This window comes from Humulus lupulus, chromosome 5 (assembly GCF_963169125.1).
Source record: "Humulus lupulus chromosome 5, drHumLupu1.1, whole genome shotgun sequence".
In the NCBI taxonomy this organism is placed as follows: Eukaryota; Viridiplantae; Streptophyta; class Magnoliopsida; order Rosales; family Cannabaceae; genus Humulus; species Humulus lupulus.
In genome coordinates, this window is record NC_084797.1 from 39,444,197 (window position 1) to 39,516,285 (window position 72,089).

The 72,089-nt window shown below is 36.0% G+C and overlaps 2 protein-coding genes and 1 non-coding gene across 3 annotated transcripts; 1 reads left to right on the forward strand and 2 right to left on the reverse strand.

Moving 5' to 3' along the window:
- Window positions 1-23,978: 23,978 nt before the first annotated feature.
- LOC133834770 (RHOMBOID-like protein 2) lies at window positions 23,979-26,427 on the forward strand. Its single transcript, XM_062264508.1, has 5 exons — window positions 23,979-24,380; window positions 25,199-25,362; window positions 25,489-25,652; window positions 25,762-26,018; window positions 26,148-26,427. Exons 1-5 carry the CDS (start codon window positions 24,094-24,096, stop codon window positions 26,263-26,265), a joined length of 990 nt encoding a protein of 329 aa, XP_062120492.1. The 5' UTR covers window positions 23,979-24,093; the 3' UTR covers window positions 26,266-26,427.
- On the reverse strand, window positions 26,422-26,495 carry TRNAV-AAC (transfer RNA valine (anticodon AAC)). The gene has a single exon. It is a non-coding gene; the product is annotated as a tRNA-Val (tRNA).
- A 1,393-nt stretch (window positions 26,496-27,888) lies between these two features.
- LOC133779064 (uncharacterized) lies at window positions 27,889-31,571 on the reverse strand. The gene is made up of 4 exons (XM_062219066.1): window positions 30,632-31,571; window positions 29,845-30,500; window positions 28,986-29,685; window positions 27,889-28,835 (listed from the first exon to the last, which is right to left on the reverse strand). The coding sequence occupies exons 1-4, from the start codon at window positions 31,569-31,571 to the stop codon at window positions 27,889-27,891; spliced, it is 3,243 nt and encodes a 1,080-aa protein (XP_062075050.1).
- Between the last annotated feature and the right edge of the window lie 40,518 nt (window positions 31,572-72,089).

Here is a 72,089-nt window from a genome sequence, read left to right on the forward strand (position 1 = left end):
TACTACAGTAGCTGGAACATCTGAATGAGTTGTACAGTAGGTTTCTCAACAATTGTTGGTGTAAAGGAAACAAGAGATGCATCATTCATGTTTGAACATATAGGTTTAGTGCTAAAAGTGGCAGATGGAAATGATATAGAGAGTGAGTTTTGTACATGAGATGTAGTAGATTGTTGTAAGGGTGGAAAGTTTGTCTCATCAAATACAACATTCTGGGCTATATAGAATCGACCAGCCTTGCTTTGATAGAGATACCCTTTGTGTTGTAAGGAATAGCCAAGAAAGGTACTTTTTTCTGTCCAAAAATTAAGTTTGTGATTGTGGTAAGGTCTCAAATGCGGATAGCAAGCACATCCAAACGTTTTGAGAAAGTGATAATCTGGAACTTTGCAAAACAAGCACTCAAAAGGAGATATTCCACTCAAAGCAGATGTAGACAACCTGGTAACATATTAGACAACAACTTGAAAGGCATGCCACCAATAGGAAAGACCCAAACCAGAATGTGCTAGAAGAGCGAGACATGTTTCGGTAATGTGACGATGCTTTCTTTCAGCACATCCATTTTATTCGTGAGTGTGAGGGCAAGGATGTTGAAACTTTATACCTTGGTCGGTTAAGAATCGAGCAAAAGACCTTGTTGTACCCTAAATTAAGCATGAGTTCACTTACTCAACTCGGGTACTGCTGGCTGGTAAATACATGGAAAAATAACCAAGTAGAATATATGATTATTAACCATCTAAGCAACTCGAGACTCATAATGGTCAGACCCAATATTAGGCATCCTGGATTTACTACAAGCTCGGATTCAGATAGCTGTCAAGCATGAGCTCGGGTGAGATATTCAGCTCGTGAGGACCTAGATGTAACACATACTGAAGGATCCCAAGAGACTCGGGAATTCTTTATACGCTCACTGATGACCAGGCTGTATCGTATATATATATATATCATTTACTACCCGAGATAGCAGGAATGTATTTATCTTGTTATCAAATCATATCCCAATGTAAATGGGAATAATATGTGTTAATTACATGCCATGTATAATTACGCAGTTTGTTTACACAGTGACCCGAACCTGTCCATGGAATTCCCCTATAAATACTAGGAATGTTGGATAGTGAAAGGGGGGATTTCTGGGTATTGCCGAAACTCTGTAGAAATAGAGAGAGAAACAGTAATAATTTTGACTCGTTGACTAGGTGGATTTTAATAACTGAACCATGTAAAAATCCTGAGCTTTTGAGTGAATGCTTGTTATTTCATTGCAGTTTATAATCTAGCACTAATCTACCCATTTTATTTCTTAATACACTGTTGGCGAAAAATCGCGTCAACAGTTTGGTGCTTTCATTGAGAGTAAATTAGTGATTCACAAGCTCTAGTCGACTTTCATCATGGTTGTCACTCGCTCAATGCAAAATAATGAGACAGAACAACCTGGTGGGCATGAGGTCCATCATACCGCTGTTCTCGATGAAAGGGTCCGGATGTTCAGCAATGTCTAGAAAAATATCTGGGGGGTAAGGGCGATACTAGGAGTCGACGTCATTACCGCAAAATCCTAATCCAGGGTATCTAACTGCCATCAAAATGGAAAACATGCAATTGAGAAGCCATCTCGCTAGAGAAAACAGGCAGATTGAGGAGGTCTTGGCTCGATTACCCCCTCTTACAACCGACGTTAATGTCAGAAAGAGGCAAAGTGGGTCTCATAAGTCCCATAGGAATAACCGACCTAAACCGAGTTGATCTGTTGGAACTACCACTCCGAGTTATGTGCCTTCAGGGAAAAATCACCAGAATGATCGGTCTATTGATCATCACAGGGATCATCAGCATGTTAGTCGGCCAGTTAGGACTGCGACCCCAAGCTCGATGCCTTCTTCACAGATTCCCAGAAATGCCCATAATAATCCACGAGGAGGGGCTGGGACAAGCTCACGAAGGCATAACTCTCTAGCAAACCCCTCTGTGCCATGATCGGAGCACCAGGCACAGAGAACAAAGGATGTTGGAGTAGAACCAAGATGAACTAATTTAGTTCATCTTGATGGAACGAGGATAGCCTCGCCAATAAGGAATCCTCCGTCACCTGTAAGACATCCAACACCACCTCATCCTCAATGAGATATTCTAGCCCATGGGAACAGTAGGAGAAATCCTCCACCATCTGCAAATACTTCCGTCCCACGAACGCATGAGAATCCTGGTCCTCGATCTCAACTGCGAGCTATAAGTTTCACAAATGGGAGTTACTAGATAGAGAGCCATCGTAGCGGTAGGTCCGAGAGAGACCTAAGAAATCATTTGAGTTCAGCGCAAAATCCTCGATATGATCCACTGCCCGACTTGCGCGATCATCTGAGCTCGCAAAGAAGATATCCAACTCGAGATGAGGATATTAGCTATACTCGAGACAAGGGAGGTCCTTCCATAGTACGTGACAATGGGAATGCCCCACATAACCAAGCTTGAGCTTGGAGGGACAGTAACCCATCAAACGCGTATGATAGGATGGGAGTTGTTGAACAATCCCAGCTAATCTAGGGTCAAGGGACCAAATCCTTGTGGTACTAGCTCTAATGGAAGAGCAAATGAAAAGACTCTTGTCTGGGAAGGAAAATGATGATTGCGACTTAGACGAGGAGCTCGAACATTTTGCTCCAAACATTGCGGCGACAACATATCCTGTAGGTTTTAGGATTCTGCACATGTAAAAGTTTGATGGAGATGGAGATCCGTCTGATCACCTCAAAATGTATAACACCATGATGATGGCCCACAATGTCAGGCTCGATCTAAGGTGGATCTTGTTCCCTGCAACTCTGGTCAGGCCTGCCAGGCAGTGATTTAAACAATACAAAAGGCATTCCATAAGTTCTAGAAGAAATTTTCTTCTGATTTCAAAAAAGCTTTCCGAGCTTCACAGGAAGCTCGCGTTGAGGCTGATTCATTGGCCAACGTAAAGCAGCAACCTGGCGAGACGCTAAAGGCATATCTGAATAGATTTTCCAATTGTGCTGCATGAGCTAGGGATGCTGATGACAGCTCCAAGCTCATGACAATGAGGACGGGAATCCTCGTCGAGGGCTACCTATGGTAGGAACTCCAAAGAATAGGAGTTAAAAGCGTAGATGAATTCTTGGCCTGAGCTCAAGAATGGAAAAACCTGGAGGAGGCGCGAGCTTCTGTCGCAGGAACCAGCCAGACCCCTGTCCAACCCGTTGGAGTGGTAACGGATGTTGCAGCTGCGGCTCAAACCATTACCTAGAATAACCAAGGGGGGAGCAACAAAAGGTAGGGGAATGATGAGGGTGACTAGAGCAAGATGAAGAAAAACAAGTTTATGGAGAAGTTCAAACCTATCTATGCAAGATATACCGACCTAACGGACACCCGAGAGCATATCTTTCTAGCTAATTCTAATCGCCTTTCATGGAAGAAGCCAAAACCTTTCAGAAACCAGTGGGTGAAGAGAGATCCTTCAAAATTCTACTGATTCCATAATGACATCGGTCATAACATTGATGATTGTCGACAGCTGAAGAACGAAATCAAAACTCTCATCAGAGCTGGACCGTTGGCCCAGTACGCTCGAAATCGGGTAGTTCCTAATCAGCTCGCCGGAAAGAAATCTCAATCAGTCCCAGAAGCTCCGATAGACCAATTCGGAGCTCAGGTAAACTAGGTTGAACATCCTCCAATAGTAGGGGAGATATAACCACTATTGCGGGAGGACCTCATTTGGCGGGAACAAGCAGCTGGGCCTAAAAGAGGAACATTAATGAGTTGAAGGCTCATAACAGGGTGGAGTTCGTCCCGAAGCAACGGTTATCGAAACAACATCGATTAGAAAAGTAACCAATCATTTTCACGGAAGAGGATACTAGCCACGTCCAATTCCCACATAATGATTCGCTGGTAGTAACTGTGCAGCTCGCCAACTGAAGGACTCAAAGAATACTGGTGGATAACGAAAGCTCTATAAATTTAATATTTAGGTCCACCTTGGAAAAAATGGGACTATTCGTATCTGATTTAAAGGCAACATCGATGACTTTGTACGGGTGTTCGAGTGAAGGGACAACAGCCATAGGGACAATCAGACTGGTGGTGACATTGGGAGAAGAGTCACAAACTATCTCCAAAGTACTTGAGTTTGTGGTAATCGATTGTCAAGCCGCATATAATGTGACTTTGGGCCGACCCTTGTTGATGGAATTTGAAGCCATAACATATATCCGACACCTGGAAATGAAATTCCGCTAAGCTTCAGGGATATGCACAGTCACAGGCGATTAGCTCGCTGCCAGAGAATGATGCAACATTTATATGAAGGGAAAGTCACAACCCGGACAGCAAGCAATGGTTGTAAATGACGGAGGTGAGGAGTCCCAGGAAGTAGAAGTCACTCGTGGGACGATAGAACCTCAACAAAAGGAGGATAGTGAGGTCACCCAACGTGATGGCATTAATCCGTGGAAAGGCGATGTAACGACCCAAAACTTACTAATAAGGCTTAGGGGCCTTGATTAGTGTGCCGGGAGGGCATAATTGGTTTAGATATGATTTAAATTATTTAATGCATGATTATGTGATAAGCATGCTTATATGATTATATGGATATATGAGATGCATGATTATGAGTAATAGTATGCACGTAGGCCCTGTTTAGATTATAAGGGCATATTCGTAATTTTGGCCTGTTGATGGCATAAATGTAATTATTTGCGATAAATTGTTAAGACCACATTATTATGTGGATATATTTGCAGCTTGTGAGTCAAGGCGATCCTAGTGAGCGATTTAGCGAAATAGTCACAGCGGGGGTTTATACCTGGCTCGGGGGAGCCTGGGGGTAATTCTGGGAATTTGGGAAATGTATTGGAGACTATTGGACATTGAGGAAAATAATTGGTGATTAGTTAGGTGATGGGATTTCAGCGGTAATTATTAGGGACACTTGAGGAATTAGCAGGAATTGGGAACAAATGACCAAAATGCCCTTAAAATGTTTGAAGGCTTAGGTTTTAATGGGAGGGAAAACTGGTCATTTGATGGTTAAAAAGAGGATAAGGGTCTTTCTGCCTTTTTAGACTTAGTGGGATTTGTAGAATATGTTAGAAGCTGAAGGAAAGAAAAGGAAGAAAGAAAGAAGAAAAACAGAGAGACTAATTTTTCTCTCCCTATCGATCACTTCCTCTCTCACTCTCCTTGAGGGTTTTTGAAGTTGTAACTTAGAGGAAGCTTAGGCTAGAGCTTAGGGCTTGGGTTATTGATGAAGCTAGAAGATTTAGTAGGAATTAGCTACCCAATTAAGGTAAAGTTTAAAAGTTTAGATGAGTTTTTTGAGTTTTGTTGGAGGTGATTTCTGAACTTGAACTTTGGATGGAAATTAAGGGATTTGAGCTTTGGGAACTGAGGAGGTAAAGGCTGGAAGGGCATAGAGGGAAACCTAGGGTCGATTCTCCATTAAAGGTAACAATTCTGAACTTGTTCATTTAAGTTTCTGGGTTGTTTCTGGTTTTTCTTATGAGTTTTTGAGCTTCAAACTCAATTCTTGTTTTTCTGTGTTTAATGCTGCATGTGGCCAAGTTTGATGTTGTTGGGCCATGTGGGATGAGATGTAGTGGATGGTAGGCTTAATTTGAAGTGTGGTTGAGGTTTGGAGGGGATTTATGGAGTTTTGGCTCAGGGAAATTCGAAGGGAAAACTCAGGGGATTTCTGGTGCTGTCTGTAGCACTGTAGCGCTAGCAGTAGAGCGCTACAACACTATGCCTGGGTTTTCTGGGAGATTTTGTTTCTGTTTATAGTGCTGTAGCGCCCACCTTGTTGTGCTGTAGCACTACCCTGCCTTCATAAATTTATTTTTGGGTATTTTCTTAGGGTTTTCGCTCGGGCGCTGATTCCACCACCCTGTTTGGTGGAATTGGGGCTTCCCGAGGGCTCGGGATTTGTCCTGAGGTTTGGTTATAGAATTGAGGTTTAATGATGGTTCTATTTTACGATTGTGACTAGGTTTATGCAAGGGCTCAGATGGGATCGTGCTTGAAGATAGTTTTCATTAATTAAAGCAATCAGAATCAAAGGTAAGAATCTGCACCCAATTTTGTGATTATAATGGGAGTAAGAGTTCCTTATTTTTGTATGTGATGTCATAAGATGGTATTATGCCATGGGGACATGCGATAAAAGACCTATGAGTGCTGGAATCAATAATTGCACACAGGGCGCGGCTCGGCCATTGGTAGCTAAGGTTAAGTACATAATCACTGAGCTCGGCCTAAGCGAGTCGGAGTCAGTGGGATAATCAGAGGGTGCGACCTAAGGGCGTCGACCTTGAATATTGTATGATATCTTTATTATTGTTTAACTGATGATTGTGACAAGTTTGTTATCTGGATGACTGATTATTGGCTTATAGCTTGATGTCTTTGATTATATGGGCAATATGACCTGTTGTATATCTGAGTGATAATTTGTGAAATATTTGACTGTTGATTATCGTTTATGCTCTGTAACATGGCTTTCTTATTGGGCCTTGGATCACAGGTGTTGCGTGGTGCAGGTAAAGGCAAGGGCAAGGTGGACTAGTCCTGAGTTGGAAAGCTCTGGGGTTGAATGCACATAGTCAGTTGATCGATCGCCACGGATGAGAGATGGTATAGGGACAGGAAAACCTAAAATGTCTATTTTTCCCTTAGAGTTGCCAGTAGTTGTATATATCCTGGAATTTTGTAAACTGTCCTTTAAAATCTATTTCTTTTGGGATCCCATGTACAAAATGTTTATTTAAATGAAATGTATCTTTTACGACCAAAATATTTTAACCCTAGTTCAATTATATTTTCTGCAACACGTTTCTAACTAAATGACCTAATTAGCAAGTCTTGCACCTTTATAAACAGATAGTGTAATGGTCTTGGCTACCCAGGGCGTTACAACTTGGTATTAGAGCATCCTAGGTTTAACGGTTCCTGAAGACTGGCTGGACATGTACATTCACCGCTAAAGACAAGCTCGACTCAGGGTTTGGTAATTGTGTATGCATGTTTATATGCTTAAATGATTGGAAAGAAATATGAATGCTGATATCTATTTGATTAATAGGGAGCATGAGATACTGATAGGGCCTAGCCCTTGACTGCTGTGTGATGATATTGAGGCATAATTATTAGCATTGTAGTTGTATGTGAATGAACATTTGGATAAACTGTGATATCTTGATTGCTTATGATTAGTTGTGTTCCAATGGTGGATTATGGAAGGATTATTACCCTGTCATCATAGTCTGATCGTCGAGTCATTGATTGCAGATTAACTTGGATAGTTATGCATCCAAGACGATCTACATGACTAGTCGGCTAGAGATGATGACTAGGGCCAGAACCCTTTGCCAGTCCCTGAGAACTGGCAGCAGGTTATGGAAGATATGCAAGCACGACTACAGAGCCAAGATGAACAGATCCATATACTGAGACAGCAGGCTCTGTCAGGGAGTGCTGCCCCTATTGTGCCTCCTGTAGTGGCACCAGTTGCTCAGCCAGTGGAAGTTAGGAACAGATGAGAGCCATTGTATGAGCGGTTCAGGAGACAGCATCCTCTAATTTTTGAAGGGGGACCAGATCCATTGAAAGCTGAATAGTGGATGAGTATGATCACCGCTGTCTTGGACTTTATGAAGGTAGAAGGTCATGAAAGAGTGGCATGTGCGACATATATGCTGAGAGAGGATGCCCGCATCTGGTGGGAAGTGGCTGCACAGACCAAAGATGTTACTACCTTGAGTTAGGATGGATTCAAGGATTTGTTCACTCAGAAGTACTACAATGTTGCCATCAGGGCAGCGAAGGTTAATGAATTTGTGGGATTGGTTAAGGGAAATATGACAGTGACAGAATATGCCCTGAAGTTTGATAGACTCGCGAAGTTTGCACCGGATCTTGTGCCTACTGATGCAGCTAGGCAAGACAGATTTATTAGAGGGCTTAATCCTATGATAGCTCGAGATGTGAGGATTACAACAGTTCTTTGGGGGACAACTTATGCCCAAGCTATTGAGAAGGCTCTTACCGCTGAGGAAGCGGAGAACAAGATCTAGAGGGAGAGTGCAGCAAGACGGGAGGGCCACAGGGCGGTGCCTCCATACTCTGGGTCTGGTAGGGGCGGAGGCCCTAGTGATCTGAAGAGGAAGACCCTTGATGCTTCGACCGCTCCTGGTCCTGATAGGAGAGGTCGGGGTACTCAGGGTGGCCATTAGGGAGGCGGTGATACATGGAGGAGCTATCCAGAGTGCACGAGGTGCAGAAGACGCCATCCAGGCGAATGTCGGGCTAAGGTCTGTTATGTGTGCGGGGTGGTAGGACACCTTAAGAAAGACTGCCCAACAATGAAGAAAGGGGAAGCAAGGAAGGTGGACAGCTTGACTCCATCTCGAGTGTTCACCCTGATGTAGGCAGAGGCCAAGGCTAGTCCCTTGATGGTGACAGGTCGGCTTTTTAGCGCTGGCTCTCCTTTTACTGTATTGATTGACTCTGGTGCTACACATTCATTTGTTTCTAGTAAGGTGATTGATAGACTGTGTAGACCTAGTGACTATTATACTGCGGGGTATGGGACTATATTGCCTACAAGAGAACTGGTAGTTTCTAGGAGGTGGATTAGAGCACTTCCATTGATGGTTGATGGTAGGGAATTGTCAGTAGACTTGATTGAGTTGGGTATGGAGGACTTTGACATGATTTTGGGGATGGATTGGCTGGTTAGATACAGAGCTACTATTGACTGTAGGAAGAAGATGGTGACCTTTGAGCCGGAGGGCGATGATCCTTTTGTCTTTGTGGGAGCTGTATGTGGACCTCGGATACCCATTATATCAGTACTGAGAGCCAGGGACTTATTACAAGGTGGGTGTATGGGCTTTCTAGCTAGCGTGGTGGATACCACTAGGGTTTTGCCAACAAGGTTGGGGGAGACCAGATTGGTTTATGAGTTCTTGGATGTATTTCCTGAGGATTTACCAGGGTTGCTGCCGCATAGGGAGATTCAGTTTGTTATTGAGTTAGCGCCAAGGACAGAGCCAGTGTCGAGGGCACCATATAGAATGGCACCGGCAGAACTGAAGGAATTGAAGATACAGCTACAGGAGCTTCTGGATTTGGGGTTCACCAGGCCGAGCTACTCGCCATGGGGTGCTCCGGTTTTGTTTGTGAAGAAGAAGGACGGGACTTTGAGAATGTGTATAGACTGCAGAGAGTTGAACAAGTTGACTATCAAGAATAATTATCCTTTACCAAGGATTGACGACTTGTTTGATCAGCTGCAGGGAAAGACGGTATTCTCAAATATTGATCTTCCACCTGGTTATCACCAGCTGAGGATCAAGGACGAGGATATACCAAAGACAGCCTTCTGAACGAGAAATGGGCACTATGAGTTTCTAGTCATGTCATTTGGCTTAACCAATGCTCCAGCAGCCTTCATGGACTTAGTGAACAGGGTGTTCAAGGACTTCTTGGATCAGTTTGTCATTGTTTTCATCGACGACATTTTAGTGTACTCCAGTTCAGAGGCAGAGCATGAGTTTCATCTTCGACAGATTCTGTAGAGGTTGAGAGAGCATCAGTTGTACGCCAAGTTTAAGAAGTATGAATTTTTGCTACCAGAAGTGAAATTCCTTGGACATATTGTTGGTGCGGATGGAATTAAGGTGGATCCATCTAAGATGGAGGCAGTGAGAGATTGGTCGAGGCCAAGGAACACCTTAGAGGTTCAGAGTTTCCTCAAGTTAGTAGGTTACTACAGGCGGTTTGTGGAAGGGTTCTCAAAGATTGTGGCACCGATGACAGAATTGACACAGAAGAATTTGAAGTTCGTCTGGTCAGAGAAGTGTGAGAACAGTTTTCAAGAATTGAAGCAGCGACTCATTACTGCACCCATGTTGAGTCTTTCTTCGAAGGAAGGAAAGTTTTTGGTCTATTGTGATGCGTCAAGGTTGGGTTTGGGCTGTGTGTTGATGCAAAACAAGAAAGTTATAGCTTATGCGTCACGACAGCTGAGGGAGTATGAGCAGCGATATCCTACCCATGATTTAGAATTAGCAGCGGTGGTATTCTCACTGAAGGTGTGGCAACATTATCTGTATGGAGAGATGTGCGAGATATACACCGACCACAAGAGTTTTAAGTACTTCTTCACCCAGAAGGATCTAAACATGAGGCAGAGACGTTGGTTGGAATTGGTAAAGGACTATGACTGTGACATTCTCTACCACCCAGGAAAAGCCAACATAGTGGCGGATGCATTGAGCCGGAGAGGCTTGGGGCAGTTATTTAGTTCTACTCAGATTTCCAGAGAGTTGGCTGATGAGATGGTCAAGGCGAGGATATGATTGGTGGTGGGCCGGTTGGCCAACATTATTTTGCAGTTGACCCTACTAGAGCGGAGTAAGGAGGGTCAATTGGTAGATCCACAGTTACAAGAGGTTAGAAAGAATGTCTTAGCGGGGGTAGCTAAGGACTATTCTATTTCTAAGGTTGGTGTTCTATGGTATCAAGGCCGAATTTGTGTTCTGGCCGATGTGGGGATCATACGTGAGATATTGGATAAATCGTATACTACGCCGTACTCACTTCATCCGAGTACCACGAAGATGTATCAAGATCTACGGACGTTATATTGGTGGCCTGGAATGAAGAAGGATGTGGTGGAGTACGTAGCCAGATGTTTAACCTGTCGGCAGGTGAAAGCTGAGCATCAACGACCAACAGGGTTGCTTCAGCCTTTGGGTATTCCTGAGTGGAAATGGGAGGATATTACGATGGACTTTGTGGGAGGTTTACCCAGGACAGTAGGGCTTCATGACTCAGTGTGGGTGATAGTGGACAAATACACCAAGTCAGCTCATTTCCTTCCGGTGAAGACAACTTATACAGTGGATCAGTATGCAGAGTTGTACGTGAAGGAGATCGTACATCTTCACAGGGTTCCTAAGTCTATAGTGTCATACCGAGATCCTATCTTTACCTCCAAGTTTTGGGGTAGTTTGCAGAAGGCTATGGGGACTCAATTGAAGTTCAGCACGACCTTTCATCCTTAGACTGATGGACAGTCTGAGAGGACGATTTAGGTATTGGAGGATATGCTTCGAGCGTGTGTGATCGATTTTGAGGGATCGTGGAGTAAGTATCTCCCGTTGATTGAGTTTTCATACAACAACAGTTACCAATCAACAATTGGAGTGGCTCCATATGAGATTTTATATGGGAAAAGATGTAGATCACCCGTTCATTGGGATGAGATGGGTGAGAGGAAGTATTTGGGGCCGGACATGGCCCAGAAGACAAATAAAGCTATTGAGAAGATTCGAGCTAGGATGCTTGCTTCACAAAGCAGGCAGAAAAGCTATGCAGATCCTAAGCGTAGAGACATGGAGTTCCAGGTTGGGGACCACGTGTTTTTGCGAGTTTCACCACTGCGAGGGGTGAGGAGGTTTGGGAAGAAGGGCAAGCTGAGCCCTAGATTCATTGGACCTTTTGAGATCCTAGAAAAGATCGAACATGTGGCTTACAGGTTAGCTTTGCCACCATCGTTGTCAGGATTTCATGACGTATTCTATGTTTCTATGCTCCGGAAGTACGTCTCAGATATGACACATGTATTAAAGTATGAAGAGTTGGAATTGCAGACCGATTTATCTTATGAGGAACAACCGGTTCAGATCTTAGCAGGAAGGACAAGGTCCTATGGAACAAAACGATTCCTATGGTTAAGGTATTATGGAGGAATAGTAGGGTCGAGGAGGCGACCTGGGAGCTTAAGTCAGCGATGCGGGATCAGTATCCTGAGTTATTCAAGTAAATTTAGAGGACGAAATTCTCATTAGGAAGGGATAGTTGTAATGACCCAAAACTTACTAATAAGGCTTAAGGGCCTTGATTAGTGTGCCGGGAGAGCATAATTGGTTTATATGAGATTTAAAATATTTAATGTATGAATATGTGATAAGCATGCTTATATGATTATATGGATATATGAGATGTGCATGATTATGAGTATTAGTATGGACGTAGGCCCTGTTTAGATTATAAGGGCATATTCGTAATTTTGGCCTGTTGATGGCATAAATGTAATTATTTGCGATAAATTGTTAAGACCACATTATTATGTGGATATATTTGCTGCTTATGACTCAAGGTGATCCTAGTGATCGGTTTAGCGAAATAGTCACAGTGGGGGTTTATACCCAGCTCGGGGGAGCCTGGGGGTATTTCTAGGAATTTGGGAAATGTATTGGAGACTATTGGACATTGAGGAAAATAATTGGTGATTAGTTAGATGACGGGATTTCAGCGGTAATTATTAGGGACACTTGAGGAATTAGCGGGAATTGGGAACAAATGACCAAAATGCCCTTAAAATGTTTAAAGGCTTAGGTTTTAATGGGAGGACAAAATGTTCATTTGATGGTTAAAAGGAGAATGAGGGTCTTTCTGACTTTTTAGACTTAGTGGGATTTGTAGAATATGTCAGAAGCTGAAGGAAAGAAAGAAGAAAAATAGAGAGACTCCTTTTTCTCTCTATATCGATCACTTCCTCTCTCACTCTCCTTAAGGATTTTTGAAGCTGTAACTCAGAGGAAGCTTAGGCTAGAGCTTGGGGCTTGGGTTATTGGTGAAGCTAGAAGATTTAGCAGGAATTAGCTACCCAATTAAGGTACAGTTTTGATGAGTTTTCTGAGTTTTGTTGGAGTTGATTTCTGAACTTGAACTTTGGATGGAAATTAAGAGATTTGAGCTTTGGGAACTGAGGAGGTAAAGGCTGGAAGGGCATAGAGGGAAACCTAGGGTTGAATTCTCCATTAAGGGTAACAATTTTGAACTTGATCATTTGAGTTTATGGGTTGTTTCTGGTTTTTCTAATGCGTTTTTGAGCTTCAAACTCAATTCTTGTTTTTCTGTGTTTAATGATGCATGTGGCCAAGTTTGATGTTGTTGGGCCATGTGGGATGAGATGTAGTGGATGGTAGGCTTAATTTGAAGTGTGGTTGAGGTTTGGAGGGGATTTATGGAGTTTTGGCTCGGGGAAATTCGAAGGAAAAACTCAGGGGATTTCTAGTGCTGTTTGTAGCCCTATAGCGCTACAATGCTATGCTTGGGTTTTCTGGGGGATTTTGAATTTGTTTGTAGCATTGTAACACCCACCTTGTGGTGCTGTAGCACTACCCTACCTTCATAAATGGATTTTTGGGTATTTTCTTAGGGTTTTCGCTCGGGGGCTCGGGGTTTGATTCCACCACCCTGTTTGGTGGAATTGGGGCTTCCCGAGGGCTCGGGATTGGTCCTGAGGTTGGGTTATGGAATTGAGATTTAAGGATCGTTCTATTTTACGGTTGTGACTAGGTGTATGCTAGGGCTCGGACGAGATCGTGCTTGAAGGTCGTTTTCATTAATCAAAGCAATCAGAATCAAAGGTAATTAACTGCACCCAGTTTTGTGATTATGTTGGGACTAAGAGTTCCCTATATTTGTATGTGATGTCGTAAGATGGTATTCTACCATGGGGACATGCGATAAATGGCCTAAGAGTGTCGGAATAAATAATTGCGCATAGGGCGTGGCTCGGCCATTGGTAGCGGAGGTTAAGTACATAATCACTGAGCTCGGCCTAAGAGAACCGGAGTCAGTGGGATAATCAGAGGGTGCGGCCTAAGGGCGTCGACCTTGGATATTGTATGATATGTTTATTGTTGTTTAACTGATGATTGTGATAAGTTTGTTATCTGGATGACTGATTATTGGCTTATAGCTTGATGTCTTTGATTATGTGGGAATATGACCTGTTGTATATCTAAGTGATTATTTGTGAAATATTTAACTGTTGATTATCGTTTATGCTATGTAACATGGCTTTCTTGCTGGGCCTTGGCTCATGGGTGCTGCGTGGTTCAGGTAAGGGTAAGGGCAAGGTGGACCAGTCCTGAGTTGGAGAGCTCTGGGGTTGAATGTACATAGTCAGCTGATCGGCCGCCACGGCCGAGAGATGGTACAGGGACAGGAAAACCTAAAATGTCTATTTTTCCTTTAGAGTGGCCGGTAGTTGTATATATCTAGGAATTTTGTAAATTGTCCTTTAAACACTATTTCTTTTGGGATCCCTTGTACGAAAAATTTATTTAAATGAAATGTATCTTTTACGACCAAAATATTTTAACCCTAGTTCAATTATAGTTTCTGTAACACGTTTCTAACTAAATTATCTGACTAACAAGTCTTGCACCTTTATAAACACACAATGTAACAGTCTTGGCTACCTAGGGCATTACAGGCGAAGACCGGTCAGAGCTCAAATCCATAGAAGAGCTCGAGGATGTGAACATCGATCCCAAAGAAGCTTCAAGAGTCGTAAAGATTGGAAAGAATCTTGAAGACAAAAGAAAGAAGGAGATGGTTGATTTTTTTATAGAAGAACCTAGATGTTTTCGCCTGGTCGCATGAGGATGTGGTGGGAATCAGTCTGAATATAATAATGCACACATTAAATTTGGACAAGAACGTGCCTGCAAAATCCCAAAAATGGAGAATTTTGGGAACGGTCCGAGCTGAAGCACTAGAGGAAGAAGTAGCTTAGTTACTAAAATGTAGGTTTATTCGGGAGGCAAATACCCGATTTGGGTTGCCAATCTCATGCTTGTCCTGAAGCCGAACGGGAAGTGAAGAACCTGTATCGACTTCTCTGAACTAAAAAAGGCTTGTCCCAAGGGACATGCCTTAGCTGACTTCATAGTTGAGTGTACTAGAATAACCAATGAAGAAGTCGTAACCCCAGCCCACGAGCTGTGGAGACTATACGTTGATGGATCCTCTAACGAGAATGGATTGGGGGCAGGCATTATCCTAATAACCCCATCCGGAAATAGGTTTCCCTCAGCCTTAAGGTTTGGCTTCGAGGCCAGAAATATCGAGGCTGAATACAGTGCATTATTAGTAGGGCTCTGAATAGCTTCTGAGCTAAAGACAAAAACCATTCACTACTATAGTGACTCTCAATTGGTTGTCAACCAAGTCCTAGGAGAATACCAGTCTCGGGGCACTAAAATGGCAGCATACTTGGAAAAGTCAAAGCAGCATTTGGACAATTCGAGTTCTACGTGATTGAACAAGTTCCACACGAACATAATTCGAATGCAGAAGCTCTAGCTCGACTCGCAACGACTAGGGAAGTTGATACACTTAATGTGGTACCAATAGAATTTTTTCCAGAATCGAGCATAACCGAGCATGATAAAGTTGAGGTCGATATGATAGACTCACAGCCTACTTGAATGCACCCATAATCGACTACCTCGAAATCAGGAGCCTCCTAGCAGATCGAAATGAGGCTAAAAAACTGATGTACAAAGTACCAAGATATACTATCTTGGAAGGAAGATTGTACAGAAGATAGTATTCCATGCCATTACTAAGATGTGTAACTCCACTCGAAGCTACAAAGATCCTAGAAGAAATTCATGGAGGGTTTTGTGGAGATCACACTTGGGGGGGCGGGGGGGGGGGGGGGCACAATCTCTCAAAGAAAGTAATTAGGTAGGGATATTTTTGGCCTACTATAAAGACAGACTCATTCAAGTACGTCAAGCGTTGCGATAAGTGTCAACAGTTTGCCTCAATACCTCGAGCTCCACCAACCAAGATCTCTATGATGAGCTCTCCATGGCCATTCATAGTATGGGGAATTAACCTCATATGATCTTTACCGACGGGAAAATGTGGAGTCAGATATGTTGTAGTGGTTGTTGACTACTTCACCAAATGGACCGAGGTGGAACCTCTGGCCACAATCACTTCGAAAAAAGTCTTGGATTTTGTGGTAAAAAACATAGTTTGCAGATATGGATACCAAGGAAGATTGTTTTGGACAATGGGACCCAATTCGACAACAAGTTGTTCATACAATTCTACGAAAAAAGTGGGATAATTAAAATTTTCTCCTTAGTAGCCCATCCATAAGAAAACGACTAGGTCGAAGTCGTAAACAAGACTCTAAAGAGCTCCATTAAGACAAGGCTCGAAGAAGCTAAAGTCAGGTGGCCAGAAGAACTACCACAAGTCCTACGGGCTTATAGAACGACAGCTCGAACCCTAACCGAACATACACCCTTCTCCCTAGCCTACGACTGTGAAGCGATGTTGCTAATCAAGGTCGAAGTTCCCACTATCAGATGAGCAGCATATAACCAGGACTCAAATCAATCTCAGCTCGAAGAAGCCCTAGATTTAATTGAAGAAAAGCGAGATGATGCCCAACTTAAAAACGTTACATACCAACAAAGGGCTACAAGATACTTCAATAAAAGGGTCTAAGACAGACACTTTGGATTGGGAGATTTAGTGCTTAGGTGTGTATTTTTGGCCACACAAGACCCATCTGTAGGCGTGCTCGGGCTTAATTAGGATGGACCTTACAAAATCGAATCTAGCATTTGACCTGGAGATTATAAGCTTGTGAGATTGAATGGAGAGATGGTTCCACGAACTTGGAACGGTGAACATCTACGACCTTATTATCAGTAATGTAGGAATGATGTTTATTTAGTTGTAACCATATTTTTCACTTTTATTATTAATAAAGCACAATTTCTTGTTCAAGTTTTATTTTATTTTTGTTATATTTTCACAAGCTCTCAAAATTCAATAACCTAAGATTTCACAATTTTATGGATTTAAGGGGGCATAAGTGGTATACAATCATACCATAGGCTCAGAAAAATATAGCATCAATAAAATTAATTACAGTGCATGGATCACTACTAACCAAACATGAATTTAAAACCCTGGACGAAAACCAAGCATGAACCTAACTTATACTAGTTTGGAATAACCAACACAAACAAATCGATATAAGAATGAAGTGGGAATTCTAGATTGACCAACAATATTCATAAATCGAGACAGAGCTGGAATTTGTTGCAAAATAGTTTCAACCTCTTAACTTTGAGACCATACTTGAGGAAGAGGAAAAACTATCACTATGCAAGAAATAACTAGACTAATGGGACTACACATCAATAAGTGTCCTTTAACACAAAGATGCATGGTATAAGTAGAGTTTGACCTTGGGTATAACGAGGACAAAATTGTGCAATTGAATGAACTATGTGAATATATAGAAGTTTGAACCTAAGCACAACAATGTATGTGTATAGATAAACAAATATAAATGCAAGTCTTTAGTAACATGCTCAAAATATTTTGAACTAGAAATGTGATATATAATAGTAAGGAAAAAAGCTAAAGGTAGATAATGTGCAAAAAGGTTTTCAAGCTAGAAAATTAAGAGCATAAAAACTACCATTAAAGTATAACATTCACAAGATAATAAAACTATTTCAAGCTTGAGCTGTAAATTGTCTTTGCCCTAAGGGCATAAAAAATTATAATTACAAAAAAAAAAAACACCATGGGTCATAACCCATGTTTTGATCTTCATGGATTGGCGGCTCCCACATCCACCGATCCAGCTTGTTCCATGGTCTTTGTAGCCTCTTGAGCCTCGAGCCTAGCTTCTTCCTCTTCCAAACAAGCCTGCCACCTATTGACATACTCGTTCTCCTTGATAGACAGGAAATTGGTAACGAGGTCAAGATTTGTGGCCTAGATGCGATACATCACCATGTCGAGAGCGTTATCCTTATTGGTCTTGAATTCCTCAAGAAGACGAGCTTTGTCACTCTTGATGAGCTCGTAAGTTGTCTTCTTGTCCTCCTCAAGCCTGGAATTTAGCTCTTAGACCCTTTTAAGATCCATGTCTTTTGCTTACAGCTCCTTTCGCGCCTTCTTAAGGTTGTCCTCAGCCTTGATATGTGCCTCCTTGGCACTTTGAGCATGAACCTTGCTCATTGCGACCTCACAGTCCAAGATGTAGTTATGCTCAACGAAGGTAAGGAAGGATAAATTCTATCAAAAAACAGATATTAAGAGTCAAGAAACAAAGATTTGGCGTTAAACATAGAGTTTATTAATCTTTGAGGAAATACTTACTGAAGAAAGAAACTCTCTACTCTTGTCGAAAAGGGTGCTGAAATTCTCGCAACCTGTTAAGAACACCATTGGGGAGCCCCGAGGTTGCTGAGGCATTGGCCCATGCGAGTCAAAGCATTCAAACCTAGTTGTACTCCTGGGGCGTTGGCAGCATTATCGACCACGAACTCAAGAATGTAGGTCGCGACGACGAGTTTGCGATCTTAGATTGGAGCGTGGGAAGGACGATTTTTCTTCGATTGGCTCGAGGGAGGAAGAATAATAACCTCTGGGTGCACTGGAGGAAGAGTGACAAGGCCTGACTCAGCCTATTTCTAGGCCGACAGGGTGGCCTCGGTCTTTCTGGCGACCTTGGAAAAATGGGCTCCCTTCGAGGACACTCGATTACACTTGGACCCCCTAGACACAGTGGGCTGGCTAAGGATGTTATCAATGTCCGAATCCATCTTGCCTGAAAAAAAAGGGAAACAAACATTAGTACTTGATCATGTTTGAGAAAAGATATTGAAACTTCTATGTAAAAGAAACCTAGCTGGAAGATCCCCCTGGCTCAAGCTCGGGGACTAGGAAATCCCTCTATCTTCAGATGATTCTAAGGGGGTTACCTCTTGATAAGTAAGGGACATCCTTGATAAATCCTTATAGTCATTAGTCCCGTAATGGACTGCTATCCCATCCCAAACTTCATTTATGCTATAAATGGTTTGGTATTTTCTTAACCAACTGTCATCCCTATGTACCTCAAGATCTACTCCCGACCAGGTCATAAAACTATTCTGGGGATCATTAAAAAGGACTAAGATGTTGGGCTATTGTTTTAGAAGGGTTGGATACCACATAGATAGGTCTAACACAACTTTATGACCATCATACGAGCTTGGAGAGGCCTCATCTTGTGCTTCGATTCCCGAGCATGACGGTTCAACAAGGCAAGGGATAGAGGCCTGAGAACATGAGCTCGAGTGCTACCTTTTGGAGGGACGCTTGGCAGTCGAGATAGGGAAGTCTTCCCATCTTGCGTACTTGAGAATCCCAGCATCATCTGTAGAATTGTCTTCGCCGAGGAGACCGCATTGTCGGAGCTTGTCCTCGTGAAGGAGGTAGTTGAGGGACCGCTGACCATACGAAAGCTTCAGAATTTCTTCCTTGTGGTATTTCATGCCCTTAGTGGGTTGTGGGCGGTTGTAATTGGCTATACAGTTAACTTGGATGAGCATTTCAAGCTCGAAATGAAAAAGTCTAGAAGAAAGCTACGAAAGAATACTTACAGATCCGTTGAAATGAGTAGAATCTGGAAAAATTGAGATCGTTTGTCCTGAAGAAAATGGTCTTAAATTTGGAAGGTGGTTAGGTATGTCCTCAAACAACCTCATTTCCTTCGAATAGCTTGACAAGTAGTAGAAGCCATCCCCATCGTGAGCTCGGGAAGGGTTGCTTTTCAGGCAAAAGAGATACAGAATCTCGCGTTCCGAGGCTCTATTCCATTTTTTTCGTGGTATAGAGACCTCAGTGCCACTAAGACCCTGTACGATTTGGACTAGAGTTGGAAGGGGGCAATACTGACGTAGTCGGTAAAATTCCTGAAATACTCTTTTAAGGGCAGTAGTGCCCCAGCTCGCATATGCTCAAGACTCTAGGCCGCGAGCTTGATTTTTTTCTCTGGGTTGTCTTCACCTGGAGCAAAGAAGCTCCTTTCGCTGGAGCTGGCGGACCGTATTACCAATTTTCCAAAAAAAATTAGTCCATGACAAGAGAGAATGTCCAAAATCTGTCTCGTGGAAGTGATGGAACTCTGATAATGTTTGGCCTCGAAGAAAGAGCTCTCCAAGGCCGGGGCAGAAGGAACTTTGGAGGCAGGTTGTTTGGCTGGTTGATTCACTATACTCTCCATGAATTCGAAGGAGAGTTCATCTGGGGGAAATGATACTATGACCTTACACTCGGGATCTAGTGGGATTGGTCAGACCTCAGGATCTGGGTCAGGATACACGTCAAACTGTAGTCTCCTTCTTTTCCCCTCTTCGACCTCGTTAATCTAACGTCGTCAGTGGGCTCGTATGTCTCCCCGTTCGAGGCGCCCTTCGTGCTCCTGAATCAACTGTTGGTTTTGAGTGAATGGATATTCAACTTGAGGAGAAGGTGAGTGGTAAGGGATTGAATCCTCGGGTCCCCACCAATTCTCTTAAGACTGCATCAACTAACAAGAAAGAAAAGGGTGAGGGCACATTGTTTAGAAAAAATAGGAAGAAAAAATCTTGATAACTCGAGTTTGCAAGCTTGAGATATTGAGATAGAATAAATCGAGCTCGAAGACTTGAAATAGCGAGACTACTCAAATGCCATGACCGAGCAGTTATAAGCTTGAGGCACCAAGAGTAGGTTCACGTGAGAGTGGGACGGTTACTTCCAGCTTGGGGTATGCTGAATTTCTAGGGAGAAATGGACAGTTACCCAAAAAGGTGATGTCATCGAGTGATGTGCATTAAAACCCTAATTCAAAATGCTATTTCTTGCACTACATGAAACCTATAACCTATTACCCCATAACCTAGAAGATGTCATTTTTGCCAGATTTTTACCAAATTATTTGCCTAAACAGATCTTTATTCGCAAAAAATGGTCACTCATACAAATCAAAATCTCCATTTTACAAAGAAGATTTCAAGAACATAGCAAGAACCAGAAGAGTTTTCTCATGCATGAAAACTAAGAAAAAAATGTGATATATAGAGAAAGTAAGGTTTATAGAGCTTTAACAAAGTTGGTCTTGGGAATGAAGAGAACGTGGATTAGAAAATCAGAAGCAAGAACGATCCTATGGAACCAAAGGTGTGGAGATTGCGTTGCTTTTTTGGCTTGGAGAACATGCAAAAATTTGGGGCTCTGGTTCGAATTTATTTTCTGAAAGTTGAGATTGTAGAAGTGAGGATGGAGGAGTTGAATGGGAGTTTAAATAGGCAAAAAGGTGGCATTGGGGGATTAATCTGAGCCCTTGAAACGAATTAAAACGTGGTCCAATGGACCACGTTTGATCTCGAAAACTGGCGGTAAAAAGGGGAATAGGAAAGAATGTCTGCAGAGAAAAGAGTACTTGAGTACTCTCAATATCTAATCCTGTATGATACATGTCCACACTTGAGTGTGGTAGGTGGACACGTTTCCCGAAAGTGAAGTTCAAAAGTTTTATTCTCATGAGATTCGAACCAACACTTTTGAGGGAGAAAAATGTTACACCCAAATTTCGAGAATAAATAATCAACCTCGAAATGTATGCTCGTAAAGAGTAAGCTCAGGATTAACAAGTGATAGCATTATACTTGTAAAAATTGTCACGAGGTTCCCTAGCTACGTCATTAGCGCTCGAGCATGAGTTGCAGGTTCGAAAGCATCAATTTCTTTCAAGAGGTGAGTTCGAACGACTAAACAAGCAAGAAGGTGGCGATAACTAGAATGGTGAGCTCGAGACTTGGGATGATCTCGAAAGCGCGTTGAGGCAATGATCAGGCTCGAATACACGTTAAAGTGATACATGGAGATGTTGTTATGAAATCCCTATTTATGTGGGATTGGTTAAAACCGAGTACAGTAACCTTATTTTTAATGGATCTTTTATTTAATACTGCATTTAATTTGTATTATTAAGATATTCATTTGAATTTAAATTTAAATATTATGTTGTAACTTTCCTAAATTTGTGGGAAGATATTCTTGTAACCAGATCTATAAATATCCTGGATTTAGTCATTTGTATTAATGCGCAATAAGTATTTTTTGGAAATTGCTCTTTCTTGAAACTTTAACACAGACTCTAATAAAAGTGACTCGTAGACGTAGATTTTAACTGCTGAAACACGTAAAAAATATATTTTTTTTCCTTATTAATTGCTTAATTGCTCTGCATAATTAAGTTGATGAAAAACGACGTCAACAATTTTGATGATTGTTTAAACTTTAACTTGAGTGAAAACTTAAAAAAAAATTAATAAATTTAGGGGACAACTATAGTGTATCTATTTTTTTTGCAACATCGGTGCATCTTTTTTCCGTCGGCATGCGGATAGTTATAATCTATTTTTCATATGACAGTATACATTCTAGTTATTTAAAACATTTCATGAATTTTTAAGAAATTTCAAATAATTTATGATACAAAAAATATGGTTTAAACAATTGAATTTCACACTTATATATATATAAAGCACGTGTACAACATGATGTTTGAATCTTGTTTTCGACACTGTAAATTATTCAAAATTTCTTAAAAATTTGCTGGATGTTTAAAATGACTATAATGTTACTCTATAACATAAAAAAAATAGGATTATAACTATCTACTTACCGAAAACAAGAAAATGATACACTGTTGTAAAAAAAATAGGTGCAGTATAGTTACTCCCTATAATTTTAATACATTATGTATGATTAAATATTCAACTTTTTGACTAATTTTGATAAAAATATATTCGATTATGCTTAACATATTCCTAATTTTATTTATAATAAATACTTTTAATTTTAAAATATATTTATAATTCTTAATCAAATAATTTTTTTAATTAAATTATAAGATACTAAATATTCTACCATAACATATTTCTTTTAGGCAGAATAGAATTTGAGACATCCTTAAAAAAAAAATTGGGACACCTAGAACATTTATATTATAACAAACCTAGGAAAATGATATATCTCTTCTATATAATAAGTGTGTAGATAACGGAAATTTTTTGTTTTAACGGTTTTTATTTTTTTAATGTTAACTTTAACGGAATATTCTCATATTTAACAGAATATTCTTATATTTAATGGTAGTTTGTAAACACTTAAACTTAAATAAAATAAAATAAATAATTAGAAAAATTAAAATAAGATATTTTTGAGATATTTTGCAATGATAATTATTTAAAAATAATAAAATCATACGTTTTATAACTTAAATAAAATTTAATTAAACTTACCTAATAGAATAATATCATATTAAAGATATAATATAATATGCTATCAATTAGCAACAAATTACTTTTTAAAAAAACTAGCAAAAAATTTAAATTTAAAATCCACGTATAATATTTAATATTATATTAAACATATAATATAATATATAATCTCTTGTTGTCACTCCCAAATTCAAAAACTAGAATAAATATAAACTTAAACAAAAATAAATAAATTATTTAATTAAAATAAATTATTTATTTAAAATTTATATGACATTAATATAAATTTAATAAAAATAATTAATAAATTCTATAAATAAAACTAAGTAATCTTACTTTCCAAGTTAATTGTATCTAGTATATATATATAATCAGTAACTTATTATTTTTCTGATAATATATTCTTATAAATATGTTTTAAATCTAAAAAAAATTATTAATGTAATTAAGATTACTTTCGTTATTATAAAATCCTTTTTACATAAACTAATGGAAATGTACAATTTTTTTTAGCTGGTGGAATATAAAATGTAGATACTAAATCTTCCAAAAAAAATTACTGAAACGTATTTTAAAAAAAAAAATAATATAGAAAATATATAAAACTAACTCTTTTTTTATTATTTTATTTATTTATATTGGGAGGAGGAAAACGCTTAGAAATAATAAAACAGATTATATTTTGTAGCAATAATGTCAGATAGTTTAAATAAAAAAGGGAAATTTTAAGATTAAGAAACTGTAACTTCCAGTTCGTGGGAACTGGGGAAAAAAACAGAACAGATCCACGTCTTACACGGAGTGTATCTTTTATTAACCTCACAACCTTTTCACCAACTACACTATGACAACCCAATAGTATACTACCGCATCAGCACATTCACAACCCACGTGACTTATCACGTGTTTTTTCTACACGTGGTCAAATACTATTGGTTTGTCTATTTAATCACTTTTAACAAAGCATATACTACTGAAAAAACACTTCTCAAGCTCACAGTGGGCAGTTAGAAACCTGAAAAAGCTCACCGTCTCTTTCTTCCATCTCCATTAAAACCTTCCTTCACCAACTCCATCCATTTATTCCAACCAGAGAGAGAGAGAGAGAATGGCCAGTGAAGATCCGGAGAACAGAGGAGATAAAAGCAGAGGTAGTAATAATGGTTACTCAACATCATCCTCATATCCAATAGAAGAATCAGAGACCCAATGGACATCTTGGTTGGTGCCCATGTTTGTAGTGTTCAATATCGCCATGCTTATTGTGGTCATGTACGTCAACGATTGTCCCAAAAATAATTCTGGGTTGTATGGAAACTGTGTAGCCAGGTTTCTTGGACGCTTCTCATTCCAGCCTTTGAAAGAGAATCCTCTCTTTGGCGCCTCTTCTTCCACGTAATATGAAATTATATATGCTTTTTTTTTTCTTACTGTGAATCTCAGTTTTGTTATTCATGGTTTTATGTTGAGGATTTGATTGCTTGGTAAGTAATTATTGTATGATTTAGTTGACACTTGTCTAGTTGTTCTGGTTTCTTAGCCTTCTCTAAACATTAATCAAGCCTTTTTGGTTGATAAGGAATTTTTTTTTTTTTGTTGCTTTTACTGTTGAAAATTGGTTTGTTTGTGTTATTAATTTGAATTTTCTTTGTTACTTCTCTTGTTTTAAATAGGAGTATAGTTGAAAGTCCTCTAAAAAAAAAGAACCTAATTCGTGCTTTCTAATTTTGAACATGCTCGATTAAATTGCTGGAATGGAACTGTTCAGATTGTTCTGTTCTTCAAATATTGCAATTTGAAAATTGACTTCAATTGCTTTGATAACCAGCTTCTCGTTGCTATTTGGGTCTGTTTGAAGAACTTTTTTCTGGTTAGTTGAAGCACAATTCTTTTGAATATTCCTTCTTTGATTTCTGTCTATTGCATATGCTGTCTAAAGCTTTGTCACAAGAGGCATCAAATTTGGTGTTAAACGTTATGCCTATAAGAAGCAATCATTTTGGTTTTAATATCCAATAAATTATGGAATCTGTCTTCCCAACTTTCTCTCAGTTTTACAGCATTGCTTTTAAGTTTCTTCTTACTTAAAGTGAAAACGTGAAAATTGTTCCCCCATCTAGCTTATATCTATGATTCCTTTTGTATTTAATAATAATAACACAGAAACAAATAAAGATGTTGGATAAAATTAAGACTTTTTCTAACTTTTGAAGATTGAAGAAGTTGGGAGCTCTTGAGTGGGATAAAGTGGTTCAAAGGCATCAAGGATGGAGGCTTGTCACTTGTATGTGGCTGCACGCTGGTGTCATTCATCTGCTTGTGAACATGCTCAGTTTGGTCTTTATCGGAATTCGCTTAGAGCAGCAATTCGGCTTTGGTATGCTCTCTTTGTTTTCTTTAATTCTAAACTACAAAGCTAGTTCCACATAAGCTTGAAATTGCATTCAACGTCTTGCAAATATGATCTGATTCTTTTTGTTTTGGGGTGTTGAAACATTGGCAGTGCGAATCGGAATTGTCTACCTCTTATCTGGCTTTGGAGGGAGCATACTTTCTTCTCTATTTATTCAAAATAACATTTCTGTGGGCGCCTCTGGTGCTCTTTTTGGACTTCTTGGAGCAATGTTGTCAGAACTTCTCACGAATTGGACTATTTACACTAACAAGGTGAACAGACTTATTTGGTCTAACCTATACTGCCTCAGATTGTTTCATGATTATCTTGTTTCGTATGTTCATTTCATGACAATCTTGTTTCATTTGTTCATTTGCATAGGCTGCAGCTCTGCTTACTCTTTTGGTCATCGTTGTCATAAACCTTGGCATTGGAATTTTGCCTCGTGTCGATAATTTTGCACACATTGGTGGCTTTTTGACTGGTTTTCTACTTGGCTTTGTTTTGCTGCCTCGTCCTCAGTTTGGATGGTTGGAGCAGCGAAATGTTCCTACTAGTACTGTTCCTATAGTCAAATCCAAATACAAGCCTTACCAATATGTTTTATGGCTCATTTCCCTGGTTTTCCTGATTGCGGGGTAAGCTTTTTATTGTTTTGAAAGAGGAATAGAAAAGACAATGATTCAATTTTCATAGTCAATAAGTCATTAATTGTTGACATAATGAAAGAGAGGCTTTACAAACTTTTCTTCTGATGATCATTGCAGGTTTGTTGTTGCATTGGTTATGCTCTTTCGTGGAGAGAATGGGAACCATCATTGTCGTTGGTGTCATTACCTCAGTTGTGTTCCTACCTCTAAATGGGATTGTGATGAAATTAATTAAGATACATTTATAGCCTTTCTCTTTCATCATTCATGCTTGAATTTATAGTTTGCAAGACTCCTGAATACTAGTGATGTACATGTTTATATAACTTTTAGTTTGTTTATATATTTGAGCTTGTTTTGTGACAAAATAAAAATTACCTAAACAATTACTTGGCGTCGCCCGGACTCGAACAGGAGACCTTCAGTGTGTTAGACTGACGTGATAACCAACTACACCACGACACCACATGTGAAGTTCTCTCTTTTCACTAACTTTGAATTGTAACAAAAACAAAAATTACGTTTCATTCAACTTTCATGAAGACCAAAACCATGCATTCTTCAATACACACCAAACCCAAGTTTCCCAACCTTATTGCGGTGGTGTGGCATGGCACTATAAAACACTTCCTAACCTATAAGACTATAATGGTCTTAACCCTTAAGCAACAGAGGTTTTTTTGTTGGGAAAATGGGGTGGCAGAAAAAAGATACCTATGGGAGTGATGGTGGTAGTGTTATGGGACTCATTAGTATCTAGTGAACCAGAATGTTCAAAAGGTGGTGGGGCTTTTCTCTTCTTGCTTAACCTTCGTGACCAACGATTCCTCAGACCGGACCCTTATTCCGAGTCTCCCTTTGCTGTTAAGTCTCGTTGTTATTACTGCTATCTCCCTTGCAAAAGTGCGACTGCTTAATGGGCCTTATTGCAATCCCAAAGTTAGTCACTGCTCCTTACCTGCGCCTTTAGTGGTATTTCTTTGGCTTTGTTATACGATAAAACTAGGCAATATAACTGAGCCTCTCCCGGTGTTTATAATAATTAGTATTATAATTATTTTTTAGAAATTAAGATTTTGGATTTTTTTTTGTAAAAATTTTAAGTTATATATATATTTAGAATTTATAACTTAAGGAGTTGTTAACATTTTCGCTAAATTTGAATCATGACATTTTGATGTTTGAGAATCATTTATATATATATTTGTTGGTTCATTCTAGACAATGAATATTATATTTAGTAAATAAATAAAAGAGTTAATGTAATTCATGATTTGGGGAAAAAAATCATATGTAGTATTATTTTGATTAGATGAGTTGTGAAACAAATAAGGTAAGGAATAATATTGAAATTAGTTAATACTCATATTTTTTTTACTACTATATTTGTGTAATGAAGTTGATATTGTAATTTACAATAATATAAACACATGTAGTTTCAAAATATATATATTGCTAAAGATAGAATTGAACTATGTACAATAGCAAGAATAGAGAATTTATTTTATTAAAACCAGTAAAATTTATACCTTATAAGGTAAGAATTTGAAGGACATGAATAAGGAGACTATATCATTTTCTAGAATAAATAGATTTTTTATGAGTGGGTATTTTGAAATACTTATTTGTAAACAATATTTTTTATTAAGGTTGGGTCTCCCACCTCATCATCAGCATTTAGTATGATCAATCCTTCTCTTGTGGTAACTCGGGACACAGCAACATATAATTGACCGTGGGTGAATACTTGCTTAGGGAGGTACAAGCCAACATGTTTAAGAGATTGTCCTTGACTTTTGTTGATTGTCATGGAAAAACATGGTGCCAAGGGAAGTTGTCTTCTATTAAGCTTGAATGGTCATCTTGATTCATTGGGAGACATGATAATTCTTGGAATTGTGACATTTTCACCAATATTTGTTCCAGAAATGATGTTGCCTCTAATGGACCATTTACCAAGATGCCTGATAATCAATCTTGTGCCATTGCATAGGCCTTCTGTTTGATTTAGATTTCTAAGGAGCATTACAGGAGCACCTTCCTTAAGTCGCATCTCATGATTAGGGATGCCATTAAATTTCAAACCATGCAAAAATTCAGCTGGATACAAAAGATCTTCATCATTTGTCTTTACACTTTCTTTGCATATACTGTCTGAGCTAAAATATGTTCTCCCTTCACCTGGTATAATATTCATAATCATCTCATTTAGTTCATAGACCATTTCATTTTTTGGTGTTAATATTGCTCTTTCTGTCAAATATGCAGGATCGTTGTACTTTTGTAAAAGTGATGGGTAGATAACTTTAATTATGGATTTCATTGGATCTTGAGATGGATTTATGGCGATATCAGAAGGAAGCTTAATTAATTGTCTATCAATGTCATCATATAATGAACCATCTCCAATCTGCAACATCCATTTGTCAAAAGAAGCTATTTTAGCAGCCTCAAAACCAGTCAATCTTCCATTATAGAGCCTCATATTTTGGTTGAGCTCATATATTTTGAAAAATGGCCACAAATATGATGAGTTAAGAGAAGCATCAACAATATCAAATCTTGTACCTTTTGGGACAACTGGTAATATTTGTCGGAAATCACCACCACACACTATTGTAAGTCCTCCAAAAAGTTTGTTAGAGCTATTTTCAAACCTTGTTCTTAGAATATCTCTTAAGGTCTTATCCAAAGCTTCAAAGCAGAACTTATTTGCCATAGGTGCTTCATCCCAAATGATCAAAGAAGTTTTCACAAGAAGTTCAGCTAGTAGGGTGCCTTGTCGAATTTCACAAGTCGACTCTGCTGTAACATTCAAGGGAATATGAAATCGTGAATGAACTGTCCTACCATTAGGCAATAACAAAGCAGCTATGCCTGAAGTTGCTACAGGCAAGACTATTTTTTATTGTGATCTGAGCTTTGCAGTTATTGTATTCCATAAAAATGTTTTACCAGTACCACCATGTCCATTGATAAAAAATAAATTGCCTTGTTCATTCTCTACTGAATGTACTATTGCTTTATAAGCTGATTTTTGGCAAGGATTTAGAGCAGCAAATGATTTCTCATGCAATATCTTTAATTGATCTCGGTCATAATCAATCTCTTCATTAACCAATCTATTACCCGAGTCTCTTATCAAAGATGGATTAGGCAGGGGCATTCCATCTATATCTTTCAAACTTTTTCCCATCTTCAGCATGATACTTTCAATCTCGAACAATGTGTATGCTTCAACTTGTTGTTCAGTTAACTTAAGACCATTCATTCTAAATCTCTTCCTTTGCAATGAAGTTATGTCTTCTGACAATGCAATATAATTAGATTTCCAAAGTTGTGATGCATCAGAAACCTGACAGTGAATGAGTATCGTGACGAAAAGATGTCTTAATTCTTTTCCAGTTGCCCATATTTTAGCTTCAGTCAAGCAATCTATCCACTCATTATCATCGTCTAACAATCCCAAACCATAGCATGCGCCTTTAAAATTAGGATATGTCACCCCATTTATTGTTCTAATACTTTCATAAGAAGTGCTCCCTTTGACAAAATTTAACAACATTCTCAAATAGAAGCGTTCTCCAGTTGAAGGATGTGCGAAGTAAATTCTTCCAATTTCCAATCCATTTTTTCTCCTAGTCCATGTTTTCTCCTTTGAATTCCAAACCCAACTTATAGGGAAATCCGAATAAGTTAGCTCTCGTGCATCATCATAATTCTTGTTTGCCTCCAACCATTGAGTGAACTTTGTTTTTTATATTCCAGGTATGCAAACAACATTTTAAACACATTTGTTTTCTTCGAATATTACTGTATGCTCTCCAGGTAAATGGAATGGTAATCTTTCAACTGCTGGCTGTCTGTAATATATGTCAAATTGGAATATTCTCCAGCAAGCTTCAGTTGCCGAGATATATCTGCAATCCAAATATGTTTTTATCTCATCTATTTCTTTGGCAGTGTCAATAGATTCCATTGTTGCATTAGTTTTATCAGACCCTTTATGAACACATTTGAAAAGGTATTTGACTGATCTAGAGTAATTGCAAACCTCGACATTAATATGTGCATCAAATTTGACAACCAAATTCCTGTGATAAGGGACTACATATCGATTATCTAAAAGGACACCTTTCTTTTCGACATGAATACCTGTATTTCTCCTTTTGTAGACTGGAAAGCCATCTGTGTCGATGGTCGTTTGATCATTGAATTTTTTTGGAAAATGTTTTGTGCACCTATCTTGCATCATACATGGAGAGTTTGAATTAAGTTTTCCACAAGGTCCATGAATCATAAATTTATTGACGGCATTATAACCATCAGGATCAACATTTAAGTCCGGGATTTCCGCGCTTATTATATTATCAATATGGTCTGCTGAAGGATTTTTCAATGTCGAATGCAAGAAAAGTAGTATGTGTGCATGAGGCAGTCCTCTTTTTTGGAACTCAATTGTGTATATACCTGCGACAACATAGATAAAAACTTAAAATTTAGAAATTTTGGTGGGAATTGTGAAATTATTGTTGGTAAAAACATTTTTTATAAACAATTGAGTTGAGTTCGTTGTGGATACAAATGTGAAATAAACTTACATGCGATTATCTTTCCAAACAGTTGTTCTTTTTTCAGATCATGCATTAGTTGGAATAGCTTTATCTCAAATACTCTGCATATGATATCGGCCTGATTGTTATCATCTTTTTGCCCTATTAAATGGATCATATAATTTATTTCTGGCCACTTTGGGTTGCAAGTGAAAGTAAGAAATAAATCAGGATATCCTGCCCATTTACAAATTGCCATAGCATCTTGATAATTTTGTACTCTATATCGTGGTCCCCCAGTGTGTGACGAAGGCAAAATAATTGATTTCCCCACTTTTGAGCAATCTGAATCACCACGATGAATAGTGTCCATTAAACCAGAAAAAAGGTCTGATCTGAGTTTTTTTTGGTTATTTCGTATCCAACGAAATATTTCTTCTTCAATTTCCATGTAAGAATCAACTATATATTGTTGCAGTAGTCTACCAGATCGAAGAAGAGTATGACCCTCATTTAATTTTTGCTGCAACCTAAAGCAATAATGTTGCCTCATTGTCAACTTTTGCCTTTTAAAAGAGCTTTCAGTTACGTCTCTCAAAGGTATGCCAAGTCTATATCCATCTTCACCATAAGGGTGTACTAATGGGTACGTCATAGACATGAAACTTGGATGCAGATCTGTGATTCTCTTAATTCCTTTAGTTCGGTGCTCCACAATAACGTCACGTTCGAAGTTCGCTTCACTAAAATCACCAACTATTAAGCCTGCTACTTCAGATGATGTTGGCATATTGAATTGACGACCATCTGTTGTCCTGCTACTTAGGAGGCGTAAACGAAACGTAGATTCTAGTTGTGCTTTGAATCTATCCCTTGCCATTCTAAAGGATTTGACCAAATTATTATGCTGATCCAACATTTGAGATAATTCATGAACGATTTCGTGTTCAATCTCTATCTTCCTCCCATGTCTTAGTAGTGTATCCATTCGGTTTCCTATCTCATTTTCAGTATCATATATATATATATATATATAGTTGAGTAAACTGTGGTTTTTTCCCAACTTCTGGAAACAAAGAACCAATGTGATGATAATTCTGACCACTCATCCGAAAAATATAAGGACCTGCTGATTCATTGATAGACATATCAACTCGGCCACCCATTGATGTGAATGCAAACATGGAGTTATAAGCTCTTATATTTTTTCGAAATTTAAACCATTTTTGTCCAGATTCTGGTCCTAAGAGAAATTTAAGTAAAGGGGGTGCTTCTTTCAATAATGGTATCTGCACACGTCCTTCCATACAACAAAATGTGAATTTGGGATGTGAGACCTTTTGTGTTTTCTTTGTCCGTTCCTCATACCATAAAATGGCACCACAATATTGACATGTGTATGAAGGGATTCCAAAATTTCAAGGTGTTGTATAATGAGCTGTCAATTGAACAAATAATAATATATTAACAAATAAATGATGTAATTTCGTCCAAGTGAATATGGTAAGAAAAGTATTATAATACCTATTTTATCCTCGAACTGGACAAGATTAAGTCCATGAACGGTAACTTGTTGTTTGAGCTTTTTAATTTCTTCGTTTGCATCCTCATCATTGGACCGAATTATAACTATATTACCAATAAAACATATGTTACATAAATATACTAATATTATCATTAATTCTACATGTAGTTTTATGTAAAGAGGTACCATTATTTGAGCTTGCACCATCTAGTGAGAAGTATGTGGACTCATGTATGTTTTCATTGAAAGAGAAGCACACTCTTTTTAGTAGTCCATATTGAACTGCATAATTTTATAATTCCAAAAACAAAGAATAGTTTAATAATTTCTAATCTTAGAAGTATTAACAATAATTAACAAAACTCAACTAAAGTAATATTAATGTACCAGTATGAAGTATGTGTTTTCCTTTATTTTTTTTTATTGTTTTGATCATTATGTAACGATTTATTATTTTCATTTGTAGTTGTACCATGTGATTGGAGGAGATTTCCACCTGAAACATATTACAAACATGTATTAATATACATTTAAAATTTGTTTATATTTATAATAAAGATAATATTTTGTTTTAATTATAAGTAGGAATAAAAAAATTATTATGGAGAATAACTTACAGTATGATTGAAGCAATCCAGTGTCACTTCTAATGTTGTCCAACTTCATAAATTTTATGAAATTTTTGACAATTTGAAGGGTCAAGATGATTCTCTTATTTAAATCATGTTTGTATTTATCTTGGATAATTTGAATTTTTCTCTTCAACCTTGCATGTTTGCATATAGTTTTTTGAATGATAGGCAAGTCATCATTTATTGTATGATACTGGACATTTAAGGCATATCTCTTGAGTTTTAATTTTTGAATCCTTTCGTGTCGAGCTAAAGATGAAAGTTGAGATTGCAATAAAGAAATTTGTTGTAGAACATTGCTTAAGTGACCACAATCTTTTATAATGGCATAAATCAATTCCATGTACTCTGTTCCCTCACCAAAAAAAATAAATAAATAGAAAATTGGTGAAAAATAAAAAAAAAATAATTAAAATATAGTGTCATTAAGCATAGAAACTATACAAGTGAGAATTAATAAATGGTACAAATTTTTTTAATGCATATTATGAAATTTGATGAAATATTTTCTCAATCTAGCTAATTATAAAGATTATATTTAAGCACACAATAATAGTAATTTGTACAATATCTTATTAGTACTTGAAGAATGCGAACTTTGTTGTTTTCTCTTCATATTACCGTGTTGATTGCTAAAATTGGAACTATTCTAAGTGGATTGTATCATAATTAAATAACATGAAAATAGTTTATTAGGAAAACTGGTTACGCAAATTAAAAGTGGAAATATGTAAAAGCAATAGTAGTAATAATAATTGAAAAAAATTATTATAATTTTGCAAAATTAAAAAGAAGAGAAGGAGTGAAGAAGAGAGTGTTTGAAGTAATAGCCAGTAAATAATACATTGAAAGAACTTTCAGAAGAAGAAAAGAAGAATGAAAGAGGCTTTGAGATTTGAGGCTTGTTGCTTTGCTATAAATATATGTAAACTCTAGTAAATAATGCATAAAAAGGACTTGGGCATTATGTTTAAAATAAACTAGAGTAGATGAAAATATGACAGTTATAAAGAAGGTTTAGAATATATATATATATAAAATCATGAAGAGATATTTATATATAATATTATTAATTTATATAATAATTAAATGGTAAAAAAATCAACATATGGTTACACCATAATAATATCATGTACTTTATATTTGAGATCACCGAAACTAATTTATATAAAAAAAAAATCAATGTGTAACCACGTTATTTATTTTTTAACATATATCTAGTTAAGCAGAAAACTAAAGTGAAAATCAATTATTTAAAATAATAAAGTAAAAATAAATTATTTAAACTAAAGGAAAAATCTTAGCTAACTACGTTATATAATAATAACCAACATATATTATATTTAAAAACAATACAATTTTTACGTTATAGCAACATTATATAATTATTATATAATAATAACTACTTTAATATAATTAGTTATGTTATAGCAAACTAGATATATGTTACAAAATAACTCATTATTTAAAAACATATATTTTATATTTAAAAAATTGTGCTAGGGGGCACAGTTACACTTTTCTAGTAATTAATAATAATAATTAAATTAGTATAGCTACTACTATTTTTTGTTAATAATAGAAACTCAAAAATATTAAGTTTATTATCTTATTTAAATTTTTGTAAGTTTATTAGGTGTTAAAATCAAAGATAATGTATATGAATTTAAAAATTAAATAAAAAAGATAATGGATTTTGTAAATGAATTAAAAAATTAGATTAATGGAGAAAATAAAATAAGTGTTTTGAAGAGATTGTAGAGAGATAATGTATATGAATTTGAAAATTAAAAAAATAGATAATGGATTTTGTAAATGAATTAAAAAATTAGATCAATGGAGAAAATAGAATTAGTGCTTTGAAGAGATTGTAGAGCAGCTATATTTTTCTAGTAATTAATATGTATAATAATAATAATTAAATTACTGTATTTATAGTATAGCTGCTACTATTCCGATATGAAATGGTAATATTAATATTAGGCTATTTAGGATTTTTACCCCCGAACTATTACATGTGCATTATCGTACACCCCGATTTTTTTAGGCCGTTAAAAAATTCCCCCGATCTATTCACAGTCATGTAAATTAGGACTTCCGTCCAATTCCGTTCATTTTTTGTAACAGGAGGATGATGTTCAAGATTAAAAACATTGTTTGGGGCATGTGTAATGTTAACTAATCATGTAAACTTTGTTATAAGAGTGAAAATAAATAAATAAATATATATATATATAAATTTATATGTAGAGAGGGATTGTTAATTAATTATTTAATTCTTTTTGTACACTTTAGAGTCCCACGTGTCATCCCAAATTATGTAAAAAACAGGCCACATCATCCCCCCGTTGCAAAAAATGAACGGAATTGGACGGAAGTCCTAATTTACATGACTGTGAATAGATCGGGGGGATTTTTTAACTGCCTGAAAAATTCGGGGGGCACGATATGCATATGTAATAGTTCGGGGGGTAAAAAACCTAAATAACCTTAATATTATTAAGAAAAGTAATATTATTGAATATATATATATATACATATATAAGGTTGGTAGTCTTATAATCGTTTTGTTTGATAAATGCTATACAAGTGAGAATTAATAAATGCTACAAATTTTTTTAATGCATATTACGAAATTTGATGAAATATTTTCTCAATCTAGCTAATTATAAAGATTATATTTAAGCAGACAATAATAGTAATTTGTACAATATCTTATTAGTACTTGAAGAATGTGAAATTTGTTGTTTTCTCTTCATACTACTGTGTTGATTGCTAAAATTGGAACTATCCTAAGTAGATTGTATCATAATTAAATAAGATGAAAATAGTTCGTTAGGAAAACTAGTTACGCAAATTAAAAGTGACAATATGTAAAAGCAATAGTAGTAATAATAGTTGAAACAAAAATTATTATAATTTTGCAAAATTAAAAAGAAGAGAAGGAGTGAAGAAGAGAGTGTTTGAAGTAATAGCCAGTAAATAATACCTTGAAATAACTTTTAGAAGAAGAAAAGAAGAATGAAAGAGGCTTTGAGATTTGAGGCTTGCTGCTTTGCTATAAATATATGTAAACTCTAATAAATAATGCATAAAAAGGACTTTGGCATTATGTTTAAAAGAAATTATAGTAAATGAAAATATGAAAATTACAGTATATAAAGAATCCTCACTCGATAGGTGCCTGAACTTAGACACTAAAATTTGTTGCATGCATTAGATTAGCCTGTGACAAAAACACATAATATATTAATTAAATATAAAATAATTAATAATATAAAGAAATCTGATAAAAGAAACTTTTTTACAACCTTCTCATCTATAAAAATCATATCTATACTAATTAATTCTCCATTCTTCTTAGTATTAAGAGACTCCTACACTCTACACACTCTGATTGTTATCATCCAATCATCTCTATCATTGTTTAAGTGGGAAAGAAAAGAGTACTGTATTATGAATATGAAAATTATAATTGAATGAGTTTAGAGAGAAGAAGAGAAAACAAATTATAATAGAAGAAAATATGAGAATTATAGAAAATGTTTAGAATATATATAAAATCATGAAGAGATATTTATATATAATATTATTAATTTATATAATAATTAAATGGTAAAAAAATGAATAAAATGAACATATGGTTATACCATAATAATATCAGGCACTTCATATTTGAGATATTTATGATAAATAATACTTAGTTCTTCTTTATATTTTTTATTATTATATATTTATGAAAAATATATGTACTAAAACTATATACTTTAATTGTCACCGAAACTATATTTAAAATCATATTTATATTTTTTGGATTAATTTAATAGAAAAATTGAAAGTTAGTTTGACATTAATTGTAATGCAGATGAAAAAATATCTTATTTAAATATATTAATTAAACTTAAAGATGTTGAGGTGGCATCTTAACATATATTAATAAAAAAATTAATGTGTAACCATGTAACCTCTTTTTACCAATTAAGATGCAAACAAAATAAATAAGTTTGTATATTATTAAATCAGGTTGTAAAGTATTATTTCAGTACTTTAATACTTTACATGAATCAGTTTATGTATTTATTTTTTAACATATATTAATAAAAAAAATTAATGTGTAACCGTATATCCTCTCTCTACTAATTAATATATATAAAATGCAAAAAAAAAGTTTGTATATTATTAAATTAGTCGTCTATAAAGTATTATTTCAGCACTTTAATACTTTACATAAATCAGATTGTATATTTATTTTATCATTATAATAAAATATTTGTTTCTAATTTTGTAACTTATATTAATAAAAAAAATCAATATGTAACCGATAATCTAATTTATTGATTTTTCTAATTTTTTAACATATATTAATAAAAAAAATTAATGTGTAATCGTGTAACCATTCTTTGTTAATTATAAAAATTAAAAATATATGAATATCTTATTTAAATTTTTGTAAGTTTATTAGGTGTTAAAATCAAAGATAACTTATTTTTCTAATAATTAAATTACTGTATTTATAGTATATCTACTACTATTTTTTATTAATAATAAAAAATCAAAAAATATCTTATTTAAATATTTGTAAGTTTATTAGGTGTTAAAATCAAAGATAATGTATATGAATTTAAAAATTAAAAAATAATAATGAATTTTGTAAATGAATTACAAAATTAGATTAATGGAGAAAATAGAATTAGTGTTTTGAAAAATTGTAGAGAGATAATGTATATGAATTTAAAAATTAAAAAAAATGATAATGGATTTTGTAAATGAATTAAAAAATTAGATTAATGGAGAAAATAGAATTAATGTTTTGAAGAGATTGTAGAGTGGTTATATTTTTCTGGTAATTAATATGTATAAAAATAATAATTAAATTATGTATTTATAGTATAGCTGCTACTATTCTGATATGAAATGATAATATTAATATTATTAAGGTAAGTAATATTATTGAATATATATACATATATAAGGTTGGTAGTGTTATAATCATTTTGTTTGGAAATAATTTTTATATTGCTTAATAATTGTACGCCCTAAATATCCACGGGCTATTAGCAAGCTGAGAAAGGACATAATTATATCAGCCACGTGGATGCCACGTGCCCGGAGCTGCTGTTACCAGGTCCTACCTCTTTAGCTCGAGGTAACCAAAGGCTTAATGAGATTACTGAGTCGGGTCAGAGTACATCAAACTCGAGGTGCGAGCTTGAGTTGGCACCTCTGAGCCATTGTAAAGTCAACCACGAAATGTAAACGTGTATATATCAGACATCACATGTCTGATCCATCCCTGAATTCTCGGACACGCAGCATAAACGTGTGTGTTTAGGCGCCCACGACTGGGTTGGCCCATGCGGCCCATTATCCTCCTTACCTATTGATTAGACCACACTTCATTGCCAGGTTTTAGGAATTAATCATGAATGTCACAGAAGTGACATGATGGGTAAGAAGGTCACGGGATGACCCCTCCTTTGCCAACCCCCAGGTGCCCTCTCCCTATAAATATGGAGACCGTGGGAGTTGCAAAGGGTTGGATTCTATTTTGTAAAGAAATACCCTGTAAAGAATATCAGAGAGATAGCAATAATATTGGCTGGTGGACTAGAATGATTTTAACTTTTGAACCACCTAAAAAAGTATTCGTGTTATCATCTTACTTTGAGATCACTCATCTATTACAGTTCATCATTTAGCACTAATCCCACTCTTTATTCTATTAATTATCCGTTGCCGAAGAACTGCGTCAACAATAATAATAATAATAATAATAATAATAATTGTCATTAATAATTGATACTTTATTAGTTAAATATTGGACTATAATATTATAACATTGGAATCCCAAAATTTAAAATTGCACTCTAATATTTTAAATTAAGTAATTTATCCTAAAATAGATTTTTTTTTCTAATCAAAACAGAAAAATATTAAATTTTTTATTAGTTATTTGTCTTTGAATAAAATTAGCATAGTAAAAACATTGTTTATGTCAAATTTTGTTATTCTGAGTATACAAGTCACACTTGCATACTACCTAATTGAAATGATAACCACTTGAGTTTAGCCATAATATATAAATAATATTAAAGTAAGAGAATCTAAATTTTAATGGTAATTCTGGAGTGAGCCTTAAACAGCTTATTGTCAATCCAATAAAAACTGCACATTATCATATCATCATAAACTATATGTGTAAATGTTAAAATATCTATTTTTTCGCACAAGAATAAGAGTGTGGTCTATTTTCTTATTAAATAATAAAAATATATTTTAAATTCCATAGTTGAATAATAAAAAAATAAAAAATAGAAATAACACTATAAACTAAAAACTAAAAAATGTATCAAAAAAAATAATATATTTTTTCTTTATTGAGTATTTTCATCATCACTAACTTCATCATGATCATCAACCATTTGGTTTCTTCTCTTTTTTTTTCTTGTGATAATCTCCATCAGAATCTTCTAAATCATTGGCATTATGAGGATCTTGTATAAAATTATTAAACAAATAATTAATTTATTTCCATTACATATTTTGCTTACAAATTAAACTTAGCATAAGTAACATTACCTTATTTTTTCTCTTCAATTGATGTTGTTGTTCCAATTTCTCATCTGGCATGAAAACCTTTGATACAGTCAAATTCTCAAGTCCCTCTTTTAAATTATAGTCATTCAACCTCAACTTGTAAACAAAATCTTTTCCACAAAGGCTTTGAATCTCTGCAGGAACATCATTATTATTTGAAGACAATTCATTAAACAATTTGTGCGCTGATATATCTAGTAACTTTTCAGCCACAACATTAAATAAGACCAAAGTAGTGTTTGCAGTTTTGTCCATGACTTTTATATGTATTTTGTACTTACATTAGAAAAAAAACAAATAATATAGTGATTTTTTTATTGGAAGAAAATCTAATATAATTTTCTTACATCACAAGAGGGCAATCACATTCTTTTTTGCAAGTGTGACACATATAAGCACCATTTGTAGATTTAACATTTTTTAAGCAAATTTTTCATGAGACATAGTACCATCCAAATGAGTTGTCTATTTCTATAATTTTGCATCTCAGAGTAACAATATATTCCTACAATGAAACAATTAGTATATATTAAAATTATAGGACATAATGAGTGAATAATACAAGAGAAAGGTAAGGGGCTAATAAAAAACCTTTAATTCACTACTCCAATCAGCTTGTAATAGTTCTTGAATGGTAATCCTGTTCACGAACATATCTTCCTCAAGAGTAGTCTTATTCATATTAAAACTTGCAATAGTTTTCACACCATTAGAGATGGTGGAAAATCTTTCGATTAATGATGTTACATAATCTATTTGAAGATTTATGTAAATTTTACTTGCACTTGTGGTAGAGAAGCTAACTTCACCTATTTACGGTAAATGTAAATTAACATATATATATATATAATTTTTAAATATTAAACATTGGGATCTAAAAAAATAATTACTTCGAAGTTATTTAATAGTTCTAGAAGTTACTATCACAATAAATGGACCATCATCTTTATTGTACAAATCTGGATTGAACATCTCCGCCAAGTTTCCCCACAAAGTAATATTTGATGTGACCGAACTATACATACAATTTTACAAAAGTTAATAGTGCAATAAATAGAAAAAAAAACTACAATAACAAACATATATATTTGTAATATTACTTTTATGCATTAACTTGTACTTACTAATTTGTTAAAACTCTGATATCTTTTTTTTTCCAACCACCTCCAACAATCTCAATATCACCCACAGCACATAAACATCCGACAACATCTAAACACATGATAGAGAAATAAGTTTAAAATGTTAGAATATAAAGATCAATAATTTAAAATTAAAACTTTAAAAAATAACAAACATTAATAATTAAAGAACCTGAGAGGATTGTGTTATCATTAACACGCAAATCAATCAAATTTGGAGATATGAATTGGAATTCATTGATTGGAATGTTCACCATTCCTTCTTCTAGCCTCTTAAGCTTAGTTGAAACCAAAAAAATAATTTTATGGTCATTTGAAAGTGGTCTATACTGCCCCGTGCTTGCAACAACTTTGAAATGATTTACACTATATAGAATCCTCACTCAATAGGTGCGTGAACTTAGACACTAAAATTTTCCTAATTGTTGCATGCATTAGATTATCCTGTGACAAAAACACACAATATATTAATTAAATATAAAATAATTGATAATATAAAGAAAACTGAGAAAAGAAATTTTGATTCAACCTTCTTATCTATAAAAATCATATCCATACTAATTAATTCTCCATTCTTCTTAGTATTGACAGACTTCCCACACTCTACAAACTCTGATCGTTATCATCCAATCATCTCTATCATTGTTTAAGTCGGAAAGAAAAGAATACTCCATTATGAAAATTGTAATTGAATGAGTTTAGAGAGAAGAAGAGAAAAAAAAATTAGAGTAGAAGAAAATATGAGTTATAGAGAAGGTGTAGAATATATATATATATACATATATATATATAAAATCATGAAGAGATATTTATATATAATATTATTAATTTATATAATAATTAAATGGTAAAAAAATCAACATATGGTTACACCATAATAATATCATGTACTTCATATTTTTATATAATAATTAAATGATATTATGATAATAAGGTCACCCTAATCAAATTATATAAATATCTCTCCATAGCTCATTTAATTTATAATTAAATTGCTGTAATTGAAATGATAAGGTCACCCTAATCAAAGATATTTTTTAATCTACCGAATTACTTAAATTAAATTACGTATGATAATAAGGTCACCCTAATCAAATTATATAAATATCTCTCCATAGCTCATTTAATTTATAATTAAATTACTGTAATTGAAATGATAAGGTCACCCTAATCAAAGATATTTTTCAATCTACCAAATTACTTAAATTAAATTACGCATTTTTAATTAATAATATTACAAATTAGTAACAAATTATCCATTCAAGGCACTAATTATAAAAACTCAAAAATTATCTTATATAAATATCTTATTTAAAATTTTGTAAGTAGTTTATTATCTTATTTAAATTTTTGTAAGTTTATTAGGTGTTAAAATCAAAGATAATGTATATGAATTTAAAAATTAAAAAAAATTAGATTAATGGAGAAAATAGAATTATTTCTTTGAAAAGATTGTAGAATGCCACATAATCTTTGTAAATGAATTGAAAAAATAGATTAATCGAGAAAAAGAATTAGTTCTTTGAAGATATTGTAGAGAGATAATGTATATGAATTTAAAAATTAAAAAAAAATAATGGATTTTGTAAATGAATTAAAAAATTAGATTAATGGAGAAAATAGAATTATTGCGTTAAAGAGATTGCAGAATGCCATATAATATTATTAATTTATACAATAATTAAATGGTAAAAAATTCAACATATGGTTACACCATAATAATATCATGTACTTCATTATATAATAATTAAATGATATTACGATAATAAGGTCATCAAATTATATAAATATCTCTCCATAGCTCATTTAATTTATAATTAAATTACTGTAATTGAAATGATAAGGTCATCCTAATCAAAGATATTTTTCAATCTACCGAATTACTTAAAATAAATTACTTATGATAATAAGGTCACCCTAATCAAATTATATAAATATCTTTCCATAGCTCATTTAATTTATAATTAAATTACTGTAATTGAAATGATAAAGTCACCCTAATCAAATATATTTTTCAATCTACCGAATTACTTAAACTAAATTATGCATTTTTAATTAATAATATTACAAATTAGTAATAAATTACCCATTAAGGCACTAATAATAAAAACTCAAAAATTATCTTATATAAATATCTTATTTAAAATTTTGTAAGTAGTTTATTATCTTATTTAAATTTTTGTAAGTTTATTAGGTGTTAAAATAAAAGATAATGTATATGAATTTAAAAATTAAATAAAATTAGATTAATGGAAAAAATAAAATTATTGCTTTGAAAAGATTATAAAATGTCACATAGTCTCCTTTATTTATATATATATATATATATATATATATAGATGCACCAGTTTGGAAGTATGATGTGTTAAAGAAAAAAAATAGCTAGCATAACTATGCGATCATAATTGTGTGAACACAATTCTAAGACTATAATTGTGCCACGATATCATCAAAAGAGATATACAAGTAATATGATATTCAAATATTCTACACCGCCTGGTAACTTATGCGAGCAAACCTATATTTACTGATTTCAATAAATAGCATAAGAGTTAAGGCTAGAGTTATTTAAAATACTTGTAGAGACTATATGACTTCATAAAAAGTGAGTCAACAATAATGAAAAATGAGCAATCTTTGACAGTTGAAGTAAATTATAATTGAGCTTACTACACTATAACTGTTTATTTATGTGATTGCTTTTTCTTTAATTAATTTTTTGAATGCTCTCACAATTTTTTAAGTACTAAAAATATTGGTACAATTTTTTTGATCACAATTCTTTGAGTGTTCACACAAAGTATTCTTTGAACGAAAAATATTGGTTGCCAATTGTGAGAGCTCTCTATCCAACACTCATTTTTTTTTCTTTCTTGAAAAATTTACCCCAACTACTATTTATAAAACAAAAATTAATCTTCTTCCCAAGAATTGAAGAATACATTTAATAAAAAAAATACATCTTTTCATATATAGCTTGTATCAATATAGAATTTGGTATGAAGTCAGCAAGAGCTTTCTCACCAAGCCAAAGCGATAAACTATGTTACATAAAAACATAGTATCTCTTTATTAATTGGTTTTATTCTCGGGCATTGTCCCAAAGAGTAGGTTATTCGAAATGATTTATGAACCTTATAAAAATTCATTGTGTTCTTTATTGTTTTTGCAATGTCTTTTTAATATGTTCAGTTTTTATCGTGACAAGTCTTATTCTGTCTCGACAGATCTGAAATCTATTTCAACATTTAATTACCATTCCGCACCTTAATTAATTTACTTGGTTTAATTGATTTGGTAATTACTAAAAATAGAATTTTAATTGGTATCAGAGTAGGTCACTCATTTCTGAGTGTGATCTTGGTTTATTCCGTTTGTTGTTCTTTTTCTTGCAATGTCTTTTTTCACAGAAGGAGGTTCCATAACTCACCCCCTTTACTCAATGATTCTAACTATCCATATTAGAAAGTTAGAATAAGAGCCTTCATAAAATCTCAAGATGAAAAGGTTTGGAGAATAGTTTTGAGTGGTTGGACTCCTCCAGCAGAAAGCTATGACATTACTAAAGTAAAATCTGAACTTGATTGGACAGATGTTGTAGATAAACTGTCCAGTTACAATAATAAAGCATTACATGCTATTTTTAATGGTGTTGGTGAGGGTTACATTAAATTGATTTCTTCATGTGTTTCGGCCAAAGAAGCTTGGCAAATCCTTCAAACCCAATTTGAAGGAACTACTGATGTCAAGCGTTCTAGACTTGTTATGCTCACAACAAAATTTGAAAATGAATGAAAATGAAACTCTCACCTAATTTTATGAAAAATTGTTAGATATTTCTAACGAATATTTTGCTCTTGGTGAGAAACTTGAAGAAAGTGTTTTGGTCCGAAAAATTGTTAGAGTCCTTCCTGATAGGTTTCAGACTAAGCTCACTGCAATTGAGGAAGCAAAAGATCTAGACAAATTAAAAGTAGAAGAATTGATGGGCTCACTCTGAACGTTTGAGCTGAATCAACGAACCAGACAAAAAGGTAAAACATAATAGGTAAAGGAGAAATATGTTGCCTTGAAATCTTCTAAAAAAAAGAAGGAAAGTCTGAATGATGAGATGACCATGTTAACAAAAAAATTTCAAAAGTACAAGAGAAAATTGGGAAACAAAAAGCCCATGCTCAAAAAGCCAAAAGGTAATTTTTATAAACCTTTTGAAACTAGCAAGAAAGGTATTCAGTGCAGGGAATGTGAATGATTTGGAAACATTCAATCTGAGTGTGCAAATACCTTAAATAAAAACAAAGTTATGGAAACTACTTGGAGTGATCAAGACTCCAAACAGAGTGATGAGAAAGACGATAGTATTGCCTTAACCTCTGTTCAGAAAGGTATGTTTTTCTTTTCAACTGGCACTAAGGATGTGGTATGCCTTAATAATTATGTTCAGAATGATGAAGAATCTAACATTGACTCTGATGAATCTGACTTAGATGAGGAGTCATTGAAAAATTCTTACAAAAAAATGTATGATCAATGGTTGAAAGTGTGCTAAGAGAATCGATTAATGGCTAGCAATAACAAGAAATCGGTTGAAAAAATTAAAAAACTCGAATTGATTATTGCTTCCAAAAATGATGAAATTAATTCTTTGAATAAAGAAATTGATCTTATGAGAAAAGGTGTCAAAATGCTCAATTCAAAATCTGGATTTTTGGATGATATTCTTTCTGCAGGAAAAAGAGATGGTTATTTCAAGGGCTTAAGATCTAATGGATCTGAATCCTCTAAGAAAATAGTCTTTATAAAATCTATGAATTATCCTTCTGTTATGACAACTAACAGTTTTGCAGGAACAAGTGGTTCTTTGGAGAACACAAGGTTGTCGCCGGTCTCAATAGATCTGCAACCAATGAAAGTTTCTCCAAAGACAAAAACTGGACAATTCATACCGGTTTGTCATTTTTGTGGTATGAAAGGACATATCAGACCAAAGTGTTTTTCTTTGTTGAACTTGTTGAAAAAGAATTATGTTAAACACTTTGGTAGCGTGAATCAATTCATGACCAAAATAAATTCAAAATAAAAAATAATATGGGTCAAGAAAAATCATTCAGTTTGTTTAGCTACTTTTACATGTCATAAAACACATGCATCTAGTTCATGGCACTTTGATAGTGGTTGTTCGAGACATATGACAGGTAATGCCATCATACTCACCAACTTCAAATCTTTGAAATGTGGTGTAGTAACTTTCGGGGATGGGATGACATGAATTTTTTTAGGAAAAGGTACCCTAAACATTGAAGAGTTACCAAAACTAAAAAAATGTTCTTCTTATTGATGGGATGAAAGCTAACTTAATTAGCATAAGCCAAATTTGTGACCAATATTTTTTTTTAATTTTTCGCATGATGGGTGTAATGTTGTAAATCAAAGTGGTGACATTATTCTTAAAGGTTCTCACTCTTTGGATAATTGTTACACACTCACAAAAATTCACATGTCATGCATCATCATCTAGTTTTAATAACACTGATTTTTGGCATGAAAAACTTGGTCATATAAATTTCAAATATTTGAACAAGATTGTTAATGCAGGTCTCATCCGTGGTATACCCAAGCTAGGTAAATAATCATCTGGTAAGTGTGAATCATGTCAATTGGGAAAACACTTGAAAGTGTCCCATAAATTTTTATCTGATATTAATACTTCAAATGTGTTGGAATTATTGCATATGGATCTTATGGGCCCTATACAGGTTGAAAGTATTAATGGTAAGAGATAAATTTTTATCTGTGTGGATGATTTTTCTAGATTTACTTGAGTTGATTTTTAAGAGAAAAATTAGACACATTTGAAAATTTTAAAACTCTCTATACAAGACTAAGAGTTGAAAAAGACTGCAACACTGGGAAAATCGTAAGAATACGAAGTGATCATGGTAAGGAGTTTGAAAATTTTGTTTGTGATGAATATTGTAAATCTTTTGGAATTTTGCATGAATTTTCTACACCCAAAACCCTAGAACAAAATGGAGTGGTGGAACGAAAAAATCGTACCTTGCAGGAAATGGCCAGAGTTATGCTAAATAGCAAAAAACTCACAAAGAAATTGTGAGCTGAAGCAATTAACACTGCTTGCTACACAATTAATCATGTTTTTCTGTGTCCAAGTACAAATAAAACTCCTTATGAGATCTGGAAAGGTAGGAAACCCAATGTTAATTATTTTCATGTATTTGGGTGCTGTTGTTATATTCTTAGAGATCATTAGAATCTTGGAAAATTTGATGCCAAAAGCAATCTAGGAGTTTTTCTTGCTTATTCCAATAATAGTAGGGCTTATCGTGTTTACAACATGAGAACCCAAACTCTTATGGAATCTGCTAACGTGGTTGTTGATGATCTGGTATATTTTTCTGCGTACTCTCTTGAGGAAGAAATTGACAGGTTCATTGATGTTCAACATCAGAAAGGGATACCAGTTTTGATGGAGGATCGTTCAGTGGCGACAACTTCTGTTGATGTTGTATCATACACAGATTCTGTTGCGACAACAACTGAACGAATAGAGAATGAAACCCCAATTAATTCTTCTGACTCTATTAAAAAAAAACCCTCAACCAGAGTCAAAAGAATCACCAATCTGAACTTATATTGGGAAATCTTGAAGAAAGTATGGTCACTCAAAAGAGGTACGTAAATTTGGTTCAATTTGTTTGCTTTACTTCTACATTTAAACCAAAAAATGTGAAGGAAGCCTTAAATGATGAATCATGGATTAATTCTATGCAAGAAGAGCTAGATAAATTCACAAGGAATGAGGTATGAATTCTTGTTCCTAGACTAAGCATACTAATGTTATAGGTACCCAATGGATATTTAAAAACAAATCTGATGAATTTGGTACCATAATAAGGAATAAAGCTAGGCTAGTTGCGCAAGGGTACACTCAAGTTGAAGGAATTAATTTTTATGAGACATTTGCCCTTGTTGCAAGACTTGAATCCATAAGATTATTGCTAGCCATTTCACGTGTTCTTGGTTTTAAATTATTTCTAAGGATGTCAAATACGCTTTTTTAAATGGGATTTTGAATGAACAGACTTATGTTGAGCAACCCAAAGGTTTAAGGACCCTTATTTTCCAAATCATGTTTTTAAGCTGCAGAAAGCATTGTATGGGTTGAAACATGCCCCTTGGGCTTGGTATGAAAGATTGACCCAATTATCAATCTCAAAAGGGTACAAGAGAGAGGGAGTAGACAAGACACTTTTCATCAAAAGTGTTGATACCGATATTGTGATAGCTCAAATATATGTTGATGGTATAGTGTTGGGTTCTACTAACGATTCTCTAGTGCAGGAATTTATGAAAAAAATGCAGGAAGAGTTTGAGAAGAATATGGTGGGAGAGCTCAATTTTTTCTTGGGGCTCCAAGTTAAGCTGTCTGATGAGGGAATTTTCATTTCACAAAGCAAGTATGCCAAGAATTTGGTGAAAATATTTGGGCTTGAGGCATCCAAACTTGCTAAAACTCCCATGGGAACCACTGTCAAACTATCTAAAGATGAGAATGGGACAAAAGTCGATCCAACTCTTTATAGGAGTATGATTAGGAGTCTTCTATACTTAATTGCTAGTTGCCCAGACATCAGTTACAGTGTTGGAGTGTGTGCTCTCTTCCAAGGGAACCCTATGGAATCTCATGTGACTAGTGTAAAAAGAATTATTCGTTATATCAATAATACTCTTGAATTAGACATTTGGTTCTCCAAAGAAACAAACTCTAACCTTGTGTGTTATAGTGATGCAGATTGGGCATGATACATCAAGTGGTGGTTGTTTTTATTTAGGAAACAATTTGGTTTCCTGGCATAGTAAAAATAAAAAATCCATCTCCTTGTCAACAGCCGAGGCTGAGTACATAGCTGCTGGGAGCTGTTGTACTCAAGATTTGTGGATGAAACAAATGTTTGCTTATTTTAGGTTTGATATAAAAACTTTAACCATTTTTTATGATGATACAAGTGTTATTAATATCTCCAAAATTCCTATTCAACACCTTGCACCAAACATATTGACATTCGTCATCATTTTATTAGGGAACTTGTTGAAAATAAAACTCTGATTTTAGAATACTAACAAACAAATTGCAGATATTTTTACTAAAGCTTTAGGCACGGTTAGATTTGATTCCCTCGGAAAATCCTTGGGGGTTTGTTTTCTTTAAAATTGCCAATAATTGATTGCCTTGCCTTGCATATGTGATTCTGTAAATCTCTTGTCATGTTTGGAAGAAATTTGTTGACCATATTTTTCAATTTTTGGAGAATGAACTTTATAATTTTTATACATTGTGAGGAATAAAAACTATATTTGAAAAAGCTGTAGACCCTCGAATTTATATTTGATCAAACTATTATGTCAATTTAGTATGAGCATTCCTTAATCTAGTTTCTTCTTTAGGCTCCATTATGGAAAAGTGCTACCTATACTGATATGTGAAAGCCAACATTGAGTAAGGTGGTACCAGGTAATTAGCAATTATATTGAATGATACTCTACCAGTGTAAAGGGCTACCATCAGTATAAGAGTCATAGCCTCCATTATGGTTACAAATTCAAAAATGCTACAATTTCCTAACACGGGCAATGACCCTAACTTCAAAAGGCAAAAAAGAAACGCCAATATGCTTACACTTGCACACACAAATGCCTATTGTCTAGACTACGTAAGAAATGTTGTAAGACTCATACACATAATGATTTGATCAAAATATATTTTGTAACTGGTATATTCTTTTTTCGAATTATGTTTATCATCATCACTTAGTATTCTAATTATAATTCATTTTCTAATTTTTGAAGAAAATGGTTATCTTGTTTCTCTTGAACAAGACTTGGCATTTACATGTGTTGATGGTAAGAACTCGTCAACTAAGACAAATAAAGAACTTTATGAGTTATGAAAGAAGTGAATTTAAACTGACTAAACTTCAAGCAAACTTCCTTATAATTTCAAGAACACAAAATGTAAATGCTAGAATTCTAGAGTGAAAAATAGAGAGAATGTAGAATATGTGTTTTCATTAACAATCATTGGTTACAAAATTCCCAAAATTTGACCCCCCTCTCAGGTGAAGGGAGGTCATATTTATAATAGCACTATTGGCTCATTGTACATGGTGGTCCCTGGGGACACGACCCTGCATATGCAGTCTACAGATGGTAGTGGTGCCAGGAGCGTGGAGGTAGGCTCCAGTACACGCCAAGGGTCTGCGGGAGCACCTCAATTTTTGTACCTGGTTGTACCCCTACTGTTCGTTTAGTATCGATGTCAGAGGCTGGCTGGGAAGGATCACGTCAGATACCTTGCGCATACAACAACCACTTGTCTGGCGTGGAGTTAAGGTCAGACATCTGGGGTTTTCAAGACCGTACCCCCGTACATATTTCGTACCTTAGGTGGACAAGGTTCACTACCTTTCTGTGCATTCCAGACATATACGTGCTATTCCGGTCATGTGTGGGTTGTTGTCCTCACAATGTATCCTATACTCTTAACTTTAAAGTGTTGAAGTCATTTTGGGTTGTCATGGAAGATATGGCTCCAAGGGGCATGGAAGGAAATAGCCTCACGAAAACCTTGGCGTGAGATGATTCCATGCGGATGAGACCCCTGCGTGCGAGACGGAGCTGTGGCGCGAGGCCCCTGCACGCGAGATGGGGTCGTGGTGCGAGGCCCTTGCACGCGAGACAGAGCTGTGGTGCGAGATCATGCCTCGCGAGGCACTTGTGTGAGATGAATGCGTGTGCGGGCGTGAGGTTGTGCCTTGCAAAGCCTTGGTGTGAAGTGGGCCATTACTAGCAAGACATCCGCCCCCTTGGGACCTTCAGTGCGAGATGTGTAGTTAGCTGTGAGGGGTGATCCTAACTGAGCTTGGACACGAAGCGAGGCTCTGTAAGAGAGGTAGAGAGGTGCATGCCTTGCGAGGCCTTTGGTGCAGGGTGTAAGGCCAGTCTTGGTCATTTCCATTCCTAGCCTTTATTTTTAGGGTCATGGGGCGGGGCCTTGTGCAACTAAAATTTTGGTATCCATACTTGCCCCCCAGTCTATGGGAGGGCCTTTAGGCCCTCCAGTAGACTTTTTGATATGGTGCATTTGAGTCGCTTGTTGTGTTAATGTGTTTCTGTGTGAAGTAACACACTTTAGGGTGGTGATCCTCATACCTCCTTGAGGATTAATGTGAGCCTATTATTTGGCTTTGCAGATCCTAATGTGGGTATTTGGCCTCATCCTTGACCATAGATCCAATATTGGGTTCAACAGCTAGGATGAGTTTGATCCTCCTATAAATAGGTCTTCTTCTCAAAGACAATTACTGCACTTTCTTTTCTTAGCTTGGTGGTGCTTTTGTCTTCAAAGCTTCCAAGAGGTGAGTGGTTCTATCCCTCACAAGGGCACTTTGTCTTTCTTTTTTTTTTTCTCTTTTTTTCTTTTTATATAAATATCTGTAAATGTGCTTGGAGACTAAAATATCTACTTCCTTTCTTTTTGTAGGCATGTACTTTTGACCCTTGATACTTTTGCAGCTACGACGGTGCGCGACTTCACCCGCTCAAGGTATGCATTCACCCTTTCTTGTGCTTAATGGGTATAAATTAGCGTTACTTGAGAAGGGTTGTCTCGGTCAGAGCTCCTCGTGAGCTAATTTATGTATATGCACCCGTTAGCACATATACCCTCCATTGCACCCTGTAGTTAGTTATTTTGAGCACTTGTGTCTAGAGGTTTTGAGCTTATTCCTTTGTGTTTTGTAGTACACTTTCCACATACACTTGCACCCATATCACCAACGAGACGCAACTTTATGGCATTTGAGGGGTTGTCTAGTGTTCCTCCGGGGGTCAAGTTTGTAGACTTGTCCTCAGACTTGGGTCCCCCGAAAACAACCCTTACCAAAGCTACGACACCTTAAGGATATATGTCACCTTGAACGCATGGCCGAGCTTACGCATAAAATCTAGGTGGTGGAGAGCAAGATAGACTCGACTTTGAGGGGTGATGGAGTTCCTTTCTCTTTGATCTTAATGATCACATTGCAAGCCCTAGAGTGAGCCTTCTTGACCTACAGATGGAGCTAGAGTTCATAGAGGGAAACCTCCCTCCTGAACCCTCAGCCTCATGTTCTCCCTATAGTAGCCCTGAGGTCACTCCTGGTTCTCCTCAACCCTTGTCTTTAATCCACCCTTGTTTGATGCTTCCACACTCAATGACGCGATCGAAAACTCACACAAGAAGAAGAAAATGGAGGGTAAAGTGCTCGGTTTTGACCTCACCTTTTTCCTTTGGTTTTGCAGACATGTCGAAGAGAATGAGGCGATAGGTTGCTCCTGAGAAGCCGAACTCCTGTCCTTTATTGGCGTCCACCATCATTTCCAACGTGTCAGAAAATAGGCTGTTAAAGTTGTCCGAGAAATACCACATTAGTAAGGAGTACAAACTATATGTACCATCCAATAAATGTCGGGCTCATAATCCCCCCAGGGCTACATCACTAGGAGCGAACATATTTTGAAGGCGAGTGGGACCATTCCCCTACACTCGTTCTTCGTCATGGTCTTGAATCACTTTGTCCTTGCTCCACTTCAGCTGGCACCCAACAGTTAGTTGACCTTGAGCTGCCTGTATATGGTGTTCATGAAGCTTAACGGTTGCGCTCCCACGGCCCAGGAGGTGCATTTCATGTGCAATCTCATGCCCACTCCTAAATCGAAGGGCTTCTACTTTTTACAGAAAGCTAACTCTTAGGTCTCATTGATAGAAGGTTCCGTTTCTAACCCGAGTTCATGGAAGCAGGACTTTTTCTTTGTGAAAGGTCCCCTTTCTATCTACGAACATTTCCGCTCATCTCCAAGTAAGCACTTCAAGTCTTTCCTTTTATATTGAGTTTGCTATTGTGGAACTTATACTCATATTGATAACTGAGTTGATTGTTCAGAGAGTTTCAGTATCCTCGATGTTCCTGAGTTGAAGGCGGCGCTGTTAGATGTCTTCCTTGATGCAGACCTTGCAACAAAAATGGTTGCCCATTTTTTTACTATGGCCAACCTCAATTACTATGGTCTATCCAGGGTTTCGGAGCCCGACCTGTTATGGCACATTCCTGAGTGAAAGAAGAAGGCAACTCCGGCAGAACCTCACTCAGACGAGGGTGATGTTGAATGGGTGCCTGAGGAGGCTTCTGTTAGGAGTGTGTCCTAAAAGCATGTAAAGACATTTGCTTTTTCTGTGAATAAATAAATACGATGGTTTATTATTATTGTCATATTTACATTGTTAAATTATTGTTTGAATAATTTTGTAAATATCAGAAAAAATTCCATATTCATTATTGAGGATGTGATCTTGTATTAGTACGAGAGAATTAAGATCACATGAATGAATAAAAATAGTCAACAACAACAAATTAAAGTTATGGAATTCTTTAATTGGAGTTGTAAGTACGGTTTATTGAGTATCCTAATGATACAAATAATCTACATTCAGATTATTGATGTGGAAAGATATCTCGGTAAAGGTGCTTTATATAATATGATTATATATGACATGGACCGATATGAATTAGAGTCTTTATCCAAAAAACCATTTAACAATAAAGACTTGTAATTCATATCATAACTGATGATCATTTATAGAACAACCTAAATCCTGAGTGTTCATGAACTCCTGTTCATGTTTATTAAATCTTTTGATTCATTCGTTAAGGTCTCTTCAAAGAATGAGGCTAATGACTTTTGTTTTGGAGATTTAATATCATGGATGGTTGGGAACATGTATCAACAATACAGAATCTAATCTTTCATAACGGATCGTATATTAGTTCCCTTAAGGGTTAATTCTGGAATTGAATGATTTTGAGCTCAAATCTATAATTAGATTATAGATTAATTATTCACTAGTGAATTAATGGTACTTAAGGAATAAGAAGTAAATTAGAAAGGTTAAATGGTAATTCTGCCATTCTAATTTATAAACTAATTAATTAGAGGGTTGAACTATTGGAAGATGGTTGTATCAATGGACGACTTAAGAAAAAGATTTCTGTAAAAGTATATCTATAACATAAAGAGTGCAATTCTGAATTTATAGTGGAGTAATATCAGAATTAATAAATTAACTATTATAATTAAAGAGTTTAATTATTTAGTTTTAATTTATTGGTGCTTAATGTTATAGGTCCATGGTCCCCGAAATGGCTCAAACAACCACTGTCAAAGGCAAATACAAAAAAAATGGGCAAAAAGGATTTATGTGATAAGTAAAATATATTTTCTATGTATCAAACATAATTATTGTTTAATTATGTGTAATTAATTAATTATTTGATTTAACAAAAATATAATTAATTTTGAATTAATTTATTTTTGGGATTTTTGGTATTTAAATAATAATAAAAATTGGGAAAAATCACATGCCATCACAGGCATGTGGTACACGTGTGGCACAGTGCACAGGCACTGTGCTACATGCATAAGAGATGGACTCAGTCTCTTGATTCCACAATTTTAGTTATTTAAATATTAAATAAATAATGAGGTATTTTAATATGATTAAAATATTATTATTTAAACAAAAATCTGATAACTGATCAGTTATTTTGAATTTGTTTAAAATAACAAATATTTTAATATATTGGATATTATTAAATATTGGATATCAGTTTTTCACAGAACGTAACTTTTCAGGGACAGAAAAATATCTAGGAATCTTTTTCAGAGAAAGAGAACAGTGACATAAACAAAGGTCGTTGTTCTTCACAAAACCTAGGTCCAAACTTTATCAGATCTAATGTGTTGAGAACATCTGATAAATAGTTTATTGCATATTATTTTTATAGCGAGCCCACACTCGTTCTTTGTGTGCCTGAGAACATTTTGGAAGAACTTGGTGTGAGATCTCAAGGATTCAGCCATACGAAAAGATAGCAGCAAGGAAGGACCTGAGGTAATTTTTCTGTTCATGTCCTTGATTCAATATATATATGCATGTGAAGAAGTAGATCTAGAAATTTTATGGGATTAATCTAACAATTTGATTGTTGTTCTGCTGCGCATAATCTCTGATTTGATCAATAAAAACCAACAAATGGTACCAAAGCTATCTTCACATATATATATGTATTGAATCTGTGTGGGTTTAATTTTATGCATTTATTTATTTTGATGAATGAATGGATGGCTTAATGTGATTGAATGCGTGGGAATGTTGAATCGTTAATTGTATGGTGTTTTTGGGTTAGGATTTATTTATGATTATATCATTGTGTAAGCCATTAAAGGGCATAGGATTTATGTAATTTTATTTGGTTTTTGACACCATAAAATTGTAATTCCGATCACACAAAAGTCAGAACGGAGCCCAGGATTCAGAACTCAGCCACCGCACCTCCGAGGCCAACCTCTGAGCCATTGCCAGACGTCGTACGGATGCCGTACGAACGGGTCCGTACGGTTCCGTACAGTCCAGCCCGACGACCCCGTTTGACGCCACGTGTCCCCGTCTGACTGGTCCATAATTTTTTTTTAAATTTTTTCTGAAATTAATCTGTTATTTTTTTTAATTTTAAAATGTTTAAATATCCTATTTTTGAAATTTGATATTTAAATAATGAGATATTTTTGTTGTCTTAACAAACTTTTTTGAATATCTTATTTAAAATTTATTTTTTCAAAATAACAGATTTTAATTTAAATTCATTTCAGTTTTAATTAAAAGAAAAATAAAAATAATGATTATTTAAAAGTTTTTTTTAATTAATCAAAGATAATTTGAAAATTGTTTTCTTATCATTGTTCTGGACCAACAATGCCACATATCCTACCGACAGTAAAGTAAAGAAGCCCGATGGAGATTAAGGCAGTTTTATTTTATTTATTTTAATTTTATAAAGTGGTTGTAAAATTAGAAATACCCAAAAGCACCCGGTTCAACATTTATTGTTTATTTATTTATTCATTTAAATAATTATTTTCATGTGATTAATGTGATTGATAACATGTTCATGCATTGTATGCCATACATGAAAACCCACACAGTCATAATCATGCATCTCATTAGTAGAAACATGATTATTAGGATTGTCCTATATGTTTATATGAATTGTTTTGTGAAATCAATTGCATGTAAATTACTTAGTTTTATTTTGAAAACTTGGTAAAATATCACACCATTTTTTAAGTCTTTATGACTTAATTTCTTTAAACCAACTTTATTTTAAAAGTGTTTTTTTAGTAAAGTTTAGATGAACAAGATTAGTAATTTAAAATTGGATATGGACCTAGAAACTCGCTTTCTTTCCAATTTTAATTATGTTCATAAGGTTTAAAGTTGTTATAATTAATTTGGAATTGATTAGGTTAAAAACACTTATTTCAAAATAGTGAGTGGGAGAGGGTTGATATCTCAAACATAACCCATGGTATCCATTATTAATATAACACCGTGAGATATGAATAGCGCCTCGCGACAGCTTTGTTTTCGTCCCCCTAAGGAAGGTGTCTGGACATATCAATAGCAAGGTTATATTTCTTACAAAGATAGGAACTAATGATGTATTTTAGGCTTCACTGACCCTAAGGCGACATGTCCTAAGTTAAGTCATGAACTCCGAAATAATGGGTTACACTCACAAAGTTATGATTAAGCTCGTGCAGTGGATAATCATAACTTGACCAAACTAAGCGGTACTTTAATGTTTAAAAGAGAAAATACAGAGTTATTTTAAGTATTAAACAATAAAGATAAGAATGTCTTATAAATTCTATAAAATTAATTTGACCGACCCTAGGGTGGCACTTTAATTGTTAGAAAATTTTATCGTGGAAATTATTCTTTATTTTATGTGTTTTAATTGTGCTCATGCATCACGTTTAATTTCTAAAACTTTGATATTTATTTTTCTAAATATAATAATAATATTTATTTGTACTTATTTATTACTAGCAAAATGTCTATTGGTGAATCACACACCGATGCCTTTCTCAAATCCTTGGTTTTTGAACCTGGAAATATGAAATACTGGTTTTGAGGCATGTTGACTATTTTTTCTTATAAGAAGATGATGTCAACTGTCTGTGAAAAACCTCCAACAGAACCACCTCTGGCTACTAGCTATCAAGCAGAATAAAAATATGCAGATTGGATGAAATCCAATCGGTTGGCACGTTATTGCATGCTTTCAACCATGCCTGACAAAACAAAGGAAAAATATATACACTATGACTCAGCACATGAGATGTGGCGAGCAATGACAGAGGTAGTCTATGCTGAGTGTCATCGTTTATATCAAACGAAAAAGGTGAATAAGATTCACATATCTTTTTTCAACTTTGAATACTAGATTCAAACACTATGAATATTAGATTCAAATTTTTGGATAGTAGATTAAAAAATATATGCCACTAATCTATTTTTCTTATGTCTTTCCTTTTGCAGAATCAGAACCCTGAAAAGGAGGAAGAGACTGATGAGGATTTTGGTAGCAAGTAAGGAGCTAGAGAAGTTGGAGAGCAGTAGCTTTTATTTAGTAATTTTATTGTTAGTTGAACAATTTAAATTGCTTTATTTTGTTTTAGAAATTTTAGATTTCATTAAACAAAGAAAACTACAGTCTAGAAATTTAGTTTATTGTTAATAATTTTGATTATTAATGTTTGGAAACTTATTTCTATTTTGCATGACATTTATTTCTTTTATTAATAAAATAGTTATTATTTAAAGAAATTATCTATTTATTTGTTATGCAAATGATTTGGGATAAACAAAGTTTACATACTTATAATGAATGACAAATTTTTTTATAATTTTGAATTATTTAAAAACAGCTAATCCTAAATCTATTAAACTGATTCCAATAGTGAAACATATCTGTAGCACTTGAGATTGGGCCATATTGGTCTAGACAGAATAAATAGGCTTGTAAAGGATAGTACTTTAAGAGAACCATTTATTGGATCTCTCCCTATTTGTAAATCCTGTCTAGAAAACAAAATGACCAAGAGACCTTTCTCTGCTAAAGTTTCAAGAGCCACAGAACCACTTCAGCTAGTACATATGGATGTTAGTAGTCCACTTAATGTACAAGCAAGAGGAGGTTGTGAATATTTCGTCACTTTCATTGACGATTATTCAAGATATGGTTACCTATAATTAATGCAAAGGAAATCCGAGACTTTTGGAAAGTTCAAAGAATTTCAAGCAGAGGGTGAATAGCAATTAGGTAAATCACTAAAAAGCACTTCAATCTGATCGAGGAAGAGAGTACTTGGACTGTGAATTCAAGAACCATCAACGTGAGCATGGCATTCAATTCCAACTCACTACACCTGAAACAACACAGTAAAATGATGTTTCAGAATGTCAGAATAGAACGTTAATAGATACGGTTAGATGAATGATGAGTTTCTCATCATTACCACTGTCATTCAGGGGCTATACGATTCAATGTGTTCTATACACATTGAATGATGTTCCACCTAAGTCTATCCAAAAGACATCCAAAGAATTATGGAATGGTTGTAAGCTTATTTTACACCATTTTAGAATTTGGAGGTGTCATGCATACGTGCTCAAAAGGAAGACCGGGAAGTTGGAAACGCGCTTTGAAGTGTGTATGTTTATGGGATATTCCAAAGAGACTAGAAGTGAATTTTTCAATAGTCCAAAGAAAATAAAACATTTGTATTGAAAAATGCAACTTTTATTGTATATGACTATGTTAATAACCACAAACCTCGTAGTAAGATTGTACTGGAGGAGATGGTCTCAAATAAAATCGCAAAGTCATCAGTAATAACCAATAAAAAATGGCAAGAGGAAACTGCTAGTTCTAGTAAGAATAGTAGAGAACTTCATCGTAGTGGGAGGGTTAGTAAGTAACCCACGTACTATGAACACGAGGTTCAAATGCTTGTGTTTGACATAAACAAAGACGATCCATTGACATTTGAAAATGCAATGAATCGTTCAGACAAGGAAAAATGGTAAGAAGCCATGAACCAAGAAATGGAATCGATGTGTTCCAATTCTGTCTGGATTCTTGAAAATCCACCTGAGAATATCAAACTCATTGGTTGCAAGTGGATATTCAAGAAGAAAAGAGGAGCGGATGGGAGAGTAGAGACTTTCAAAGCAAGGCCTGTAGCCAAATGTTACACACAAAAGAAGAGGTCGACTATGAAGAAACCTTTTCTCCTGTAAGAAGGGGTTGACTATGAAGAAACCTTTTCTCCATTAGCCATGCTAAAATCCATTTGTATACTCTTGTCCATAGCTGCGTGCATGGATTACGAGATCTGGCAAATGGATGTCAAAACAACTTTTCTGAATGGCTACCTTGACAAAACCATTTACATGTCTCAACCAGAAGGGTTCGAATTAAAAGATCAAGAGCAAAAGGTTTGCAAGCTTCTTAGGTCCATTCATGGACTCAAATAAGCTTCTTAGGTCTTGGAATCTTAGATTTGATGACACAAGAAAAACATTTGGTTGTTGAAGAAAATGTTGACGATCTTTGTGTCTATAAACAAATCAAAGATGGTATAGTAGTATTCCTCGTTCTTTATGTTGATGATATCCTACTCATTGGGAATGATGTAGTGACACTGTCAAATGTAAAGAACTGGTTAGCTGAACAATTCCAAATGTAAGATTTGGGAGAAGCCAAGTATGTTCTGGGCATTAAAATTCTTAGAGATAGACAGAACAAAACTTAGGCACTGTCTCAAGCAACTTATATTGATAAGATGCTAGAATGCTTTAATAAGCAAAACTCCAAAAAGGGTGATATGCCAACCCATTATGGAGTATTCCTTTCCAAGAAGTAGTGTCTCAAAACACCTCAGGAAAAGGAAGACATGAGACAGTATCCCTATGCCTCAGCAGTAGACAGTCTAATGTACGCCATGTTGTGTACAAGACCTGACATTTGTTATGCAGTAGGGATAGTCAGTCGTTATCAATCCAATCCTGGATTGAGTCATTGGATTGCAGTGAAGAATATTCTCAAGTATCTTAGAAATACTTGAGATTATATGCTTGTATATTCAGGTGGAGACCTGAACCCCACTGGTTACGCTGATTCTGATTTTCAATCAGAAAGAGATAGTCAGAAATTGACTTCTGGATCAGTGTTTATTCTTGGAGGAGGAGCATTAGTCTGGAAAATCATTAAGCAAACCAGAATTGCAGACTCCACCATAGAAGCCGAGTATATAGCGGCTTGTGAAGCAGCTAAGGAGGCTGAGTGGCCCAAAAGGTTCTACTCCGATCTGAAAGTTGTTCTAGAAGTGGAGAAACCACTTGTTCTTTACTGTGACAACAGTGGAGCAGTGGCCAATTCTAAAGAACCAAGAAGCCACAAGAGAGGAAAGCATATAGAGCGTAAATACCAGTTAGTCAGAGAAATTGTACATAAAGGAGATGTGTCCATTCTGAAGTCGTATCAGAACACAACCTTGCAGACCCATTTACGAAGACACTTCCTGCAAAAGGAATTCGAGGGTCATGTACGTAATATGGGATTGAGAGAAATTCCTCACTTGCTTTAAGTACAAGTGGGAGATTGTTAGGAGTGTGTCCTAAAAGCATGTAAAGACATTTGTTTTTTTTGTGAATAAATAAATATGATGGTTTATTATTATTGTCATATTTAGATTGTTAAATTATTGTTTGAATAATTTTGTAAATATCAGAAAAAATTCCATATTCATTATTGAGGATGTGATCTTGTATTAGTACGAGAGAATTAAGATCACATGAATGAATAAAAATAGTCAACAACAACAAATTAAAGTTATGGAATTCTTTAATTGGAGTTGTAAGTACGGTTTACTGAGTATCCTAATGATACAAATAATCTAGATTCAGATTATTGATGTGGAAAGACATCTCGGTAAAGGTGTTTTATATAATATGATTATATATGACATGGACCGATATGAATTAGAGTCTTTATCCAAAAGACCATTTAACAATAAAGACTTGTAATTCATATCATAACTGATGATCATTTATAGATCAACCTAAATCCTGAGTGTTCATGAACTCCTGTTCATGTTTATTAAATCTTTTGATTCATTCGTTAAGGTCTCTTCAAAGAATGAGGCTAATGACTTTTGTTTTGGAGATTTAATATCATGGATGGCTGGGAACATGTATCAACAATACAGAATCTAATCTTTCATAACGGATCGTATATTAGTTCCCTTAAGGGTTAATTCTGGAACTGAATGATTTTGAGCTCAAATCTATAATTAGATTATAGATTAATTATTCACTAGTGAATTAATGGTACTTAAGGAATAAGAAGTAAATTAGAAAGGTTAAATGGTAATTTTGCCATTCTAATTTATGAACTAATTAATTAGAGGGTTGAACTATTGTAAGATGGTTATATCAATGGACGACTTAAGAAAAAGATTTCTGTAAAAGTATATCTATAACATAAAGAGTGCAATTCTGAATTTATAGTGGAGTAATATCAGAATTAATAAATTAACTATTATAATTAAAGAGTTTAATTATTTAGTTTTAATTTATTGGAGTTTAATGTTATAGGTCCATGGTCCCCGAAATGGCTCAAACAATCACTGTCAAAGGCAAAAATACAAAAAAATGGGCAAAAAGGAGTTATGTGATAAGTAAAATATTTTTTCTATGTATCAAACATAATTATTATTTAATTATGTGTAATTAATTAATTATTTGATTTAACAAAAATATAATTAATTTTGAATTAATTTATTTTTGGGATATTTGGTATTTAAATAATAATAAAAATTGGGAAAAATCACATGCCATCACAGGCACTGTGCTACACGCATAAGAGATGGACTCAGTCTCTTGATTCCACAATTTTAGTTATTTAAATATTAAATAAATAATGAGATATTTTAATATGATTAAAATATTATTATTTAAACAAAAATTTGATAACTGATCTATTATTTTGAATTTGTTTAAAATAACAAATATTTTAATATATTGGATATTATTAAATATTGGATATCAGTTTTTCACAGAACGTAACTTTTCAGGGACAGAAAAATATCTAGGAATCTCTTTCAGAGAAAGAGAACAGTGACATAAACAAAGGTCGTTGTTCTTCACAAAACCTAGGTCCAAACTTTATCAGATCTCATGTGTTGAGAACATCTAATAAATATTTTATTGCCTTTTATTTGTATAGCGAGCCCACACTCGTTCTTTGTGTGCCTGAGAACATTTTGGAAGATCTTGGTGTGAGATCTCAAGGATTCAGCCATACGAAAAGATAGCAGCAAGGAAGGACCTGAGGTAATTTTTCTGTTCATGTCCTTGATTCAATATATATATATGCATGTGAAGAAGTAGATCTAGAAATCTTATGGGATTAATCTAACAATTTGATTGTTGTTCCACTGCGCATAATCTCTGATTTGATCAATAAAAACCAACAGCTTCACCTAAATCAAAATGCTCGGCTATCTCCAGCCTCCAAAGGACGCCCTTCTTCTGCTCTTGTGGGATGTGGCATGGCTTCTCATTCTCACGGTCCACAGTTTATGCAAGGGCGCTTTGTTCTGCCATCCTACGATGAGTTTGACAGTCTCCCTCACGCCCCTGCTAGTCATGGCGATTCCAGGCACCCTTCATCTATTGCTCCCGAGCCTTCTCGCTCAGTGAGTGGGTCATCTATCCCTGCTCACCCAGATGTTCCTGATTTGGAGGGGATGTCCTGGGTGAGTCGCACATCAGCCCCGTACGTGTGAAGGTATACTCGGGTTGCTGAGGATATCCCCGAGACGGAGTGAAGAGGTCTCAAGAATTTCTTTTTGCACTCCACTACTTGGGTGAGTTCACACATCTTTCATTGGTCTCTTTTTTCTTTTGTGTGTTTTAGGTTCCCTATTTGCTCACTTTTTTGCTTCCTTGCAGACTTCTATGGTGGCTCAACACTTGATAGACTCGGCGCAGGACTTATCTTCATCCAACGATGAACGGGATCGCCTTGTGGCCAGAGTTCAAGAGCTAGAGGGACAACTTGATGATGCCAATCTTAAGCTGGAGGCAGCCCTGGCGAAGGCCTCTTCATCATCCAAAAAGAAGAAGAGAGCAAAAGCCCGGGCCGAGGTGTTGTGGGAGAGGATCACACTCTTGGAGACCGATCTGGCAGAGGTTGAATACAAATCTATGGAGCGCACCCTATATGGAGTGTGGAGGCAGAATCCTGGCTTCGACTTCTCCTCCTTTGGTTACCATGTCGTTGCTAAGGCGACCGAGTGGAATGCTCGTGGCGGAAGGCCTTGAGATTTCATTTCTACAGATTTTATTTTCCATTTCGATTTGGTTGTATAATTATTCAAACCTTATTATGCCGGAGAGGTTTCTTCAGGTTCTTTGCTTTTTCCTTCAGGAACTTTTTTTTAAGTCATGTTGTGCTTGGTGCTAACTTTATCCTGCAACATTATCATGACTTCTTTTATATATATATGTGATCTTTTATTGTTGTTTCTTTATGCTTGAGGTCCTTTTGTGTCCACTCTTGTATGCAGGAGCAAAAGGGGTTCAATAGGTCTCTCTTTTTTCTAATAACTCGTTGATGTTTTATTTGGACCGGTAGTAATGGTCTCTTTGGTGCACCTTGATTGTATTTGTAAGGATATGTTGACCCTTTGGGTTCTAGCTATCGTTTTATATATTTTTGTGCGCGCTTGTTATTTTTTGCGAGAAGCGTCATTCTCGTCATTATGCATAGTATATTTTTACAAGGGTCTCTTTAAGAGCCCTTTTTGACTAGACAACTTGGTGGCCGCTCTAGGATTATTGGTGGATGATCTCCCTGAGGCCTTTGCCCTCGTGGAAGTATCAAACTTTATTAGGAGGTTCTTCTTGTAGGACCTTTTGACTCTCTTGATGTTCATAAGGGTAGCTAATCCTCACGAACTCAAGAGATGACTTGCAAGGTTTTCTTCTTTATTTTTTTAAGGGTCTCTTTTAGGACCCTTTTTGGCTATACACATTGCCCCCCAAGTGGTTGGGGAGATTTATCTCGTCGGGCACTTTGATCATTTTGCACATCCACTTTGATAATTCCAATTGGTGATAGGTACACGAGAGTTAGATATGTGATCACGTAAATGAAGAATGTGACATGCCAATAAGAAACATATTCATTAAAAATGAGTAGAGTACATATGTATTTATGGCAACAATGTTCCTACTTCGTACCATAGCATCTAGGTTACCCCTCTAATTCATAGCTACTTCTAAGGAGAGAACTCACAACTATGTTGGGAGGCTAACTATGGTAACCCTTCTGATTTATTGTACTAAAAGTGGAGCTTTACACGATGTTCCATCTCAGGCGCATATGTACTACCATCGATTCTGATCTTCTCAATAACTCGGGGGTCTAACTCATGTGGGTTTGTGCTCCCATGCACTACCATCGCCATAGGTATTGGCGGTTTCATGACTGTGCGGAGGGACGTGTTATAACATTCCCTTTCTTCTTTCTGTTCCCCTTTCACGCTTGCTACCCCCGTAGGAGTTGGGAATTTTATGGCCAAGTGGTATATTGAGGTTATCGCCTTCAATTATCTCAGGAAGGGTCTCCCTAATATTGCATTGAAGGCTGAGGAACAACTTACTACGACAAAGTTTTTCATTATAGTGGTCTGTCTGGGTGGCTCTCTCGTTCTGCGGGATAACTTGATTGTGCTTAGGGGTTGTATCAAGTCTCTTGTAAACCCATACATGGAGGTATTGCAGGGATTTAGGTTCCCAATGCCCAGTCCATCTTCTCTAAGGCTGGGCGATATAGGATGTCTACGAAACTCCCATTGTCTACCAGAACCCATGCACCCTCATGTTAGCCAGCTGTACACTTAATACCAATGGGTCATTGTGTGGGAAATGCACACCCCGTACGTCTTCTTCAGTGAAGGTTACTGAATCATTTTCCCCTTTAAAGTTTTTCAGGGGTCGTTGTTCTAAGCTTAACATGCATGGGGGTGGACTTCGTCTGGCTTCCCTAGTGTATCTATCTTGCCCCTTTCTCGATTCTCCTCCGAATCTTGGTCCTTCGAAGATTCTCCTCACCTCTAATTGCACCTCTGGGGATACATCTCATGCTCGTGGGGAGGGTGATTTGTCATCTGGTCTTTGATTTTCTCTTTGGACGTATCTACCTAAGTACCCCCTACTTAAGAGTTCTTCAATTTCCCCCTTTAAATGAGTGCATTCCGCCATGGTGTGGCCAATGTATTTATGATACTGACAGTGCTATCGGGGATCTCTCTTTAATCGATCTCTCTTCATTGGTGGGGGTCTCCTGAAGGAGACCTGATTCTCGTTTGCTATGAATATATGTTCCTTAGTAAGTGTTAGGTCAATGTAGAAGGAGTGGGATGTTTGCCTAGGGTTACCTTCATGTTTGTGCTTCCTCTGGTGGTCATCTCTTGGCCCTTCATACCTTCTTTTCCTTTTTGCGTCATTCGAACCTTCAGGGGCCGAGGGCTTGACAAGTGATGCCTTTAGGTTCTCATGGCTGTCTTCGACACGAATGTACTTTTGTGCCCGTTCATATAAATCGTCTAAGTCAGTGACTTCCCTCTTTGGCATGTTATCCCACAACTTACTACCCGGGCGCACTCCGGCTGTAATGGTCATTTTTAACTCCCCCTGGGTTAGGCTTCCTCCATATTCAACCTATGGATATATCTCTTCAGGATTTCTTCTTCTTCTTCTTCTTGTTTTAAGTTAGTGAGGTTGGTGCTTGGCATGGTCATGTACAACATGATGTTGCTGGAGAAATTCGTCAGAATTTTGTTGCCAAGACTTGACGGACCCTGGCCGGAGTCTCTTAAACCACTTGTACGCAGGACCTTTTAACGTGACAGCAAAGCAGTGGCATCTGGCTTTGCTATTAATTCCCCTTAACTTCTTTAGGTAATTGAACGCATCAAGATGGTACTTTGGATCCGTATTTCCCTCGTAAGGGGTCATGTCAGGCTCTTTGAAGTTGTCTGGGAGTCGAACGACTTGGATTTCCCTAATGAAGGGTGATTCATAATCAAACTCGTAGTCGATAGCGTGCCCCCCTGATAAGTACTGAATTTGTCTATTTTTAATTCATTATTCTTCTATTATTATGCACTTGATTATTTATTTATATATGTTTAATTAGTTTATTTTGTGTTTTTTGGATTTTCAAGACATTTGGGTGAAATTGAATGAATTTGTGGTGTTTTACAAGCAATGGTTAAGCTCGGAATTACAAGTCTGAAACATCACACTTAATTTTGATAATTTTCCAATACTCTTTTGGAAATATACCTTGAAATACAAGTTTTAGATATTTTTCTTATCTTTCTATAGCTTTTTGAATCATCCAATTCTGAGTTATATCGAGGAAGTTATGCTTAAAACACTTTTGGTCACTGCAGCAGAAGAAAACTGAAAAACGGGAAAACTTGCTACGGCCACGGCCAGCCTTATTCTAGGCCGCGGCCTGGGGGACAGAACGTAGTGGCCGCGGCCAGAAATGTCCCAGGCCACGGCCAAAGCCCAATTTTCTTGAAAATACATTTTTCTAGTGGCCGCGGCTGCCAAGAAACACTGGCCGCGGCCGTGCGACAAATTTTTCCTTAAAATTCAAATTTTAAATGTAATTTTTCATGGGCTATAAAAGGGATTAAGGTTAACTTTTATGAGAACTTTGGATTGAGATTTTTAGAGGCTAGAGCAGCAGAGGAAGAGGAAAAAACATCATCATTTATATTCTTCAATCTAGTTTTTCTTTCTTCTCAAAACTCTTTTATTTTCATTGAATATTTATATTTATGAATATGAATATGATTATGGAGTAGTTTTCTTTATAGTCAAGGGTTATTTCAAAACCCTAGACATGAGATCTTGCATGCATTGATGAATTTTATTCCTTTTATTCCCTTATATTAAATTGCTTCTATTTTTCTATTTGAATGTCATGGATCTTGTAAAATCTTGTTAGATGGCCACTAATTAAGGTTTTGCATTGTTCTACTATCATCTTAGGATTTCTATTCACCTAATAGTTTATGATTCTAAGTAAAGTGATAAATTGCAATTAAGGTATTGTGACAGGTATTTTAATTGTGAGGAAAAATAGAACCTAGGTTAAATGAATTGCATGCTTAATGAGTTTCTTGCCTAGATTAACCTGTTTCCACAAAGTGTAATGATTTTACTAGGTTAAATAGATTGCATGCTTAATGGGTTTATTGCTGGGTAAAAATGGTTAATTAAGAGCACTTAGCTTTAATTAATTATATTAGGGAAACTGGGATAATTGACTGCTTAAGTGTTATCTGCGAGGTTAATAGTTTAATTGGGAATATGGAATATTATTCATCATTGTTGATAGATTGATTGTTGAAGGTGGAGAGTAATTCTTGACTATTTCTTTAATATCGTTATATCCTTAGTTATTCAATCGTTGATATTTATTTGATTTTATGTTTTCAGCTATTAAAGCTAAAACCCCTTTTTAATTTCAGTCTAGTATTATTTTGAATAATAATTTGATCATAGTCCTCGTGGGTTCGACCCTTATTTACCGCTATACTAAAGTAGCTGCTGTAAGTGAATAAAATATATATATATATAAATTTGATACGGCATATGACACGCATCACCCCCAAACGCGGTGATTATCTTGCTCTGTAGGCTCCTTAACTTGGTATCTAAGTCTTGTATCCTTTTGTTCAAGGAGTCTCTCAAGTTGGATGGGTTGGCCTTTCCTTTCTTTTTATCTTCCGGGGGAGCCACAGGAGGTGTGGTCCTCTCGTTCGTCCTTTTCCTGTTGAGTTCTTCCCTTAAGTCTAGGGGTGTTGCCCTTGAAGTGACCTCAACTTCGTTATGAGGGTTAGCGTTGTTCTTCCGCTCTGGCCTCTCAGGTTGCTTTGCCTGTCCGGGACGTTCATGCTGCTTTGGCCGAGGGCTATTGCTAGTGGAGAGTCGAGTCCTCTCATCATCCATAGAGACTGTGGTTTCTCCTCCTTCTTGGCCTTTCTCCTTTTTCCTAGGAAGAGGCATGCTTGACTTTCCCTGTAGCAGGCCATTCAACACCTCTTGCATATTCTCTATAATGGTTTCTAGCCTTTGTTTCTTCCAGTGTAACTCACATATCTCCTCTTCGTAGAATCGAGAACTAGAGCTCGAGCTTATGGAATGTACTCAGGGACTCTTTTCGGGCCTGGGCGTTGATGGATCCAGATCTTGCCGGCCGGAGTTCGGCACCTTCTGTAGGAGCAGCCGCTGGTCCTAGATGGTTTTCATTAGGCTGGACAGCTAGGGACGAAGCCTCCCTTTCATCTTCAGGAGCCCTGGGCTCCTTTGATGCATCCACATTTTTGAGTGGCGGAGGATTCCTCATGGAGGCTTTCAGCTGATCTCCGTCAAGGTGGACCTCAACCTCTCGTGGTTCTCTCAGACGCTTAGAACGTCTTGGAATCTTTCTCTGTAGGAATCAATAGAAGAACAGTGACTTGACACTTATCCTTCCCACAGACAATGCCAAACTGTTGACAGTAAGAACTCGTAAACTAAGTTAGATCAATAAATTTATGAGTTGTGAAAGAAGTGAACTTAATCTAACAAAACTTCAAGCAAACTTCCTTATAATTTCAAGAACACAAAATGTAAATGCTAGAATTCTAGAGTGAAATATAGAGAGAATGTATAATATTTGTTTTCATTAACAATCACTGGTTATAAAATTCTCAAAATTCGACCCCCCTCTCAGGTGGAGGGAGGTCATATTTATAGTAGAGCACTATTGGCTCACTGTACATGGTGCTCCCTGGGGATACGAACCTGCATATGCAGTCTACAGATGGTAGTGGTGCCAGGAGCGTGGTGGTCGGCTCTAGTACACGCCAAGGGTCTGCGGGAGCACCTCAATTTTTGTACTTGGTTGTACCCCCACTGTCCATTTATTACCGATGTCAGAGGCTGGCTGGGAAGGACCATGTCAGGTACCTTGCGCGTACAACCACCACTTGTCTTGCGTGGAGTTAAGGTCAGACATCTGGGATTTCAAGACCGTATCTCCGTACGTATTTCGTACCTGGAGTGGACAAGGTTCACTACCTTTCTGTGCATTCCGCACATATACGTGTTCTTCCAGTCATGTGTGGGTTTTTGTCCTCACAATGTATCATATACTCTTAACTTTAAAGTGTTGAAGTCATTTTGGGTTGTCATGGAAGATATGGCTCCAAGGGGCATGGAAGGCAAAAGCCTCACGAGACCCTTGGCGCGAGACAACTGTGTGCGGGCGAGCCCCTACGCGCAAGATGGAGCTGTGGCGCGAGGCCCCTGCGTGCGAGACGGGGTCATGGAGAGAGGTCCTTGCGTGCGAGACGGAGCTGTGGTGCGAGACCATGCCTCGTAAGGCACTTGTGTGAGAGGAATGCGTGAGCGGGCCAAGGTTGTGCCTTGCGAAGCCTTGGTGCGAAGTGGGCCATTACTAGCAAGACATCCGCCCCCTGGGACCTTCAGTGCGAGATGTGTAGTTAGCTCTGAGGGGTGATCCTACCTGAGCTTAGGCATGAAGCAAGGCTCTCTAAGTGTGGCGCGTGCCTTGCGAAGCCTTTGGTGCAGGGTCCAAGGCCGTTCTTGGTTATTTCCATTCCGAGCCTTTATTTTGAGGGTCACGAGGCGGGGCCTTGTGCAACTAAAATTCTGGTATCCACAACATGGACACATATGGTATGGCAATCTATATCATTAAATATATTTATATAAACAAAAAGAAATTAATATCATTAAATATATTTAATATTCTTTTTTGATCGTGTACTAAAGACTAACAAAAAAATTGAAACAAAAATGGAATGCAGTTTATTTGTTTTATCTCATTATATTCTAAATCTTGAAAAAGTTTCCCAATTTTGTGGTGTGAGAGAATCTTTTTTGGCTTTTATCACAAAAAAATTGGTTACCCATTTTTTGGCCTTGCCTCATTTGTTCACCGAATGCTCTATATATTCAGATTCCCTTTGGCTTTTCGGTTCTAAGTGTTTCATGTTTCTCTTTGTTGCTAACTTGTGTCTAGGGTTCTGGGTTTTTTTTCTTTGTGTGTCTCCATTTGTTTCCTTTCAACAACCATGAAGACCCGAGGCCGTGGTTCCACCTCCAAAGCAGCAAAGTCTTAGAAGGAGACCATTCCTGAGATGGTTCCCTCAGTCACTCCACCAGTTCCAGTGTCGACCCCACTTGTCTCTGCTTCATCACCCCCAGCTGCCTCTTCTCATCCAGGTCGTCGACCCAAAGCCACAGCTAGAAAGAATGTCCTTGCCCTTCCAAGACCTGAGGGATCTCCATTGATTGGGGCTTCCTATAAAAGCGCGACCTTTCTCGACCTCAATGTGCAACAAAACCCATCCTCGACAGTTCCACTCACCTCGCCTGAAGGTTTTGACAAAAGGATGCCCTTACTTGTCGTAAGTCGTCAACATTCTGTCTCCACTAAAGAAGAGACCGAGCCTTTTGCCCAGGATTCTAAATCTAATCTATCTCCTGATATCCTTGTCACCAAGTCAAAGGGCAAGCATAAATTAAGAAAAGTAAGCCCCAAGTAAACCAAGAAGGCCAAAGTCACCAAGGCGAAAGGTACTAGTTCCATTTCCGATTCCACTCCTTTGTCCAAATTAAAAAAGAAGGCCAAAATCAATCCTCCTGCATGCACTTCCTCGGAGGATGTATCCCCATGCAACAAAGAATCTTTGACTGATCCAGAACCATCTCAGAATGAACCAATTCAGGAAGAACCTCAAGAAGATTCTCCTCTTGAAGAATCTGAGGAAGAGAAAGAATCTGAAGAAGACCCATCAGAAACCACTCCTGTTGCATCTGATCCCAAAGGCAAAAAGCCATTGGCTTTTCCCGAATTGTCTGCCAAAAGCACCAAACTCAAGGGTGCCCAATTCTCTCTTCAGGTTCCTCTTTCAAAGCTCATTCTCTTACTTTCTATTTTAATGGTAATGAGAAAAATATGCAATTTCATGAGCATTGGCACTTCATTTGTGAATGTAATTTTCATTTTGTTCCTCGTCGTGTTTTTGGGGTATTGCTTAGTTTTGAAGAAAGGGGATGGTTACGTTCTTTATCTGGATTTGAAGGGTATGTGCCTCAAGTAGTTAAGGAATTTTATGCCAATGTCAATGATGAGTTGTTTGATCAGAATTCCTTTATGTTTCATAAGGTTTATGTTAAGGTTCATTGGTATAAGTTTAGACTTGCAGAAATAGCTAAGGTTTTGAATCTAGTTTCTATTAAGATTGATGATTCCATTGAATTTGCAAAGGATCAAGTTTTGTCTGAATTAGTTGGCCAAGCTATGGTGTGGGAATTGTAACATCCCAAATTTGTTATTAAGGTTGAGTGTCTTGATTACTGCGCTAGGAGGGCATAATCCAATTTATATGTGGAATTAATTGAATATACGTGTGATTATGTGGTATAAATGATTCATATGGTAATGTGAATAGTTATGTATGTTTATGTATATTAAATATGCATGCGGGCCTGTTTTTGTAAATTGGGGCATATTTGTAATTTTTGACATGTTGAGGGTATATTTGTATTATGTATGTGTTATGAGTGAGACCCAGTGTTATGGGGATACATTTAAGATGTGTGGTCCAAGGCGATCCTAGTGGGAAAATTAGGGGACTAGTCATAACAGGGTCAAGTACCCAGCTCGGGGTGAGCCTAGGGGTATTTTGGGAACTTAGTGTGTATTCGCGATTTACCGAGTAACGAGTAGTTATTTGGGGATTATTTGGGCATGCCGGGATTAATTGGGGATTTATAGTTCTACTCGAGGAGTTAGCGGGAATGTGGCAAATGAGGGTTTGCCCTTGGAGGCATCAAAGGGCTAAGAGTTGATATAGGGGCATCTTGGTCATTTTAGTGCCAAGGGGATTAACTTAGGCTTAGCACCTTAGGAGTCTAGAACCAAAAATAGAAGGCAGTACAAAGTTTCTCTCCCACACACTCTCTCTCTCATTTGGCTCTCTCTCTTCCCTCTTGGTGTGCTTGGGAGATATGTGAAGTTCTTGAGGAATTGGCTAGAAAATCCAAGAAGTTGAAACTAGGATTAAGATCAAGGGATAGTTTGGGGTTAAATTATTGTTGAGGTAAGATCTGTAACCCCATTTCTGCTGTGAATTCTAAGTTTTAAATTACATTTTTTGATGTTCTTGAGCTTCAAAGCTCAAGGTAGGATTTAAGGGTTTTGTGGGAATTTTTGGATATGTTGTGGTGTTAAATTGTTGCTCTGGACGTATTGCTTGGGGTTCGTAGCTTAATTTTGGATTTAGCCATTTTTTAGGGTGAATTTCTATGGGTTTAGCTCGGAAAAACGCTGGGGAATTTTTGGTTTCAAGCTCGAGCCGTGACACTGTTCTTCAAGCGCTGCAGCCCGTGTGCGTGAGAGGGCCCTGAAGGTTCTCTGAAATTGCCTAAGCGCTACAACGCGAGTTGGACGATCTGTGTTCCCCAGGTAAGAGCCTTAAGC

What these genes read in the sequence shown, in the direction of transcription:
- LOC133834770 (XM_062264508.1), top strand. Translation starts at nt 24,094, where the DNA reads ATGGCCAGTGAAGATCCGGAGAACAGAGGAGATAAAAGCAGAGGTAGT. An exon ending in AGAGCAGCAATTCGGCTTTG is followed by an intron (nt 25,363 to 25,488) that starts GTATGCTCTCTT and finishes AAACATTGGCAG; the next exon opens with TGCGAATCGGAATTGTCTAC. An exon ending in GGACTATTTACACTAACAAG is followed by an intron (nt 25,653 to 25,761) that starts GTGAACAGACTT and finishes TCATTTGCATAG; the next exon opens with GCTGCAGCTCTGCTTACTCT.
- LOC133779064 (XM_062219066.1), bottom strand. Translation starts at nt 31,571, where the DNA reads ATGGATACACTACTAAGACATGGGAGGAAGATAGAGATTGAACACGAA. An exon ending in ATTTACCTGGAGAGCATACA is followed by an intron (nt 29,686 to 29,844) that starts GTAATATTCGAA and finishes TGGAATTCAAAG; the next exon opens with GAGAAAACATGGACTAGGAG. An exon ending in CAATGGACATGGTGGTACTG is followed by an intron (nt 28,836 to 28,985) that starts GTAAAACATTTT and finishes TGAATGTTACAG; the next exon opens with CAGAGTCGACTTGTGAAATT.